General features: G+C 42.7%; 5 protein-coding genes across 8 annotated transcripts in view; 3 read left to right on the top strand and 2 right to left on the bottom strand.

Annotated features, from left to right (window-relative positions):
* LOC115139455 (F-actin-capping protein subunit beta isoforms 1 and 2) overlaps positions 1-2,303 on the bottom strand; it is a 32,810-nt gene extending 30,507 nt beyond the window's left edge. For both annotated transcript variants that reach the window (XM_029676860.2, XM_029676849.2), the window contains exon 1: positions 2,114-2,303. In XM_029676860.2, the coding sequence (XP_029532720.1) occupies positions 2,114-2,116 (3 nt within the window). In that variant the 5' untranslated portion in view covers positions 2,117-2,303. The remainder of the gene's footprint in view (positions 1-2,113) is intronic.
* A 13,464-nt stretch (positions 2,304-15,767) lies between these two features.
* Positions 15,768-19,456, top strand: LOC115145882 (MICOS complex subunit Mic10-like). The gene is made up of 4 exons (XM_029687498.2): positions 15,768-15,878; positions 18,827-18,874; positions 19,003-19,112; positions 19,234-19,456. The coding sequence occupies exons 1-4, from the start codon at positions 15,818-15,820 to the stop codon at positions 19,240-19,242; spliced, it is 228 nt and encodes a 75-aa protein (XP_029543358.1). The 5' UTR covers positions 15,768-15,817; the 3' UTR covers positions 19,243-19,456.
* A 2,884-nt stretch (positions 19,457-22,340) lies between these two features.
* Positions 22,341-31,791, top strand: LOC115139446 (neuroblastoma suppressor of tumorigenicity 1-like). 2 transcript variants are annotated; one of them, XM_065001304.1, is made up of 5 exons: positions 22,341-22,661; positions 25,691-25,730; positions 26,760-26,940; positions 27,249-27,360; positions 30,950-31,791. In XM_065001304.1, the coding sequence occupies exons 2-5, from the start codon at positions 25,694-25,696 to the stop codon at positions 31,223-31,225; spliced, it is 606 nt and encodes a 201-aa protein (XP_064857376.1). In that variant the 5' UTR covers positions 22,341-22,661; positions 25,691-25,693; the 3' UTR covers positions 31,226-31,791. The 2 variants fall into 2 exon arrangements, with proteins under 2 accessions (XP_064857376.1, XP_029532695.1); XM_029676835.2 differs by lacking the exon at positions 25,691-25,730 and having other exon boundaries at positions 22,345-22,661.
* A 3,296-nt stretch (positions 31,792-35,087) lies between these two features.
* LOC115145877 (transmembrane protein 88B-like) lies at positions 35,088-46,991 on the top strand. The gene is made up of 3 exons (XM_029687483.2): positions 35,088-36,074; positions 42,234-42,528; positions 45,557-46,991. Exons 1-3 carry the CDS (start codon positions 35,917-35,919, stop codon positions 45,782-45,784), a joined length of 681 nt encoding a protein of 226 aa, XP_029543343.2. The 5' UTR covers positions 35,088-35,916; the 3' UTR covers positions 45,785-46,991.
* Positions 46,992-63,935: 16,944 nt separating this feature from the next.
* Positions 63,936-68,354, bottom strand: LOC115139435 (zona pellucida sperm-binding protein 3-like). Of its 2 annotated transcripts, none has more exons than XM_029676814.2 (11): positions 67,874-68,354; positions 67,681-67,796; positions 67,488-67,591; positions 66,564-66,741; positions 66,279-66,396; positions 66,044-66,129; positions 65,724-65,920; positions 65,402-65,575; positions 64,730-64,864; positions 64,546-64,656; positions 63,936-64,190 (listed from the first exon to the last, which is right to left on the bottom strand). In XM_029676814.2, the coding sequence occupies exons 1-10, from the start codon at positions 68,294-68,296 to the stop codon at positions 64,550-64,552; spliced, it is 1,638 nt and encodes a 545-aa protein (XP_029532674.2). In that variant the 5' UTR covers positions 68,297-68,354; the 3' UTR covers positions 63,936-64,190; positions 64,546-64,549. The 2 variants fall into 2 exon arrangements, with proteins under 2 accessions (XP_029532674.2, XP_029532665.2); XM_029676805.2 differs by having other exon boundaries at positions 63,936-64,204; positions 67,874-68,353.
* Between the last annotated feature and the right edge of the window lie 2,631 nt (positions 68,355-70,985).

Here is a 70,985-nt window from a genome sequence, read left to right as displayed (position 1 = left end):
GCTGGCCCAAAACAGAGAGGCACATCTTGCTCTTCATTGTATTCAGAGGGCTAATATTAATACTACACATGCCAGTCTCTCTTGGCTAAGAGTTGAGGAAAGACTGACTGCGTCACTTCTTGTTTTTATAAGAAAGAATGTGCAGGAAATTCCAAATTGTTTGCGTCGCCAACTTACACACAGCACACACACTTACCCCACCAGACATGCCACCAGGGGTCTTTTCACAGTCCCCAGGTCCAGAACAAATTAATGGAAACGTACAGTATTATACAGAGCCATGAGTGCATGGAACTCCTTTCCATCTTATATAGCACTAGTGCAGAAAACCTGGTTTCAAAAACCAAAATCTCACAGCACAACGCCTCTCCCCCATTTGACCTACTTGTTGTGTGTATGTACTGACATGTATGTGTAACTGATAGATACATTTTGAAACATTAACATGTGCATGTAAATTGTAAAGTCTTGCCGAATGTCTTTCGTTATACATGTCAGACCCCAGTTAACCTAGATGTCACCATTGGCGTCGGCTAATGGGGATCCTAATAAATCCAAAATCAAATGCCAAGTCATCAGATGAAACCAAGGTAGATACCAGCCAGAGAAGAGCAGCTGGCTATAGGATAATCACACAGACAAAAGCATTCCTTCCCTAAACAAACTTCAGTCTCCTTTCTCCTGAACACAGCCAAGGTTTTCAGATCATGTACTGCATGCCCTTCTCACACTTTTGGGTTGTTTCTAGGCAGATGAATCAGTCTTGTTCAGACGACACCTGCACTCCCTGACACTATTTACCAATGCCCTAGTCTCAGTGTAAACACTGCCGGACCAACTGCCCAGGGGGCTGAGAAGAGCAGCGAGGATGGACCAACATGATGGATGAGGTCAGCGGGTGGCTGGGGAGACAAGCCATCTGCTCTCCATTATATTGTATTAGACCTTCATTCCAAGTGTACAACATTCATAAAAGGAGTAGAGTGGAGTTTGAGGTGTGAATGTAGCTAGTTACATTTGTTGGTGACAAGCCAGTCACATTACTTCAAGTGTTTAAAATAATAATAAACAAGTGTGTAATGGTAATGTTTTTTTGCATATCCCAACTCCCCTGCAGGAAGTGGGGTCATGGCTAGGGTCGCCATTGTACAGCATCCCTGAAGTAATTTGAGTTAAGTGCCTTGCTCAAGGGCACAGTGAAATATTTGTTAAAATGTTTTCAACTTGTCAGCTCTGGTACTTGAACAATCCACCTTTTTTTTTTACTGGCTCAATGCTCTAACCTCGAGGCTACCTGCCCCATAATATAGGCCTATAGTCAGAAAATAACTGCTACTGTTATTTTTCACTGTTTTATTTCTTTACTTACCTACTGTTCACCTAATACCTTTTTTGCACTATTGGTTAGAGCCTGTAAGTAAGCATTTCACTGTAAGGTCTACTACACCTGTTGTATTCCGCACACGTGACAAATAAACTTTGATTTGATTTGCCATGCACGTGACAATGGTGGTTGAATATATTTTGTCAGGTGCACCATAATATGCCTAACATTGAAAGGATGTTGGTGAATTATTTCATGAAACAATTTCAGTTACATTATTAAACGTGTTCTACAAAAAGTTACACTGACAGTAAAGTCAACAAAAGCTACTGAACACGTAATTCACATTTTGAAGTCAATGAAAAGTTGAGTTGTGGTTTACACGTCGCCTCAAATCCAAAGGAGGGAAGGGGCGGAGCAGGCCGATTTTAGCGACAGACAACCCAGCGGTTGTACTATTTTAACCATGGTGTGTGTGTCTGCAAGAAGAGGGGGTAGCGAGAGCCCTTTAATCCCCGAACTAGTTTCTCAATCCAAAACATCCTGTAACTTTATTCTGCGCGCAGAACATCAAGCTGGCTAGTTAGTTAACAATGAAAATCGGAGTAACATTCATAGCTAGGTCGTTTATCTAACTGTGGGTAGATAATTTATATGAATGTATATGCCTCTGTCGAAACGTAACACAGCACTTCCTATAAAAGGACAGATGGCATGCTAGCTGGCTAATATCCCTTAGCAGCCCCACCAAAAACGACCCATTCCTCCAGCTCGTCTCCGCGGCCTTACCATGTCTGCGGCGCTCAGTGACGATCTCGGAGAGGAAATATGCTTTACACGTACGTTTTATTGTGCTTGCACAACTTGTTCTTCTATACTGTTGTTGTTTTTATCCCCACCATGTAAATTATGTTTCTTTCGCCTCCCTCACGGAACCCAGCCCTGTCAGCGAATTAACTTCCTCAACCGGGTACAGGAAGGGGGATCGTCACTACTTACCACAGTCACAAAGTTATAAACCCCACCCATTTCTATTACAAAAAAATGTTTTTATCTGACCTTAAACGTAACCCTAACTGTAACCACACTGATAACGTTGTGAATAACCATAACCTTAAATTAAGACCAAAAGTGGCATTTTATTTTTCATGATTTTTTACGATATGGCCAATCGGACCTTTGTGGCTGTGGTAACTAGTGGACACACAGGAAGGGAGACGGTGAAAAATGCGGAGATTGCATGTCCGGGTCACACCACTCCTTCTCTGAAACAGCCAATCGGAGAGGAGTAAGTAAGGGATTGCCAAGTATGGAAAAGAGAGGAGTGGTGAATGGTAAAGAGTAGATGAACAGAGGGCGATAGGGGAGGGGAGGGGAGGGGAGGGGAGGGGAGGGGAGTGATGTATACAAACCCTGGAATACAGAAGCAATGTATTGGCCATTGACCTGTGTTTGATTTTCTAGCATGTTTGATGTAGCAATGTAAGTAGATTTTTGTATTATGAATAATACATGTAAAAAATAATTAAAAAATTTAAAATAAAATTTAAAAAAATATATATATATAAAAAATATATATATATATATAAAAATAAATAATAATAATAATAATAAAAATGTATTGGCCATTGAGAGGGTTTTGAAGACAGCGGTCGGCCATATTGGCACTCCCCTGTAGGAGCAGTCCATGGGCTCCCCAGTGGTGCAGCGGTCTAAGGAACTGCATCTCAGTGCTAGAGGCATCACTACAGACCCGGGTTCTATTCCAGTCTGTATTACAACTGGCTGTGATTGGGAGTCCCATACGGCTGTGCACAATTGGCCCAGCGTTGTCCGGGTTAGGCTGTTTTTGTAAATAAGAATTTGTTCTTAACTGACTTGCCCAGTTAAAAAAATAGGGATGAATGGAATTCTACAGTATATTTCAATTACATGTTTCAAGGACAAAATGACATGTATTTAAGTGTTTTTGTTGTTGTAGTAACATTAGTACTCGAAAAAAATCTGAAGGAAAATGTTTTATACATTTGTTCATGTTTTATTTGTATGTTTAGCTCACATAATATAATGTTAAAGTATACATTAACGTGGGCTTATGTTGAAAATGATAGACCTTTCAAACGTTGTATGCATCTCAGCAACATTATCGGTAAGCGACATGATGCCTACTGTACCAAAGCAATTTTAACAGGAGTGACGTGTGTTGATATATAGGCTAACAGAATTGGTTAAAAAAGAGTTATGCATGCTAACATACTAGGCAATAATTAAGAGTAGGCAGAGTGATTGCTTAAGGTGAAATTTTTATCAAACGTTTTACCATTGCAACATTTGAAGTAGGCCTATGTCACATTCAACCTGGTTTTATGGAGCGTGGTATAGAGTTCCATTCAATTTAAGGGCTTTATTGGCATGGGAAACATATGTTTACATTGCCAAAGCAATAGAAATTGTGACGCCTGCTCCCGCTCCCCCTCCCTGGCGCTCAAAGGCGCCAGGCTCCCCAGCATTACGCACTCCTGCCACCATCATTACGCACACCTGCCTTACCTCATCACGCTCATCAGTGAATTATTGGCCTCACCTGGACTCAGTCACCTGTTTATTACCTCCCCTATACTTGTCAGTTCCCCAGCTCTGTTCCTAGCTGCTGCATTGATTGTCGTCTGTCTTTTGAAAATGTTTCATTTTTTAAATTTCACCTTTATTTAACCAGGTAGGTAGTTCTCATTTACAACTGTGACCTGGCCAAGATAAAGCAAAGCAGTGCAACAAAAACAACAACACGGTGTTACACATAAACAAACGTACAGTAAATAACACAATACAAAAATCTATGTACAGTGTGTGCAAATGTAGAAGAATAGGGAGGTAAGGCAATAAATAGGCCATAGTGGTCGAAATAATTACAATTTAGCATTTACACTGGAGTGATAGATGTGCAGATGATGATGTGCAAGTAGAGATACTGGGTTGCAAAAGAGTAAGAGGATAAGTAACAATATGGGGATGAGGTAGTTGGGTGTGCTATTTACAGATTGGCTGTGTACAGGTACAGAGATCTGTAAGCTGCTCTGACAGCTGATGCTTAAAGTTAGAGAGGGAGATATAAGACAACAGCTTTAGTGATTTTTGCAATTCGTTCCAGTCATTGGCAGGAGAAAACTGGAAGGAAAGGCGGCCAAAGGTAGTGTTGTCTTTGGAGATAACCAGTGAAATATACCTGCTGGAGCGCGTGCTACGGGTGGGTGTTGCTATGGTGACCAGTGAGCTGAGATAAGGTGGGGCATTACAGAGCATATACTTATAGATAACCTGGAGCCAGTGTGTTTGGCAACGAATATGCAGTGAGGGCCAGCCAACGAGAGCATACAGGTCGCAGTGGTGGGTAGAATATGGGGCTTTGGTGACAAAACAAATGGCACTGTGATAGACTACATCCAGTTTGCTGAGTAGAATGTTGGAGGCTTTGTAAATGACATTGCCAAAGTCATGGATCGGTAGGATAGTCCGTTTTACGAGGGTTGCATCACTGCCTGGTACGGCAATTGCTTGTTCTCTGACCGCAAGGCACTACAGAGGGTAGTGCATACGGCCCAGTACATCACTGGGGCTATGCTGCCTGCCATACAGGACTTCTACACCAGGCGGTGTCAGACGAGGGCCCTAAAAATGGTCGAAGACACCCAGCCACCCCAGTCATAGACTGTTCTCTCTACTACAGCATGGCAAGCGGTACCGGAGTACCGGAGGAGTAGCAAGGATCAGACCAATACGCAGGGTGGTACGTGTCCATGATACTTTAATAATAACTGAACACGACTCAATACAAAAATAACAAAGTGAATGGAAACGAAAACCGAAACAGTCCTGAATGGTGACACAAACAACAAAACAGGAAACAATCACCCACGAAACACAGGTGGGAAAAGGCTACCTAAGTATGATTCTCAATCAGAGACAACTAACGACACCTGCCTCTGATTGAGAACCATACCAGGCCAAACACAAAACACAACATAGAAAAACGAACATAGACAACCCACCCAACTCACGCCCTGACCATACTAAAACACAGACATAACAAAATAACTAAGGTCAGAATGTGACACTGCTACTGTATATAGCCTGTCTTTTTACTGTTGTTTTATTTCTTTACCTACCTGTTGTTCACTGTCGTGGAAGGATCAGAATTTGTTGGTAACATTTGTAAGATGTTTTATATTTATCAAATGTGTGTAAGTTATTTCTCATCAGAATTGTATTTTTGTATAATACTGTGGCGGGGTTGCAGTTATCTGTTCTATGTCAAAACTAAGTTGCATGGGCCACAGAGAGGGGAGAGGTCAAAGTGTCATCATGTGTAAACATGTCTTTTACTCCCTACCTTTTTCTAGTGGGGAAAGAAGGGTGGCAGTGTCTGGAATCATTCTATGCTCCCTCTAATGTTGTTTCTATCTTAACCTATAGCCTCATTCTCCTCTCCGTGAGTTTGTCCAGGAGGTTGTATTTAGAGTTGGTTGTATCTAAATGACCATTTGATATATGCCTGTTGATTTGGAGGATTGGTTTATGGTTCTGGGGTTTGGGAAAGGAGACTAAGCTGAACGATGAATTATGTCTATGCTGTCTGACTATGTGTGATCTTTGCTATAAAGGATCCCATTTTGCCATTGTGTGGGGACTCTCAACTTTTCATTAGAGATACTGAACTGTTGAAAGTCAAAATGCTATAGAGCTTATATAATTAAAGATGGACTTTTATAAACTCTGACTTGTGTGTATGGTTTGCTCCCATTTGGTAAATAGAGGAAATTTCCAGGACATCACCTAATACCTTTTTTGCACTATTGGTTAGAGCCTGTAAGTAAGTATTTCACTGTAAGATCTACACCTGTTGTATTCGGCGCATGCGACAATTAAACTTTGTTTGGCAGCATGAGTGAAGGAGGCTTTGTTGCGAAATAGGAAGCCGATTCTAGATTTAGTTTTGGATTGGAGATGCATAATGTGAGTCTGGAAGGAGAGTTTACAGTCTAACCAGACACCTAGGTATTTGTAGTTGTTCACATATTCTAAGTCAGAACCGTCCAGAGTAGTGATGCTAGTCGGGTGGGTGGGTGCGGGCAGCAATCGGTTGAAGAGCATGCACTTAGTTTTACTATTTCTTAAATGCAGTTGGAGGCCACGGAAGGAGTGTTGTATGGCATTGAAGCTCGTTTTTTGAGGTTTGTTAGCACAGTGTCCAAAGAAGGGCCAGATGTATACAGAATGGTGTCATCTGCATAGAGGTGATTGATAGATACAGAGAAAAGAGTCTGCCTGAGAATTGAACCCTGTGGTGCCCCCATAGAGATTGCCAGAGGTTCGGACAACAGGCCCTCTGATTTGACATACTAAACTCTATCTGAGAAGTAGTTGGTGATCCAGGCAAGGCAGTCATTTGAGAAACCAAGGCTATTGAGTCTGCCGATAAGAATGTGGTGATTGACAGAGTCGAAAGCCTTGACCAGGTCGGTGAAGACGGCTGGACAGTACTGTCTTTTATCGATGGCGGTTATGATATCATTTAGGACCTTGAGCGTGGCTGAGGTGCACCCATGACCAGCTTGGAAACCAGATTGCATCGTGGAGAAGGTACGGTGGGATTCGAAATGGTCGGCGATCTGTTTGTTAACTTGGCATTCAAAGATTTTAGAAAGCAGGGCAGGATGGATATAGGTCTATAACAATTTGGGTCTGCTCTTATTCTCCATGGACTTTACAGTGTCCCAAAACTTTTTGGAATTAGTGCTACAGGATGCAAAATTCTGTTTGAAAATGCTAGCCTTAGCTTTCCTAACTGACTGAGTATATTGGTTCCTGACTTACCTGAAAAGTTGCATATGGTGGAGGCTATTCAATGCTAATGAGAGGACCACAGGATGTTTTTGTGCTGGTCAAGGGCAGTCTAGTCTGGGGTGAACCAAGGGCTATATCTGTTCTTAGTTCTTCTTTTTGAATGGGGCATGCTTATTTAAGATGGCGAGGAAAGCACTTTTAAAGAGCAACCAGTCATCCTCTACTGATGGGATGAGGTCAAAATCCTTCCAGGATACCCGGGACAGGTCGATTAGAAAGGTGTTGTAGGGAGCGTTTGACAGTGATGAGGGGTGTTTTTTTTTTACCGTGGACCCGTTACGCACGCAGGCAATGAGGCAGTGATCGCTGAGATCCTGGTTGAAGACAGCAGAGGTGTATTTAGAGGAAGTTGGTCAGGATGATATCTAAGAGGGTGCCCGTGATTACAGATTTAGGGTTGTACCCGGTAGGTTCATTGATAATTTGTGTGAGATTGAGGACATCTAGCATAGATTGTAGGACTGCCCGGGGTGTTAAGCATGTCCCAGTTTAGGTCACCTAACAGTACGAACTCTGAAAATAGATGGGGGTTAATCAATTCACATATGGTGTCCAGGGAACAGCTGGGGTCTGAAGGGTGTCTATAACAAGCGGCAACGGCGGGAAACTTGTTTCTAGAAAGGTGGATTTTTAAAAGTATAAGCTTGTATTGTTTGGGCACAGACCTGGATAGTTTGACAGAACTCTGCAGGCTATCTCTGCAGTAGATTTCAACTCCGCCCCTTTTGGCAGTTCTATCTTTTTAAATATTATTATCATTTTTAATTTTACCCCCTTTTTCTCCCCAATTTCGTGGTATCCAATTGTTAGTAGCTACTAACAGTACGGGCTCGGGAGAGACGAAGTTTGAAAGTCATGCGTCCTCCGATACACAACCCAACACAGCACGCATCCAACCCGGAAGCCAGCCGCACCAATGTGTTGGAAGAAACACTGTGCACCTGGCAGCCTTGGCTAGCGTGCACTTTGCCCGGCCCGCCTCAGGAGTCGCTGGTGCGCGATGAGACAAGGATATCCCTACCGACCAAGCCCTCCCTGAATCGGACGACGCTATGCCAATTGTGTGTCGCCCCACGTACCTCCCGGTCGTGGCCTCGGCGCGAACCCAGAGTCTCTGGTGGCACAGCTGGCGCTGCAGTACAGCGCCATTAACCAGTGCGCTACCCGGGAGGACCTTGGCAGTTCTATCTTGTCGGAAAATGTTATAGTTAGGGATGGAAATTTCAGGATTTTTGGTGTACCTAGTTCTGACGCTGTTCCTGTCCTGTTGCATGTCCGTTCTTTATTAAATGTTTAACTCCCCGTACCTGCTTCTCATGTACAGCGTCAGTCCATATAGAAATAGATAATAAACAAAAGTGACTGTACATTACACTTCCAAAATAATAAAGACATTTCAAATGTTATCTTACAGTGGGACGAAAAAGTATTTTGTTTCTGGCGTCCTTTGACAGCTCTTTGGTCTTGGCTATAGTGGAGTTTGGAGTGTGACTGTTTGAGGTTGTGGACAGGTGTCTTTTATACTGATAACAAGTTCAAACAAGTGGCATTAATACAGGTAACGAGTGGAGGACAGAGGAGCCTCTTAAAGAAGAAGTTACAGGTCTGTGAGAGCCAGGAATCTTGCTTGTTTGTAGGTGACCAAATACTTATTTTCCACCATAATTTGCAAATAAATTCATTAAAAATCCTACAATGTGATTTTCTGGATTTTTTCCCCCTCATTTTGTCTGTCATAGTTGAAGTGTACCCATGATGAAATTGACAGGCCTCTCTCATCTTTTTAAGTGGGAGTACTTGCACAATTGGTGGCTGACTAAATACTTTTTTTGCCCCACTGTATGTATATATACAGTGTTGTAATGATGTGCAAATAGTTCAAGTACGATAGGGAAAATAAATAAACATAAATATAGGTTCTATTTACAATGGTGTTTGTTCTTCTTCTTTTCTATTGGAAATAGGTCACAAATCTTGCTGCTGTGATTGCACACCGTTGTATTTCGCCCACTAGATATGGGAGTTTATCCAAATTTGTTTTGTTTTTGAATTCTTTGTGTGTTTGGGTAATCTGCGGGAAATATTTGTCTCTAATATGGTCATACATTTGGCAGGAGGTTAGGAAGTGCAGCTCAATTTCCACCTCATTTTGTCGGCAGTGTGCACATAGCCTGTCTTCTCTTGAGAGCCAGGTCTGCCTTCGGCAACCTTTCTCAATAGCAAGGCTATGCTCACTGAGTCTGTACATAGTCAAAGCTTTCCTTAATTTTGGGTCAGTCACGGTAGTCAGGTATTCTGCCACTGTGAACTCTCTGTTTTGGGCCAAATAGCAATCTAGTTCTAATTCTTTCCAATGTGTTAAGTAATTATCTTTTTGTTTTCTCATGATTTGGTTGGGTCTAATTGTGTTGCTGTTCTGGGGCTCTGTGGGGTCTGTTTGTGTTTGTAAACAGAGCCCCAGTGTCACACCCTGACCATAGTTTGCTTTGTATGTTTCTATGTTTTGTTTGGTCAGGGTGTGATCTGAGTGGGCATTCTACGTTGTGTGTCTAGTTTGTCTGTTTCTGTGTTTGGCCTGATATGGTTCTCAATCAGAGGCAGGTGTTAGTCATTGTCTCCGATTGGGAACCATATTTACGTAGCCTGTTTGGTGTTGGGTTTTGTGGGTGATTGTCTCCTGTGTCAGTGTTTGTACCACACGGGACTGGTTTCGGGTTTTCACATTTATTGTTTTGTAGTTTGTTTTGATTATTAGAGGGAATCAGCCTAATTCTGCATTATTTGGTGTTTGATATTATACACAGATTATTTTTTTTGCAGGATTCTGCATGCAGTCTCATTTGGTGTTTGTCCCATTTTGTGAATTCTTGGTTGGTGAGTGGACTCCAGACCTCACAACCATAAAGGGCAATGGGTTATATAACTGATTCAAGTATTTTTAGCCAGATCCTATTTGTTATGTCAAATTTGATGTTCCTTTTGGTGGCATAGAAGGCTCTTGTCTCTCAGATCGTTCACAGCTTTGTGGAAGTTACCTGTGCTGCTGATGTTTAGGCCGAGGTGTAATATATAGTTTTTGTGTGCTCTGGGGCAACACTGTCTAGATGGAATTTGTACTCATGGTCCTGGGAACTGGACCTTTTTTGGAACACCATTGTTTTTGTCTGACTGAGATTTACTGACAGTGCCCAGGTCTGACAGAATCTGTGCAGAAGATCTAGGTGCTGCTGTAGGCCCGCCTTGGTTGGGGACAGAAGCACCAGATCATCAGTAGACATTTGACTCCAGATTCTAGTAGGATGAGGCTGGATGCTGCAGACTGTTCTAGTGCCTCCTCCAATTCGTTGATATATATGTTGAACAGGGTGGGGCTTAAGCTGCATTCCTGTCTCACCCCCCGGCCCTGTGGAAATGTATATATATTTTTAAATCAATCAACAGTCTCTATGGGGTACCACAGGGTTCAATTCTCGGGCTGACTCTTTTCTCTGTATATATCAACAATGTCGCTCTTGCTGCGGTTGATTCCCTGATCCACCTCTACGTAGACGACACCATTCTGTATACATCTGGCCCTTCTTTGGACACTATGTTAACTAACCTCCAAACGAGCTTCAATTCCATACAACACTCCTGTGGCCTCCAACTGCTCTTAAAAGCTAGCAAAACCAAATGCATGCTTTTCAACCGTTTGCTGCCCACACCCACCCGCCCGACTAGCATCACTACTCTGGACGGTTCTGACCTAGAATACGTGGACAACTACAAATACCTAGGTGTCTGGCTAGACTGTAAACTCTCCCTCCAGACTCATATCAAACATCTCCAATCCAAAATCAAATCTAGAATCGGCTTTCTATTTCGCAACAAAGCCTCCTTCACTCATGCCGCCAAACTTACCCTATTAAAATTGACTATCCTACTGATCCTCGACTTCGGCAATGTCATCTACAAAATAGCTTCCAATACTCTACTCAGCAAACTGGAAGCAGTCTATCACAGTGCCATCCATTTTGTTACCAAAGCACCTTATACCACCCACCACTGTGACCTGTATGCTCTAGTCGGCTGGCCCTCGCTACATATTCGTCACCAGACCCACTGGCTCCAGGTCATCTATAAGTCTATGCTAGGTAAAGTCTATGCCAACTCAGCTCACTGGTGACCATAACAACACCCACCCGTAGCACGCTCTCCTGCAGGTATATCTCACTGGTCATCTGTTAAGATATTTTATCAAGGTTTAAGATAAATTATTAAATAATTCTACCCAGAAACTTAACCATTAGGATTAGAGGTTATGTAGCATGGACAAGGGGTAATTAGAAATGATAACCATTGTGGAAGAAGGAATGTATGTGTGTACCGAAAGTAAGCAGAGAGAATCCTTAACCTATGTTTGAACAGACCCAGCTATAACTCTGTGGAGATAAAATAGGGCAGCGAGAGCCCCTCCAGGTTTTCCGTATCTGGGGGGGACTGGAACTGTCAGCTAAGTGGTAATAAACTGTGGTGAGACTTCAGGAGATAATCCATATATAGTGTGTAATGTCTGTGCATTAGTGGGTTGGAATGTACTTTTGAAGCAGCTTTGTCCTTGTCGGAGAGGAGGAGGGACATTTAAGACGCTATGACGTTATGTGTGATATATAAACTAATGTACATGGTATTTTAAGTAGAGCTCTCCGGAATAAACGTTATTGATGCATTTTGAGACTGATCTTTGTCCTATTTTATGCAAATAAGAACCTGACAAATTCTTAGAAACGGACAAAGTGTTTTGCTTTGTTATAATTGAATTGGTTAATGAACACATAGGAATATAATTCCTCCAACATCATCCCCAAAGCCAACACCTCCTTTGGCCTCTTTTCCTTCCAGTTCTCTGCTGCCAGTGACTGGAGCGAATTGCAAAAATCGCTGAAGCTGGAGACTTACATTTCCCTCACTAACTTTAAACATCAGCTATCTGAGCAGCTAACCGATCCCTGCAGATGTAATTAGTCCATCTGTAAATAGCCCACCGAATCTACCTACCTCATCCCCATATTGTTTTTATTTACTTTGCTGCACTTTTGCACACCGGTATCACTACTTACACACCATCATCTGCTCATCATCATCTGCTCATCTATCACTCCAGTGTTAATGCTAAATTGTAATTACTTTGCTACTATGGCCTATTTATTGCCTTACCTCCTCATGCCATTTGCACACACTGTATATAGACTTTATTTTTTTTCTATTGTGTTATTGACTGTACGCTTGTTTTTGTTTTTTGTTGTTGTTTCTGCCGCAATGCTTTGCTTTATCTTGGCCAGCTAGCTTACCTGGTTAAATAAAGGTGAAATCAAATTCAAATTAAAATGTTTAACACACACTTGTTGTTTGTGTACATGGATTTTATAATGTCTTATGTTTTTCCCCAAACACCACTTTCCATCAATTTGTATAGCAGGCCCTCATGCCAAATTGTATCAAAAGCTTTTCTGAATTCAACAAAGCATGAGAAGACTTTGCCTTTGCCTTTGTTTTGGTTTGTTTGTCAATTAGGGTGTGCAGTGTGAATGTGTGGTCTGTCGTATGGTAATTTGTTAAAAAGCCAATTTGACATTTGCTCAGTACATTGTTTTCGCTGAGAAAATGTCAGAGTCTGTTGTTAATGATAACGCAGAGGATTGTCCCAAGGTTGATGTTGACACATATTCCATGGTAGTTATTGGGGTCAAAATTGTCTTCACTTTTGTGGATTGTCTAGAAGGGATTGAATTTGCTGTTGCCTAATTGTTTTTTGGTAGATTTCCACACTACTTTCCTTCCATCTATATAATTTCTTAATATCATTAACTTCCTTTGGCTTTGATGCCGCATGATTGCGCAAAGTTCTGTTCAAGTGGAGTGTGATTTTGCTGTGATCTGATTGACTGTGTACGCTCTAAGATACTATGGGTTGAGGCCAGTGATAAAGTAGTCTACAGCACTACTGCCAAGAGATGAGCTCTAGGTGTATCTACCATCGGAGTCCCCTCGAGGCCTACGATTGACTATGTACATACCCGGCGTCCTACAGAGCTGCAGTAGTTGTGACCCGTTTTTGTTGGTTATGTTGTCGTAGTTGTGTCTAGGGGGGCATGTGGGGAGGGAATGAGTTCATTTTCGATGCCTCATCGCGATTGGTTATTTATTCCTGCCATCTTTTGCAACAAAGTAAATGAACACCTTCCATAGAGATAGACAGAGGACTCAAATCAAATGTTATTTTTCACATGCGCCGAATACAACAGGTTACCTTACCGTGAAATGCTTACTTACAAGTCTTTAACCAACAATGAAGTTTTAAGAAAATATTTACTAAATAACCTAAGTTAAAAATAAAATACAAATAAAATAAGTAACACAATAAAATAACATTAATGAGGCTATATACCGAGTCAATGTGCAAGGGTACAGGTTAGTCGGGGTCATTTGTACATGTAGATAGGACTCATCTTTGTAGCTGTGCCATTATAGTGTATGTGACAGCATCTCAATTTTCTTCTTCATGATTGGCTGATCCCTTCTGATGACCTGGTTGGACATGACTCCAACATGATCACTAGGAGGGATCAGCCAATGAAGTCGGATGTCCCACCCAGTTGTCTACATTATGGTGGAAGCCCTCAATAGCGCTCCCCAAATTGTCATCCTAAAACTAGTAAAATGAATGGTGAAAGAATAGGATTTTGGAATAAAATAAGGTCTGAGGTTAACATGCTTAGGACATCTTATAAGTTATGTTCTATGAGATAATAGCAGTTATGAATTATGAAGCCTTTATATACTTCATGTGCTTTTCCAAAAAATATAATAAATTCTTCCAAATTCACAAAAAGTGATGTTAGCTGATGAAGATGATCTCATAGAACAAAACGTATAAGATCTCCTATGCCTGTGTTAGTTACAGACCTTATTTTTGGCGTTTATTCCCCCAAAATCCAAAAACCCAATTCATTTTCTGCATATGCTTTGTCCAATGAACCATGGTGGAGTTAGTGCCTACAAAAAGACACCATTACTATTTATCTCTATGGCGTTTCCCATGCTAATTTGGCCTTTTGGCCACTAGAGGCCTTTATCATTGTCTATGGCGCCATCAAAAGGTTTCATCATCACTATCTTTCCTTTGTGGTATCTCAAACTGTTTTGATTACCACCTGAGATAAACTTTTATTAGTTAATTTGACTCCTGGCTGAGAGTTTGTCTGGACAGTGTCTTAACATCATCCTAATACCTACTCTGAGCTGGAAGTTTTTCTTGTTGTCTTAAAACAGGTTTGAACAAGATTCAAACCTTTGTGGATATGGGCCAAATTGTTGTCTCACCTCATTGTTTGGTCATAATAAAGCTTCCCTCAACAAAGTACTCTGAGATCTACTTTAGTGCAGGGCTCTCCAACCCTGCTAACCTCCTGTAGGTTTTCGCTCCAACCCTGTGAGAGACATTGTTGCCCAAACACATGCAGTGTGATAAACGTCAATTATTCGGTAATGTGTCAAGTGTATGTAGACGGGAGTAGTATTATATGCCAGCTGAGTGTAAATGCTGCAATTGTGATGGTGAACATGCACTTGAATTTCTGAAGTGGCCTGTCAGGTGAAGGAGAGGGAGGTGGCAAGAATAAGGGCTATCCAGAATGTCACCTATCCGGAGGTGTTGACAAGAGTGGAAGAAAGGAGTGAAGATGAAGAAGTAATGGTAGTAGGAGTAGAGTCAAAATAATGATATTAATTGTCAACAGAGGGATCCTAACACGTTGCATGTTAATAAGAAGGTGGACGTATATTACTTTGGTTGTCAACTGCACAGTGCAAACGGAATGGAATTCTGAGAAAATAGGCATCATTTTGTGCGGCTGAGATTTAAAAAAAAAACATTTTGGGGATTTTTCTGCAGAGGCATTACAAGGAATCCCGTCGATGAATGCTCCGTCCTCACAGGCACCTGAGTATGTGTAGGGAATGCACAATAATGTTACCATGTGGTGCTGCTGCCATGCTGTGTTGCTACCATGTTGTTGTCATGTTGTGTTGCAACCATGGTGTGTTGTCATGTGTTGCTGCAATGCTATGTTGTTGTCTTAGGTCTCTTTTTATGTAGTGTTGTCTCTCTCGTCATAATGTGTGTTTTTTCCTATATTTTTATTTTTAATCCCAGCCTCCATCCCCGCAGGAGGCCTTTTGCCTTTTTATAGGCCGCCATTGTAAATAAGAATTTGTTATGAACCATATGAACGTACTATATTCCTGGCATGAGTAGCAGGGCGCTGAAATGTTGCGCGATTTTTAACAAAATGTTCAAAAAAGTAGAGGGTAGGAGCAACTAGTTAACTGACTTGCCCACTTAAATAAAGGGATGTGACTGAAGGAGTGGGATGGTTGTTATATACCCTGTACAGTAGGTGGCGGCAATACACCAATAGTTGTAATCTGCCATAAACTTTAAAGAAGGAGAAGAAGAAGAAGACGAGGAGGAAGAAGCGTGACGTAAGGATCACATGACCCAAATCTCGCGGTTTTTGAAGATTTTTCGTCTGACGGGTAGCAGCTTAAGACATGGCCGAGGAACAAGGACGGAAGTGGGACCGATGCCTAGCTGATAGTGCTGTAAAGTTAGGTAAATATCTATATTTTGAAAAATGCATCTATTGAGAAATGTATTCCTAACAGCGTACAACCTAAAACACGGCGGTGTAAAGCCGGGGACTAGGTGCATGATCTTAGCAAGGCCACCTGTCATCACATGGTGTGGGCCGTATAACGTTACCCGGTGAGGTCAATTGCCATTTCAAACCAAAAGCTCATTAACATAGCTATATTTTTTGGGATGATTGATTTGTTGTAGAAATTATATTATAGGCTATTGTGTTGCGGAAGCGGACCCAAACATTTGCGTTCGCAGGTCCTCTGTTTTTTATTATTCTGCGTCAAGTCCTTGAAACACTCAGATCTCATGCCCTTCACGCCCTAATGTAAGCCTTTGCTACAATGTTTCTATGACAGAACTGTTAATGCTATAACTGATATAATGTCATGCAGTAAAATGTTACCAGAATCCCTAACTGTCCCTAATCCCTAACTGCAATGCAGGTCACAGGGAACTAACTGGTGTGTTCATTACACAGATTCTGTTGAAAATCGTTTTGCCTGTTGCAAAACGATTAGGAACAGATACATTTGACTCAAAATGGGAAAAGTTTTGCTGCAAAAACGAGAGCTGTTTGACAAATTCAGGTGGATCTCTCCCCATTTCGTTCTGTTTGCTCTGTTTGCTTCCGTTTCGTTTTTAAATGGTTTCTCTTGCAAGACGTAATAAATACACCCCTGATAGAGGGTCTTGGATGTGTGTCTGTCATTGCCCCGAGCCACCGTCCATTCTCATCATGAACTTCACTCCACTGTGCCACTGATGCAAGTACCAAGCAACATCCATAGACCTCTTGGCAACATTCCACATGGCTTATGTTGTGCTGCTGACAGGATACCTATAGCTCATCAATGCATCTGTTAACAATTTCATCCCATCATTTACCCTGGCCTAGCCTTGTCTCATCCTCTTTCATGTCAGAGAGAGATCTTCAGAGAGAGACCTAGGCACAGTATTGGCTATGGACAGACAGTGTTGTTGCGTATTGCCTTGATTAAGAAATACTGAGACTTGCATATGACATTGAGTCCTCTAGTCTCGATAGCTTAATATGATTAAACAAACTATACAGTAATGATGCACCTGAACTGTATGTTCTTTATCAAGCCCATCTAGAGCTTATTCAATCAAAACATAACCAGTGTTATTGGAATACCCACATTACTATGAGTACATCAATCAAGCTTTAATTATCTTCTATGTAGTTATGTCATTTACATTGACATTTTAGTCATTTAGCAGACACTTATCCAGAGCGACTTACAGTAGTGCTCGGTACATTTGATACTTTTTCATTCTGGTCCCCTGTGGGAATCCAACCCCCAACCCTGGCAATGCAAGCGCCATGCTCTACCAACTGAGCCACATGGACCTCTGTCATGTCTGTCATGTGCTGATATATGATGTGTAATGAGGATTAATAAACTTACAGTTAATGTAAACTGTTACTACACTTTACAGAAAGGTCAGTGCAGACAGTATAGTTGCACTAGCCTGATCCCTGGCCTATGTTGTCTACTTTACTATTACACTTGCTGGTTCGTGTTGGGGATAAAACGTTTGAATCATGCATGTGGAGTGTGACGGTAGAGTCCAATATCCATAATAATGTCCAAGAACATGTCACACATTCTGATGTTGAACTGATGATAATAAGGCACCCTTTCCAACCACAATATCTGGGGAAATTAGAGGCCATTTGAGTAGTGCTTTTCCTCAGAGGGATTTTAATTCTCATCCTTTGTAACCAAGGAATTTGGCCATGGTCTTGGAATGTCAGCTAGCTTTGCAGCAACTAGCCATGAGAACCTCCTAATTTCCAGGTTTTAGATTTTGATCACACTGTGTGGCTAGAGATTCATAACTGTAAATCTGTTGCAGATCTGGCTTCATATTTGGCCAACTTCACTGCATTTCGGCAACTATCACAGGAAGGGGGAGGAGCGGGAGGAGGAGAAATGGAGAGATTAAGAGGGGGAGTGGGGTTAAAGAGACAAGCTGAGTCTGTAAATCATAAATCTTGGACTGGAAAGAGGGGGAGGGGTGAAGAGGAGCATGATTTTATGTTTGTCAGCAGCAATAAAGATGTGGGATGTCGTTTTTTGTGGTCTTGTTTGACATGTGTAAGTTGTGTAATCCTGGCGGAGGGAGCAGCGTCTGAGTGCTCTGGCAACGGCGCACCGTCATGCTGCATAGCTCTCTGAATCCAATTAAGAAGTGGAGGGGCCCAAACTGTTGTTTTTATGTGTTTCTGCGATGGCTGGCCCAGAGCTGGGTGGGGCGAGGCCCATAGCGAGGTGAAGCTAAGAACACAAACACATTCCTCCTCCTCAAGCTCCCCCTCTGGTCCACACTTACTTGGTCTGTCTGTGTGGTGCCTGATCAGTTTGTCTGTTCACCTCCTAGTCATGGAGATCACATCAACCCACCTGGACCCTTAGCTTGACCAGACTGGACCCTCACTCTCCCTTACATACACATCCCAGATCTCTAGATCACACTGCCTGTCCTCTATCCCCCCATCTCTCCTCCCTCTTTGTGTCTGTCCTTCATCAGCACTAGCTCCTCCTACCCCCAGACATCTCCTCTCCCTTTTCACTCCATTTCCATTTTTTTCTTTCCAATTAAGTTCATTGTCACATGCATTTCCTCGTCTTCTTCCGCTTTCTCTCTCTAATGAACCATGTCTGGCTGACAGGTGCTGTTAACCAGCTCTGGGGTTAGGGGCCATGTTGCCCCCCCCCCCCCCCCCAACTTGTTAGAGAAGTTTTAATTTGGAGCACACCAGGTAATTCCGTACCTGTGTGCATCACCCCAATACTTAATCATAGGGTGTGCTGCTGAGTTGGTTTTTGTCTGTTCTTCTGTCAAAGTTTATGCATCTCTCTCTCGCTCTCTTTCTCTCTCCCTCGCTGTAGCCACCGGCCTTGGTGTGGGGATTGTGTTTTCAGTTCTCTTCTTCAAACGTGAGTATTGCCTCAGACAGCAGGGAACAGTCATAGTAATTAGTGCTTTTTAATAACACTGACCATGTGTTGATCTTTGTGGGAGTTATGGTTTGTTTATTAAAGTGAATTGTCCATCCCATCTTAAGGGCGCACATGGCCAGTGGTGTTTGGCTTGGGTGTGGGGCTGGGCATGGGCTACTCCAACTGCCAGCAGGACTTCAGGTCACCTTACCTGCTCCATGGCCACATGGTGAAGGTGAGCAAATCACACACGTCATGACCAAGGTCGATGCCATTAAGTTTGAAACACAGTATCCCATCTTTTGTCCTCATCAATAATTGCACATAATACAATTACTGTTATGTTTGTCTTTCAGGAACAGTAGAAGACTGATGAGTTGGCTGATGTAGAAGTTGCTGTCTCGTCCTCATTATTTTGGACGGAACTCTGTCTCCCTGCCACCCAATGTAATTACTGTGTGAGTCTCAGGGCAGTCGATATGTATATATTTAATAAAACAGTATTGAAGAATTTGACAGAAATATTCTAAGTTACTTTTGTCATCTGTGTCAATAAAATATTTGAGTGCTCACAAATAACATCTGTATTTTGAAATTACTTTGGCAAGCTTGGTGTGGGAGGGAGAGAGCAGGGGGGAATTTAAGTATTTTGTGTCTTAATGAGTAGGAGAGTTAAACTCCTGCTGTTTTAGAATGGGAGCCAGCTTCAGCACCTGTAGCCCTCAAGGGAAGCAGGGGAAAAAAGATAGCTAAAGAAAATGAAGCCATGGATGATGGAGGGGGGGTGATCATGGATTTTGTATCTATGATGTGCAGCATTACAACTAATTAGCACTATCATTCATATGAGGGTGCAACTTTCATTGGGGATGGGGGGACATGTCCCCCCCCCTGCTTTACCATTGGAATGTGATACAAAACAAGGAAACGATGTGCTTTAGGACCATACGGACGCCTCCGAGCGGTCGGGTAGGCTTTTTTGAGTGTATCTGGCTGAAAAATAATAGTAATAATGTCCCCCCCCCCCACACTTCTAAAACCAAAGTTGCACCCCTGAATAGTAGCTATTGTGCATTGCTACCATCTAGCACTACCACAAATAGTTTCAGTGGAGAAACTGTAGGACATGTTACCAATGTTGCACTGGCAAGAAGGGCGATATACATTGTTCCAGGTGAAAGTCTTATCTGCAACGCCATGCAGTCTGACCTCATATGGGAGTGTTTGGGAGGCTGGCGATGGCAGAGAACCTGTGTGTGTGTACGTGCATGTGTGTGTTGACAGTGATTGTGTAGGTGGTGCTGCATGGAGAAGGATCATGCTAGCTTGTGTGTCTTTTGTGAGCAATCTTCTATACCTGTGTGTTCGTTGCCAGCACTGTGTGTATGTGTCTGTAAGTGTGTTTTGTGAGTGTGTTTGTCCAGCCCCCTGGAGCAGCAGAATTTGTGGAATGTTCTAGAATGTCAGTGCTGGACTGAAGCTCAGCTCTTATTACTAACAGGTGAGTACTGCACCGTGCACGTCTGAAAACACACACACACACACATTGTTCCACACACACAGAGAGCAAGAAGCACGTTCACACTTTCACTTCAAGGCACTTATTCAAACACACATTCATACACGTGTACAAACTCACATGCTCCCTCATGAGCTTAAACTATACATATTACATACAGCACACATCCAGATATGCCCAGGAATACATATACAATCTCAAACACATACTGTATTTATACCACATAATCAATTTAAAAATCACATTCACGTGTATCTCTCCATAATAGATACAATACGTTCTTCAACAGTCGTGTGTGTATATAAACATTATTTCACACAGACACTCTTACACACACATACATGTAAACACTCACGCATGCATTCTGCAAAGCATTCGTCAAAAAGTAAGGAGTATATGTTGACATTTTTTATTTAACTAGGCAAGTCAGTTAAGAATAAAGTCTTATTTACAATGACGGCCTCCTGCGGGGAAAGGGGCTTAAAGAAAATAGGACAAAACACACATCACGACGAGAGACAACACTACATAAATAGAGACCTAAGATGCCAACACAGCATGGTAGCAACACCACATGACAACATAGTAGCAACACAACATGGTACAAACATTATTATCTCAAAATAAGGTTTCTCTATTTCACTCTTCCCCTGCCTATCAAAGTATTGTCTTCAAGTGAAGCGCAGAACACTGGTACGGGTGCTTGTGGATACAATCCAAGCTGCACACCTGTGGAGGGAAGAGGGGGGTAGATTTCTAGGACATAAGAGTGTACCTGTCTGTGCCTGTCTGCCAGATTCTCCAGAAGACAGTCATAATCACTAATAACCTTGCCACTAATCAGAAAACACAGCTGGTTCAGATATCATACACGTCAGCATCATAATTACAACCATTTTCCATCAGATGTGGTCTGTTCTGCTGCCAGAAGAGGGAGGTCAGAGAGGTGCCAGGCCAGCATGCAGAGTTTATTTGAGGATAACAGAGTACCGTCATGGTAGGATGAGGGACTGCAGTGGCCATTGAGCAAATTTCTGTTAGAAATGATCATTGAGAAGCAACATTCCTCCATTATGCAAAATAACCACTGGAAGTCTGGGACACTGACTGACTGCTGAAGAGGTGCACAGCTCACGAGGCACTAAAGAGCTACAGCGTCTGCTGGTTTTCATTACTTTCTGGCACTTACTTGTTCACTAGATTTATTGGAGGGTCCATTCATGGTTTCCAACGTGTTCTTCAGTGGCTTATTCAAAGATTGGGACAAAACCCGAACACTGGCCCTGCCTACGGTATATATCCACTTCCACCAAGCCATATTCCTTCATGTGGTTCTTTATAGGTATTCCACTCACTTAAGAACAGCCACTGTGAACTGACACTAGTGATGCATGTGTCACTATTTGCAACATTTTACTATATGCTTATAAAAATGTTACTTTCAGGAAGTTTAGAAGTCAAATAACAAAAACACTTTTTCAGAGAGAAAACAATGAGATCTGATACAAGGTGCATATGAGTAAAACCATTTTTTTCACAGAACATATGGTCATGATATGCCTATGCCTATGCAGTGTTGTATGACCTGAAAGGGAGAGGGGCTCAATTTGCTGAAACACTGATAAATTCAGACCTGCCAAACCCATTCACCCCCCTTCCGTTCTCGGTCGTCTAAAAACACAGCGGGACTCCTGTCCGGAGGCACAGCCGCGCCTATACCCAAATCCAGCGCCTATACCCAAATCCAGCGACTATACCCAAATCCAGCGACTATACCCAAATCCAGCGCCTATACCCAAATCCAGCGACTATACCCAAATCCAGCGACGAAAGAAAAGGCGAGAACTTGGAACGTACAGCTTCACGGAAAAGACATAGCCTCCCGTTTTTGGAGAGAAGAGGTGTAAACAGACTCATAAGGGAAGGGATAGAGCACGGAGGGGAGGGACCCAGTATGCTGATGGATTTAGAGACCGATAGGATTTCTAATGCGCACTGTCTTCTCACTCCTCTCCATATCTGTCCGTCTCTCACTGGCGGAAGATGTAATTGTTTTCTAGGACTAGGAATTATATCAAGGGTGAATCTTTGCCTCAGCTGAAAGCAGTTATATTTTCAATTTCCAATGATCAACTAGAGCTTATCCTCCATCGTCTCTCCGGTCTCCTGCGGGACGGATGGCAAGAGAGGGTTGGGAGAGACGGGTGTTGAAGCTCTAGTGAAGGGTCTCAGCAGAATATTGCTGCATTTTGGTGGTTCCCAACGGTAAGTAAACTTTTTTTTAAAAATAACAGTCTATCCAGACACAAAGTTCACATTTTTTTATGCTTTTCTCAGTCTCGTCGAATTGTACATCAAAATGTCACGTTGCAAACAGGGCCGTAGCTACATAGGTCTGAACCTCTGACATTTTTTTGAGTAAAAATAAAATACTAAAATACATAAGGTGCAATTTCGAAACATGGTTGTGCATCGGCAGTTTTCCTCTTGTTATATGTCACTGACAGTCATTCAATTAGCCCGTGTCAGTTCAACATTTTTAGATTGGTAAATTAGTCTAGTTAGTCTAGCCAGCTATCTGAACTTGTAGTATGCCTAATCACGTGACCAGAGGCCCTGACCTCCAGGGGGGCCCCATTGATTTTGTTAGTCACTCTCACTTATATCATATTAACATAGCATAAGTCATGGCAAAATGTGTAGAATTGCAGGAAATTGGCTTTAAAACTGCGAAACGTTCTCGCCACTCCTTTGTAAATTGTGTAGAATTGCAGGAAATTAGCTGTAAAACTGCAAAAACAACAAAAATTGGTAAAGCAAATGTACTTGTTTACCTTTTGTTAATAAAATACCTTTTCTGCTAACAGATCCCTCTGTAGGTATGAAATTATAGTTTTTATTCCCATGCTGTGTTAATAGGTTAATGGGTAGTGGCTAATTGTATAGCTAATAGACTACGTGTTTGTAGATCGACTGAGGTGACCAATATGCTAATTCTGGGTTAATTTTTATTTGTTTTTTGCTGTTCTCCAAATATAATTTTAGAGTTTTTAAATTGTGTAGAAATTCAGTAAAATGAGCTTCAACTTTCCTAAAATGTATTGGATGAGGAAAGGGGGAACCCTTCACTCCGGGCCTCACTAAAACTCAGACCCTGGCTAGAACCCTGGTTGCAAACTGCCTTCATTGAGAGCTGTAATTTGTCCTTCCTTTTGACACGCACATTGTAATCGTTTCCTGTGGTTCTGTTCTGTGGAGCTGTCTGATGATTATCATTTGCTGGATTTAATTAGCCTATTTGTCAGTTATTTTGCTATACACTGTAGCCAGGTTCTTAGAAGTGTGGTTAAGCATAATACACATCTTATGACCTGATTATAAACTAGGCCCTTAGAGTCAAAACGTTTATTCCTTTAAGTGATTAGACCTATAAAGGCAAATATTTCTATATTAGTGCCAAAAAAGAGCTGGAATGCATGAAATAGCCCATCTGTAGAATTAGCACTTATTAAAATTTTCCACAGCTTCTTGTGCGCGTTTCTTCTTGTCATGCCCTCTCTCCCCAATCGCCTCTCACGCTCTCTGTTTTACAGCCACAGGGCATTTGGTCGTTGGACAGCGATATCGAATCCTTCAGGAATGTTATTTGCCTGAAGGCACAGCAAAATGCCCTCAAAGGTGACACATAAAACGACATGGAAAGGTTTGCAGCCAAAATGTTGTGACCAAACAACTTTATAAGAAACAAAATATATTTTTTTTGTAGAAGTTGGTAAGATGACGAAACCGACCTACGCAGCTTTAAAATGAACTAGAGATAAGTTTTTGCGGACATAGTTTATTTGAGTAAAGAGGTATTAAGCAGACATCTCCCTCTCTCCCACCTCTACCCCTTGGTCTCTCTGTCTTCTACTCTCTGCTGGGCCACTTTGAACCAAGTGGGCTAAAGTGCCTAGTGAAAGTCTACACACTCCTTGCACAGTTGTCACATTTTGCTGCCATAATAAATCTAAAAAAGGATTACAATACATTTTTTCCTACTGATCTACACAATCTGCTACACATTTTAAATGGTCAAATAAAATTATAGAACACTTTCTAAATTAATAATATATAAAACAACGAAAATGTCTTGATTGTGTATGTCTTCACACCCCAGAGTCAATACTTGGTGGAACCACCTTTGGCTGCAATTACAGCGGTACATCATTTTTAATAAGATTTTACCAGTTCTGTACAACTCTTAAGGCAATATACACTGAGTGTACAAAACATTAGGAACACCTTCCTAATATTGATTTGCACCCCCTTTCCCCCCCAGAACAGCCTAATTTCATTAGGGAATGAACTTTACAAGGTGTCGAAAGAGTTCCACAGAGATGCTGGCTCCTGTTGACTCCAATGCTTCCCGCAGTTGTGTCAAGTTGGCTGGATGTCCTTTGGGTGGTGGACCATTCTTGATACACATGGGAAACTGTTGAGTGTGAAAAACCCAGCAGCGTCATAGTTCTTGAGGTTTAAAAATATTTCTTTAACCTGTCTTCTCCCCTTCATCTATGCTGATTTGAAGAGGATTTAACAAGTGACATAAATAAGGGAACATAGCTTTCACCTCGATTCACCTGGATAGTCTATGTCATGGAAAGAGCAGGTGTTTTGTCAGTATTGTTTGTACACAGTACAAATCCAGTGGTGGAAAAAGTACTCAATTGTCATACTGGAGTATAAGTAAAGATACCTTAAAATAACATTACTTCAGTAAATGTGAAAGTTACTCAGTAAAATTTTGCTGTCCTGCCTGAGCATTCGAAATGTAACAAGTACTTTTGAGTAGCAGGCAAAGTCTATGGGTGTAAAACGTACATATTTTCTTTAGGAATGTAGTGGAGTAAAAGTTGTCAAAAATATAAATAGTAAAGTACCAATACCCCAAAAAACGACTTATGTAGTACTTCAAAGTACTTTTACTTAGTTACTTTACACCAGTACATCTATCCATTGTTTTTGTCAAATTTGTTCAATCTCAGTAAATTTGGTTGGGATTCATGGACAGCAATATTGATTTTCAAGCAGATTTAAGTCAGGACTGAGACTGGAACCCTCATTAACACTCAACTCCTCTTGGAAAGCCATTGCTCTATACCTTTTCTTTGAATTTCTTTGACTGTAGATCAGTAGGAAGTAAATCTAATGTACCTTTTTATATTAAATTTTAAGCCAGCCAAATGTGACAACTGTGCAAGGGCTGTGTAGACTTTCACCAGGCAATCATTCACTATTGTTCTTCTTCACAGGCAATGCCAGAGCCAATTCGGCCATGTGAGCATTGTGCAGGTGATTACCGTGTTTAAATGGATGAGTGAAGAAGAGGATACAGAACAGAATGCTGCAAAACTGCATCAGGATTTATTAATTAAAGCTATGCATATACAGTGGGGCAAAAAAGTAGTTAGGCAGCCAAGAATGCTGAGTTGCATCCAAAGAACACCATACCTACTGTGAAGCATGGGGGTGGAAACATCATGCTTTGGGGCAGTTTTTCTGCAAAGGGACCAGGACGACTGATCCGTGTAAAGGAAAGAATGAATGGGGCCATGTATCGTGAGATTTTGAGTGAAAACCTTCCATCAGCAAGGGCATTGAAGATGAAACGTGGATGGATCTTTCAGCATGACAATGATCCCAAACACACCGCCCGGGCAACGAAGGAGTGGCTTCGTAAGAAGCATTTCAAGGTCCTGGAGTGGCCTAGCCAGTCTCCAGATCTCAACCCCATAGAAAATCTTTGGAGGGAGTTGAAAGTCCGTGATGCCCAGCAACAGCCCCAAAACATCACTGCTCTAGAGGAGATCTGCATGGAGGAATGGGCCATAATACCAGCAACAGTGTGTGAAAACCTTGTGAAGACTTACAGAAAACGTTTGACCTCTGTCATTGCCAACAAAGGGTATATAACAAAGTATTGAGATAAACTTTTGTTATTGACCAAATACTTATTTTCCACCATAATTTGCAAATAAATTCATTAAAAATCCTACAATGTGATTTTCTTGATTTTTTTTCTTCTCATTTTGTCTGTCATAGTTGAAGTGTACCTATGATGAAAATTACAGGCCTCTCTCATCTTTTTAAGTGGGAGAACTTGCACAATTGGTGGCTGACTAAATACTTTTTTGCCCCACTGTACCTAGAAGTGTCCCCCCCCCAAATCATGGCACATATTTTATCATTTGGTTTCTTGTGCAAAAACAGCCTGCTATTTCAATTATTTTTTAAGACATAACAACAGGCTAGGCATATGTAACTGAACTAACATAAATCATTTCAGGTGGTTATAACAATAAATGTTTTATGCTCCTTAAGGTGCAATCATGTGGCAAAGAATTGTGATTTGCTGTGCTCTGCTTGAGCTCTGTTCGGCGGCACCGCCCGCTCACATCAACCGTCTGGCGCTGTTCCCTGACAAGAGTGCTTGGTGCGAGGCCAAGAACATCACACAGATAGTCGGGCACACTGGCTGCCAGCCTCGCTCTATCCAAAACAGGTCAGTATGGAACACACACACACACACACACACACCTCTCCCTCCATACCACACATGCAGAGGAATTTCATACTATTTTCAAGAGTGTGACTGACTCACTTTAATAATGAAAACCAGGAATGAAGTTTGACTTTGAATGGCCAAATTACCCAAATAGCACTATAATTTGAATGTACATGGGTCACCTCCAAACAGAATCAAAGCAGCCATAAAATATACACATACTGTATATAAGCTGAATGGTGACATCTTTCCTCCCTCACCCCCCCCCCATCTCTCTTTCCTCCCTCTCTCTCCTATCATCTCAGGGCGTGTCTGGGGCAGTGCTTCAGCTACAGCGTCCCAAACACCTTCCCTCAGTCCACCGAGTCCCTGGTGCACTGTGATTCCTGCATGCCTGCACAGACACAGTGGGAAGTGGTAGGTTCGCGCACACGCACACACACACAAACCCCAGATAATGTAACACAACTCTTTCAATATAAACACATGACCACAACTAGGGCTGTGGTGGTCACGTAATTTCCTCAGCCGGTGATTGTCAAACAAATAACTGTCGTGATTGACTATTAACATAAACACATTTAGCATCTCTTGGCTTCCACACACCTACAAGCCACTGATGTAGTAGACCTTTGTAACATCTGCATTTTAAAAAGTCAAAAAAATCCATGTTATATAGCCTACATCATCACAATAAATCTGTTATTTATTTTAGACATCGTCTAAAGAAAAATGTAGTCTATTTCAGAAGAACAGAATAGCATACTATGAGCTGTCCTTATGTTAGGTCCTGATCTGGCTATGACAAATGGCTGTGGGCTACACTAGTTCATTTAGCAGACAAGATTAGCTTAGAATTTCATGGCATTATTTTAAAGTATGAAGAATACAATTGAATAAAATAGAAAGGATATTTTCTCCAAAGGATTTGAGGGAGTTCGCAAATGCAGCTATTCTGTGTTGAGCGTTAATAAAGAAACAGGTACTCCTATATGCTTAATTTAGAGTTATTTATGTAACGAGTTGTTCTACAAACTTTGGGCTATATTTTTTTAAATACATTGTAAGGCTGCATGATGCAACTCTAGTGATGATTTGAAAAAAGTTATTTGAAAGGCATGACCTCTGCTTTGTTTTTGCGAAGGCTGTACACACTTTGTCAGTTTCTCATTCACAATTTAAGAAGCACTTGATAATGCCTCGAATTTCCCGGCAGAATCCCCTTAGTATGGCCATAATGCACCCTAAAGAAATCCAGGCAGCCCATCTCCCTAAATGCTGACCACTCCGAAGCACCTCTCATCTCACTCACACCGCTCTCCATCACATGAGCGGGTCTTTCTCACAGGCTACAAGTGAAGACAAATTGGGGACGCAACTGCGCACGTCTTTATCCAATTCCGAGGTGCATGTTGAAGATATTGGAACAACTGTCCACATTTACTTTCATCAGCCAACAATATGAGTAGTCCTAATGAACAGCAAAAGCACTAGTCTATGTCAATCTACTATCCCCCATTGTACAAAAGTTGACCTATTTGCCTGCAGCATACCACCCTGCATACCACTGCTGGCTTGCTTCTGAAGCTAAGCAGGGTTGGTCCTGGTCAGTCCCTGGATGGGAGACCAGATGCTGCTGGAAGTGGTGTTGGAGGGCCAGTATGAGGCACTCTTTCCTCTGGTCTAAAAAAAATATCCCAATGCCCCAGGGCAGTGCCCTGTGTAGGGTGTGTTGTCTTTCGGATGGGACGTTAAAAGGGTGTCCTGACTTTCTGAGGTCATTAAAGATCCCATGGCACTTATCGTAAGAGTAGGGATGTTAACCCTGGTGTCCTGGCTAAATTCCCAATCTGGCCCTCAAACCATCACGGTCACCTAATAATCCTTATTGCTTCTTGACACACTGCCCGCTTAACCCGGAAGCCAGCCGCACCATTGTGTCGGCGGAAACACAGTACAACTGGCGATGCTTTTGCGTGCATGCACCCGGCCGCCACAAAGAGTCGCTAGAGTGTGATGGGGCAAGGACATTCCAGCCTGCCAAACCCTCACCTAACCCGAACGACGAGGGGTCAATTGTGCGTCGGCTCATGGGTTTCCCGGTCACAGCCGGCTGTGACACAGCCCGGGATCGAACCTGGATCTGTAGTGACTCCTCAAGCACTGTGGTGCCTTAGACCGCTGCGTCCCTTGGGAGGCCCCATAAATGTGCATTTTATGGTGAAAATGATATTTCCCAAACTTGAAACTCACGCGCTGCATGCCAGTTAGGCTCTACACCCGTCATAAGCGGATTCATGTTCTTAATTTTAAGACGTTATTTGGCCACTTTAGTTGTGATACAAACCTTATCAAAACATATATGCCTATGTGCTAGGCTACATGAGGTGTGTGACTATGATTAGAAAAAAGTCACCATAAAAAGGCATTGTTTCTTATGCTGAGCATCATTCACAAGTAATAATATATAATTCACAAGTGATAGGCTAATATTGTCACCCATCAGACTTCTTGATTTAATCTTGTCTTTACATATGCTAAGTAATATATGTCTGAAATTAATTTTGATTTAGAATGGAAACAGGAGCAGGGGAAAAAATACATGTTGTCTATGCACTTAAATGAATGGAGGACGCTTTTCCTGTGGTCCATTTTCATGCCAGCCAGGTAGGCTGTACTCCTGTTGTAAAGTAAAGGAATGTGCTTAATATTAGCAAAGTTGAGAAATAAATATAGTAGGCCTAGCCTATAGAAGGCTGTTGGGATCCTCCTCTTTTTAATGGAGGACATCACTCTGTTTTCTCGCGCTATTTCATAGAAATGTAGAAATGTTGCGCAACATGAGCTCGTGTGCTCTCATGAATTGTTTGATTCGATTTTCGATTATATTTGAAATTATGTCAGAGTGATTAGAGGGACAATAGAGTGCTGAGTACCAGGCAGTTAGCAAGCTTGGTAGGCTACTAATGACCGTCAGCAGCATCAGAGCTTGGAGAAGCCTAATTACCGTGACTAAACAGTCACGTGGAATTTGACTATCGTCATGACTAGTGACCGCCGGTCTGGTCACCGCAACAGACCTAACCACAACCCCAGTAGCCTACAGAAACACAGAAACACATTAACACAAACACAATTGATCCTGCATTTAATTCATCTGAGGTTTCCCTTGTCCTCTGTCTTTAATGGGCCTGTCTGTCTAGTAGCCAGAGATTCCAGAGCACTGGAACAACAAATTCCCTGTGTTGAGGTGTATGTAGTTTGGAGAGCAGCCAGACAGGTAGGATAAGAGTGGGCCTGGGACCACAGGGGATGTGACTTCATGCCTCAAGAGAAAAAGTGTACATGATGTACATGTTATATACTGTATACAATATTGAAAAATAAATGGAAGCAGACTCATGTGCCTTATCAACCCCGTTGTTGATACATTAATTATTACTATGATTCTGACTCTTTTGAGCCACACATCCTGCTGTCTAAGGTCTCTCTTTGATAATGGAATGCACTTTTTCTGGATTGTTATATATTGGCTAAAAGCAGTTATGTTCCTCTGAGCATAAAAGCTTCTCAAGACTAATTTCTTTTCATGGTCTCCATCCATAATGGTGCATTGTCAAATTATTTCAGATCCCACCTATTGTTGGTTTGGCAGCTGTGTCAAGCATGAATTCCTAAAAGCACAACATGACTCATGGATACATTGTTTGACGATGGATACTGCAGTACTGCAGTGCTTGTCCATTTTTTTATCCAGGCAAGTCAGTTAAGAACAAATTCTTATTTACAATGACGGCCTAGGAACAGTGGGTTATCAGCTTTGTTCAGAGGCAGAACAACAAGAGAGAGAGAGAGAGAGAGAGAGAGAGAGAGAGAGAGAGAGAGAGAGAGAGAGAGTGTGTGTAATGCATTGTACGTTGTGTGTGTAATGCATTGTGCATTGTGTGTGTAATGCATTGTACGTTGTGTATGTGTGTAATGCATTGTACATTGTGTGTGTGTGTAGGTGACTCTAGAATGCCCGGGCATTGAGAACACTCCTCGTGTGGATAAACTGGTGGAGAGGATCCTCCACTGCAGCTGCCAGTCCTGCAGTAAGGAGGGAGCCCAGGAGGGGGCAGTGATGCAGCTCTACCTATCAGAGAGCGCCCAGGACCCTCCTTCCTTACCAGAGAGCCACCACGGCGGCTCACCCCCTCACTCCCACACAGACACACACTCTCAGCATGCTCACAAACACACAGAGCCACACCAGCACACACACACATCTGATGGAGGGTAGGTCGCTCGATCGCCGCTGACACTCCTCTCTCGCAGTTCCCGATTCTTCTCCCAAATCACTCCACAAGTTGTTTCTTATACACACAGTTACAGTATGATGCATTTCCCTTCTTTTCGATTCAGCCACTGTTTCTTCATTCAACACCTTTAAAGCACTTTGAAAATAAAACCTCACTTAACATGACAATGAAAACTGCTTATAAAAGCATGCACACAGAATCTCACTCATGCTGTACTCTTCACAAGACAACCATAGTATAAATTAGCGCATTTAAACTCACCAGTTTATACATTGTTTGTCAATCTAACTTCTCACGTAGGACAACGAATATCACAATCCTACACACACTCAGGCATGCACACTGACACAGCTATAGACCTTTGAAGCTGTAGACTTATTTCTGTTCATCTGGCGTGGATTTGTTTTTTAATCATAGAGCCACAGTACAAACTGTACAGTTTCTTGACTTAATGTCTCTCACTAATTTGCATTAGTATCTGACCTAAAGCTATATGTTCCAATTTGTGCTTCTCATACGAGAATAAAGCTCTTTTTGTTCAATCTTATCAATGAAGCTCTATCTGTAGTGATTTATTTAAGGCTTTTGTCTATTATTGTCATCATGTGGTGGGAACATGATCTTGGACTAGTCAGCTGCCTATGTTCATATATAATAGATTTGATTATGCTTCTCTCTGCTGGTTTAAAGAGGTACTGCAGAGGGCAACTTGAGAAAGATGCAGCAGCATGCGCTGTGTTTTATTTAACTAGGCAAGTCAGTTAAGAACAAATTCTTATTTACAATGACGGGCTACCCCGGCCAAACCCTAACGATGCTGGGCCACTTGCGCCGCCCTACAGGACTCTCAATCACGGCCGGTTGTGATACAGCCTGTAGTGACGCCTCTAGCACTGAAATACAGTGCCTTAGACCAATCGGGAGCTGTACTGGTGTGTATATCATTTCAAACTAAAAAGTAAAATGATCACAAGAAAGAATTGCAGCATTTGGATACAGAACACCATTATCCCAGAAACCTTAGACTCACTCCAATTTGAATACCTCCCCAACAGATCCACAGATGATGCAGTGTCTATTGCACTCCACACTGCCCTTTCCCACCTGGACAAAAGGAACACCTAAATGAAAATGCTATTCATTGACTACAGCTCAGTGTTCAGCACCATAGTGCCCTCAAAGCTCATCACTAAGCTAAGGATCCTGGGGACTAAACACCTTCCTTTGCAACTGTATCCTGGACTTCTTGACGGGCCGCCCCCAGGTGGTAAGGGTAGGTAACATCACAAGCGCCACGCTGATCCTCAACACAGGGGCCCCTCAGGGGTGCGTGCTCAGCCTCCTCCTGTACTCCCTGTCCACTCATGACTGCACGGCCAGGCACGACTCCCAACACCATCATTAGATTTGCCGATGACACAACAGTGGTAGGCCTGATCACCGACAACAACGTGACAGCCTATAGGGAGGAGGTCAGAGACCTGGCCATGTGGTGCAGGACAACAATCCCTCAATGTGATCAAGACAAAGGAGATGATTGTGGACTACAGGAAAAAGAGGACCGAGCATGCCCCCATTCTCATACACGGGGTTGCAGTGGAGCAGGTTGAGAGCTTCAAGTTCCTTGGTGTCCACATCACCAACAAACTAACATGGTCCAAGCACACCGAGACAGTCGAGGACACGACAAAACCTATTCCCCCTCAGGAGACTGAAAAGATTTGGCATGGGTCCTCAGATCCTCAAAAGGTTTTACAGCTGCACCATCGAGAGCATCTTGACTTGTTGTGTCACTGCCTGATAAGGCAACTGCTCGACCTCTGACCGCGAGGGTAGTGCAAATGGCCCAGTACATCACTGGGGCCAAGCTTCCTGCCATCCAGGACCTCTATACCAGGCAGTGTCAGAGGAAGGCCCGAAAAATTGTCAAAGACTCCAGCCACCCTAGTCATAGACTGTTCTCTCTGCTACCGCACGGCAAGCGGTACCGGAGCACCAAGTCTAGGTCCAAGAGGCTTCTAAAACAGCTTCTACCCCCAAGCCATAGGACTCCTGAACATCTAGTAAAATGGCTACCCAGACTAATGCATTGCCCCTCCATTCTCCACACCACTGACACTCTCTGTTGTCATCTATGCATAGTCACTTTAACAACTCTACCTACATGTACATACTACCTTAACTAACCGGTGGCCCCGCATATTGACTCTGTACCGGCAGCCCCCTGTATATATTGTTATTTTTTACTGCTGCTCTTTAATTACTTGTTACTTTTTATCTCTTATTCTTATCCATATTTTTGGAAACTGCTCTGTTGGTTAGGGGCTTGTTTCACTGTAAGGTCTACTACACCTGTCATATTCGGCGCATGTGACTGATAAAATTAGATTTTATTAAAATTTGATTTGATTTGATTTGAGAAGTGTTCGGATTTGAAAACAAGTTACAGAATTTGACATCTCTTTACATTGGTTACCTTTCAATCCCCAGTCCTAATCTCACCTATTTAAATGTACTAACACCATAGTGTTTCAGATTTTCACTCAAGTGCAGAGGTTAAGGCTGTGCGTGTTATAATCCTAACTGTGGACTATAGATTTGGGGGTTTTGGCCATGTTTGCATCGTCACTACTCTCTGCCTACAGCAGTCACAATGGACATATTGTTCTCTAATAGAAACCCTTGGCTAGTAAGTAACATACAGATCAAACACACAGAGAGTGCTTTCCCCCATTTTAACCAATACTAAACGGCAGGCATTAAAACTACAAAACGCACCCCCCCCACCCCCCCCACACACACACACACCAATAATGCATTCATGTACATCATCAATGATCTGTTTTCGCATTTTCAAATGTAAAGTATTGTAATGTAAATGAATGTAAATTCCCATTCCTTTTTCTCCACCAGCTAAGTGCTTTATTATCTGAGTTTGAGATCATATGGACAATGTTCCTGTTTCTACCTTTATGAAGGTTAACTCTCATCTGATAATTCCATCACTGAGTGATTTTCACCTATAAAGCCACTAAAATATAAATCTTCCCAATGAGATGTCATGGCAACCCAGAGTGGCGTGTTGTCGATAGATGGAGTTGGTTAGAGTGACTAAAAGCCTGAGGAAGAAGGAGTTCAGAGAGAGAGAGCGAGTACAGCTTGAGCTCGTCCATTAGTGCAGCTCTCTGTTCTGTCTGTTGGTAGAGCTCAATAGAGTTTAATATACAGATAGTGAAGGGGATCAGTGGGGTGTCTGAGGTCAGGGACAGACAGAGGTTACATTGACCAGAGAGATCTATTCCTGGCTGATATTAAGTTACAGTAAATTATGGCTGCTTTGTATTACAAGAAAAAGGAATGATTAAACACCGGTGACTGTGTGTTTTGACTTGAAACTGTTCAAACCATTCAATTGACAAATAAGCATGATTTGGTAACGAACAAAAAAGACCAACCATGTTTGAAACCATAACCAAACAGACCAGCAGATGTCAGTATGACTGCATTGAGAAGTTGTCCTGAGTATCAGTGGGAGAGGACTACACAGGGTGGTTTTTCCAGTAAAAGGTCCTGCACCAGAGAGAGAGAGAGAGAGAGAATACTCCAGGGAGAGTTTTCTATTCATCATTTGTCAACCATGTCATACCATCAGTTTAACCTAGTCCCCAGCTGGGCCCGGCCCAGTCCTACAGACAGCAAGGGAAGTGGAGAGAGTGACAGTGTGTGTTTGTTTTTTTGTTTGGGAGGGACTGTGGTATCGGCTACTGTGAGACATTAGAGGGGGTGAGCGGGGTATGATCTCCGTAATCTGTCACATGGGGATAGCCCAACCCAGACCTCTCTCACCAGGGAGGTGCGTAGGACAGCCTCATGTCTCGCTGATAGAATCTACAGGGATTATTAATCAAGCCCTCCATGTCCTATCTGTCGGTTAACAGTACCAGAGCCTGTACAGGTAACACTGCCAACAAGCAGTCTATGTCCAAGAGATGGGTGAGTGCTGCTTTGCCTGGCTTTGGTCTTCTGATGCTGCATCACTGAGGGATTTGTGCTTATATGATGCCGCTGTTACCAAGGCTTTGGGTAAACAAGGATAATTAACATAGGGATGCAATAATGCATTACATGAGAGTAAGTGTATGATGCTCCAAGTAAACTTGGATAAAATTATTTGTTTTAAAGTTGAAAAAAAAAACGTTAATCGGATTCAGCTAAAAGAGAAGAGGACAGGCAAGAAGAGCCTTCTAAGCTATCAAAAGGAACATCAAATTCGACATACCAAAAGGAACATCATATTCAACATTTAAACAGGCAAATAGTAATAGGGTTTATGGTATGGTCTGCTCATCCTGTTATCTCATTTTCACTCCACCGCTTGCATGTGAAGTCACTAATGTTGAAGAGGACAGTGCGCCGTGTCCAATTGTGCTGAGGTGGACTCTCTCTCCCTCTCCCTCTCCCTCTCCCTCTCTCTCTCTCTCTCTCTCTCCCTCTCTCTCTCTCTCTCTCTCTCTCTCTCTCTCTCTCTCTCTCTATCTCTCACTCAAACACTAACATAGAACACATACTCACAGCATGCACTCTGCGCACCGCTCTGATCTATACACACTCGAACGCAGCACGCAAGCATCGCTGTGCTACTGTCTTGGAAAAGGCAAAAGGTGCGCATCCTATGAAGCGCTGTTTTGTTTGTTTTTACTGTTCTCAGCAAACGAGGAAATATCATCTTATTCTGACATACTCTGGAGTTTGGAAGCACCTGCTCCTGTTCTGGGGTCAACAATTTAAAAGGAGACTTCTGAGGCATAGCGACAGAGACACCAGAGCGAGGTAAATGTGCAAATATATTTGGAATACAAATCTGCTTGGATTGTTGTATTTTGTGAAATACTATATCTTAAGTATGATGACAGTGTTGGATTTTAAATGTGTTATTTATAGTTGTGAGTACCACTGGGGACAGACGTCAGTTCAACGTCTAGTTTTGATTTACATTTGGTTGAGCTGCCAACAAATGTAAATTCAACTTGAAATCAACCAACAATTAATTGGATTTAGGTTCAAAGTTGATGATTTATGTTGCAAATCCAATCCGTTTTCCTCACTGATTCAACATCATTACATTGAATTTTTTGGTTGAAATGATGTGGAAACAACATTAATTTCACCAGTTTTTATCCAGGGGGTGGTGCTGCTGCTACTAAGAAGCCCGGTCGGTGAAGGGGTGGGGAGTGGCGGTGGATCGATCGCTGTTATCAATTCCACTGAGCGCAGGATGGGGTGGGGATAGGAATGGGGCGGGGCGGGGTGATGAAAATAACGATAATATATCGGACACAAGATAGTTAAATGTATCTGGGCGTGATGGTAAGGGTAATTGGGTCCTTTTATGAGTCCTTATTGTGTTTTGTGGAACAACAATATGCTGTACCTTGTTGTTTCATCTCTCTCTCTCTCTCTCTCTCTCTCTCTCTCTCTCTCTCTCTCTCTCTCACTCACTCCATTTTTTTTCAATTTTAAGTGGCTTTACTGGCATGGGAAACATGTTTACACATTACATATATATACAGTTTTGTAATGATGTGCAAATAGTTAAAGTACAAAAGGGAAAATAAATAAATATAAATATAGGCTGTATTTACAATGGTGTTAGTTCTTCACTGGTTGCCCTTTTCTTGTGGCAACAGGTCACAAATCTTGCTGCTGTGATTGCACACTGTGGTATTTTATCCACTAGATATGTGAGTTTCTTAATATTCTGTCACTGTGTACTCCCTGTTTAGGGCCAAATAGCATTCTATTTTGTTCATTTTTTTTGTAAATTCTTTCCAATGTGTCAAGTCATTTTCTTTTTCTTTTCTCATGATTTGGTTGGGTCTAATTGTGTTGATGTCCTGTGGATCTGTAGGGTCTGTTTGTGTTTGTGAACAGAGCCACAGGACCAGCTTGCTAAGGAGGCTCTTCTCCAGGTTCATTTCTCTGTTTTGTTCATTTCTCAAATTATTATGGAAGGTTTGGGAATCTTTTCCTTTTAGGTGGTTGTAGAATTTAACAGCTTTTTCTGGATTTGATAATTATCAGGTATCAGCCTAATTCTGCTTGCATGCATTATTTGGTGTTTTACATTGTACACAGAGGATATTTTTGCATGATTCTGCATGCAGAGTCTCAATTTGGTGTTTGTCCCATTTTGTGACTCCTTGGTTGGTGAGCGGATCCCAGACCTCACAACCATAAAGGGCAATAGGTTCTATAACTGATTCAAGTATTTTTTGCCAGATCCTAATTGGTATGTCAAATTTGATGTTCCTTTTGATAGCTTAGAAGGCTCTTCTTGTCTTGTCTCTCAGATCGTTCACAGCTTTGTGGAAGTTACCTGTGTTGCTGATATTTAGGCCAAGGTATGTATAGTTTTTTGTGTACTCTAGGACAATGGTGTCTAGATGGAATTTTTATTGTGCAACTGGACCTTTTTTGGAACTCCATTATTTTTGTCTGACTGAGATTTACTGTCAGGGCCCAGGTCTGACGGAATCTGTGCAGAAGATCTAGGTGCTGCTGTAAGCCGTCCTTGGTTGGGAACAGAAGCACCAGATCATCAGCAAACCGTAGACTTTGACTTCAGATTCTAGTAGGGTGAGGCCGGGTGCTGCAGACTGTTCTAGTGCCCTCGCCAATTTGTTGATATATATGTTGAAGATGGTGGGGCTTAGGCTACATCCCTGTCTCACCCCCCAGCCCCGTGGAAAGAAATATGTGTTTTTTTGTCAATTACACCACACACTTGTTTGTGTACATGGATTTTATAATGTTTTTCCCCCAATACCACTTTCCATCACTTTGTATAGCAGACCCTCATGCCAAATTGAGTTGAAAGCTTTTTTGAAATCAACAAAGCATGAGAAGACTGCCTTTGTTATAGGTTGTTTGTTTATCAATTAGGGTGTGCAGGATGAATGCGTGGTCTGTCGTACAGTAATTTTGTAAAAAATACTATTTGACATTTGCTCAGTACATTGTTTTCGCTGAGAAAATGTATGAGTCTGCTGTTAATTATAATGCAGAGGATTTTCCCAAGGTTGCTGTTGACACATATCCCCCGGTAGTTATTGGGGTCAAATTTGTCTCCACTTTTGTGGATTGGGGTGATCAGTCCTTGGTTTCAACATTGGAGAAGATGCCAGAGCTGAGGATGATGTTAAGGAGTTTAAGTATAGCCAATTTGAATTTGTGGTCTGTATATTTTATCATTTCATTTAGGATACCATCAACCCCACAGGTCTTTTTGGATTGGAAAGGTTGTATTTTGTCCTATAGTTCATTCAATGTAATTGGAGAATCCTGCGGGTTCTGGTAGTCTTTAATAGTTGATTCTAAGATTTATTTGATCATGTATATGTTTTTGCTGTTTGTTCTTTGTTATAGAGCCAAAAATATTGGAGAAGTTGTTTATCCATACATCTCCATTTTGGATAGATAACTATTCATGTTCACCATAATGAAGGCGTAGGCTCAGGTTTTCTGGGTCTCTATGTTTTTGGTTGGATAGGTTTATCAATTTCTTTCTTAGGTTTTTGCATTCTTCATCAAACCATTTGTCATTGTTGTTAATTTACTTAGGTTGTCTGCTTGACATTTTTTGATTTGATAGGGAAGCTGAGAGGTTAAAAATACTGTTTAGGGTTTCTACTGCCATGTTTACATCTTCACTATTAAAGTATAACCTTTTTTCCAGGAAATTGTCTAGAGGGGATTTAATTTGTTGTTGCCTAATAGTTTTTTGGTAGATCTCCACACTTTTTTCCTTCCATCTATAGCATTTCTTAATATTATTCAGTTCCTTTGGCTTTGATTCCTCATGATTGCGTAATGCTTGTTCAAGTAGAGTGTGATTTTGCTGTGATCTGATAGGGTTGTCTGTGGACTAACTGTGAACGCTCTAAGAGACTCTGGGTTGAGGTCAGTGATAAAGTAGTCTACAGCACTACTGCCAAGAGATGAGCTAGGAGTCCCCTCGAAGCCTACCATTGACTATGTACATACCCAGAATCCAACAGCACAGCAGGGGTTGTGTTGGTTATGTTGTCGTAGTTGTGTTTGTCCCCCTGTGTGCTGAGGGTGTTGGGTTCTTGTCCTGTTCTGGCATTTAGGTTGCCACAGACTAGTACATGTCCCTGAGCCTGGAAATTGTTGATCTCCCCCTCTAGGATGGAGATGCTGTCATCGTTAAAGTATGGCGATTCTATTGGGGGGATATACAGTGGGGCAAAAAAGTATTTAGTCAGCCACCAATTGTGCAAATTCTCCCACTTAAAAAGGCCTGTAATTTTCATCATAGGTACACTTCAACTATGACAGACAAAATGAGAAAAAAAATCCAGATCTAATCCATCCAGGATTTTGTAGGATTGTAGGATTTTTTATGAATTTATTTGCAAATTATGGTGTAAAATAAGTATTTGGTCAATAACAAAAGTTTATCTCAATACTTTGTTATATACCCTGTGTTGGCAATGACAGAGGTCAAACGTTTTCTGTAAGTCTTCACAAGGTTTTCACACACTGTTGCTGGTATTTTGGCCCATTCCTCCATGCAGATCTCCTCTAGGGCAGTGATGTTTTGGGGTTGTTAATGGGCAAAACGAACTTTCAACTCCCTCCCTCCAAAGGGTTGAGATCTGGAGACTGGCTAGGCCACTCCAGAACCTTGAAATGCTTCTTACGAAGCCACTTCTTCATTTCCCGGGCGATGTGTTTGGGATCATTGTCATGCTGAAAGACCCAGCCACGATTCATATTCAATGCCCTTGCTGATGGAAGGAGGTTTTCACTCAAAATCTCACGATACATGGCCCCATTCATTCTTTCCTTTACACGGATCAGTCGTCCTGGTCCCTTTGCAGAAAAACAGCCCCAAAGCATGATGTTTCCACCCCCATGCTTCACAGTAGGTATGGTGTTCTTTGGATGCAACTCAGCATTCTTTGTCCTCCAAACACGACGAGTTGAGTTTTTACCAAAAAGTTATATTTTGGTTTCATCTGACCATATGACATTCTCACAATCTTCTTCTGGATCATCCAGATGCTCTCTAGCAAACTTCAGACGGGCCTGGACATGTACTGGCTTAAGCAGGGGGACACGTCTGGCACTGCAGGATTTGAGTCCCTGGCAGCGTAGTGTGTTACTGATGGTAGGCTTTGTTACTTTGGTCCCAGCTCACTAGGCCCCTCCTTGTGGTTCTGGGATTTTTGCTCACCGTTCTTGTGATCATTTTTACTCCATGGGGTGAGATCTTGCGTGGAGCCCCAGATCGAGGGAGATTATCAGTGGTCTTGTATGTCTTCCATTTGCTAATAATTGCTCCCACAGTTGATTTCTTCAAACCAAGCTGCTTACCTATTGCAGATTCAGTCTTCCCAGCCTGGTGCAGATCTACAATTTTGTTTCTGGTGTCCTTTGACAGCTCTTTGGTCTTGGCCATAGTGGAGTTTGGAGTGTGACTGTTTGAGGTTGTGGACAGGTGTCTTTTATACTGATAACACGTTCAAACAGGTGCCATTAATACAGGTAACGAGTGGAGGACAGAGGAGCCTCTTAAAGAAGAAGTTACATGTATGTGAGAGCCAGAAATCTTGCTTGTTTGTAGGTGACCAAATACTTATTTTCCACCATAATTTGCAAATAAATAAATTAAAAATCCTACAATGTGAATTTCTGGATTTTTTTCCCTCATTTTGTCTGTCATAGTTGAAGTGTACCTATGATGAAAAGTACAGGCCTCTCATCTTTTTAAGTGGGAAAACCTGCACAATTGGTGGCTGACTAAATACTTTTTTGCCCCACTGTAGGTATCACACGAGGACATTTTTCGCTGTTGAGATAATTTCCTTATTCATTTCTATACAGATGTAAAATGTTCCTGTTTTAACTAATTTAATAGAGTGTGTTAGGTCTGCTTTGTACCAAATTAAAATACAGCCTAACTCTCTACCCTGTTTCACACCAGGTAGTTTGATAGATGGGACTACCAGCTCTCTGTAACCTAGAGGGCAACCAGTCTCCATCTCCTTTATACCATGTTTCTTGTAGGATGACAATGTCTGTATTTCCAATTTCTTTGATGAAGTCTGTGTTCCTGCTGTTTAGGTCCGAAGATTTGTTATTTTTTTCTTATTTTTTTTTTCTTATTTAACCAGGTAGGCTAGTTGAGAACAAGTTCTCATTTGCAACTGCGACCTGGCCAAGATAAAGCATAGCAATTTGACACATACAACAACACAGAGTTACACATGGAATAAACAAAACCTAGTCAATAATACAGTAGAACAAAATAAAACAAAAAGTATATATACAGTGAGTGCAAATGAGGTAAGATAAAGGAGTTAAGGCAATAAATAGGCCACGGTGGCAAAGTAATTACAATATAGCAATTAAAACACTGGAATGGTAGATGTGCAGAAGATGAATGTGCAAGTAGAGATACTGGGGTGCAAAGGAGCAAGATAAATAAATAAATAATAAATAATACAGTATGGGGATGAGGTAGGCAGATAGATGGGCTGTGTACAGGTGCAGATGACCTCAGACCTTGTATATTCTAGGATGAGATAGGAAAGCTTTGTGTTCCAAAGTGTCTAGTGTTGTTTTTGTGTGTTTTAGTCACAGCTCATGCAGCCTTACACCAAATCCATAGTTAATGTTTCCTCTCTCAGAAGTCTGTTTTAAAGCTGTACGTCCAATAGCATTAATGGTTTACCATTAGTCACAAAGCTGTGTGTTGGTCCGTGACATCCCGGTGGTAAACACATTAACGTGTGGGGAAACATAGGACAATAGGCAGGGGATTGCAGGAAAAGTAGGATTACGCTACATCCATGAAGAATGACATTGGACGATTCACTCTCCTACTGATGAAACTCCATGGTTAAATATATCAATGTATTCTCTCTCTCCTCCTTTCTCCTTCCATCGCTCTCTCCCCATCAGGATGTGTGGGGTGGACGTGGACCTGGATGAGGGGGGCTCAGGTGACGAGGAGAAGGAGCAGGAGTTCTGGGTGGGGGAGGGGGTGAAGATGCTGCCCCCTCCCCTGGCCCACAGTGAGGGCAGCGCGTGGGGCAGCCGCCGGGGCAGGTGTGGCTGTGTGGCGTGCGGGGTGGGGCTGCTGTTGTGGAACGTGGGCGTGGTCCTGGTGTGTGTCCTGGTCCTGATGGCCGTGTTCACCCTGGTCCTGCTGCCCGCCTCGCTGCTGCTCTACGTCGGCTTCCTCTGCCACTCACGGGTGAGTAGTGGGTTGCTCATAGTGCCACTCAATGTCTCTAACACAACCTTTGACCATCAGAATACTGTGGTAGGATTTTATCTCCGAATTGAGGTCATAATGCTTAGCTTGCTAGATTTCTCTGATTAGCTTAGTATGTTGCTGCAAGTATGCTACATTTGACTCTTTGCTTCAAGTCAGGACACCAGTTGTATCTTAGAGATATTGTCTCATTTGTCAGACTACTGTAACACAATAATGTTTTCAAAACATTACAACTTGTAACTCAAAGTTTTATTTACAAGATTCTCAGTTCAAACCTCTGCCATGTTTTCAAAAGTTGTGCATCTGTTAAACTCCGCCCATTGACCTTTTAGAAACCAATCAGATTTGTTCTGCCCTAAACCAATCAGATTCTTTCTGCCCTTAGAACAAAGTTGACTACACTTTATGTCAACCTGCGTTACGCTTGGCAACCCTTAATAAACCAGTTAATAACAGCTTATTTGCATATGGAACCAGCTAAAATTACATAATATTAAGAACCCCCACTAGTGGATAACAGTCTGCCGTGCCCCAACATGAAAGTGTTTCAACATGAAATTATATGAACGATTCCCTTCTGCTCCACCCTAACCCAACACTCTAAAAGTATACCGAGCTTGCACAAGTATTTAAAGATTGGTATGATTCAGTTCTTGTCGCTCATGGCACAGAGAACACCCTGGACCAGAGGAAACCACACTCAGGGTGGGACAGGACCTCGAGGTTCAAGTATCTGTCCGAGTGGGAGTATGTACTGTGGATTATGGGGGGCAAGCGCATAACCCTGGGGCACACCCTGTGTTTCTTCAGCAGTACATGGCACAGGCACTGGGAACACCCAGGGACAGACAGACACACCACTACATTTCTGGGTAAAATAGGGGTTGGCAGGGAAGTCCTATCAGCCTCGCCCTTCTTTAGACATCACCCGGAAGCTGACATCATTTCATTGGCCTATAGGCAACATTAAAGTGAGAGTTGACTTTAAAATCAAAGGTAGTGCAGATCTCATAATGGTGGTTTAATGTCAAGATGAGACCACATCTCATGCCATCTCTTATGTAGATCCGGCTCTATTCCTCAATCACAAATGAATGGGAAAGGGAAGCATATTGCTGGATAGACAACATGGCCTGGAGGCATCTTGGCATTAGAACACTTTTGAGGTCTTAAAGCATCTGACGAACTTAATTTTAATTTAGAACTTAACTATCATTTTAGGCGGACTGTGTCTAGAACACACTGGACTACAACATGATTATGATGTGCTGAGAAGCAAACTTGTTTTTGGAGTAAACTGTCATGTTAAGACCACCTTTAAGAAGAGACTGTGTCTAAAACAGGATTATGATGTGCATTCTGAGGCAGTCAGTAAATGCTATCACTCTCATAATGATGCTAAAGTGTCCTCTAAGATATACAACAGTGGCCTTGCTTGTCTCCATTATCGATGTTACAGTGAAATATGGCTCTATTCTAGGTTTAACCTTTTACAGGCGTTTGCTAACTTTTTAGAAATTTGGAAGAATTTTGTGTACGATCACACTGATTTGTCTTTCTTTGGAAAGTTGCCATTTAATGAAATCAATAGCAATCCTAAATATCTTAAAACACCTTGAAGACACTGGTATTTTCAAGGTGTTTTCATTTCTACATCTTCATTATTGATGGCTGGGGAGGATGTACCATTATACAGAATATGAGTGCTATTTTTAATGTGTAGCTTAATGGAATGCTGTGAACAGTACTATATAGAAGACAACAGGTTCCAGTATAGACCCTTACTGCCTGCCAGAGTTGGGGGTGTCAATTAACAGTTTGTCTTGGAGAGGTGATGGATGGGACAGTAAGAGAGGATATCCATGAGAAGATCTGATTGTTGAAATTAGTACCAGTTAGTCCCCAGCTGGGCCCAGGCCTATACAGGCAAGACAGAAAGAGTGTGTTTGTGTGTATGCGTGTGTAGATGAGTGTGTACTTGTAGTTGGTGATGGGCTCGAGGTTGCAGAGCTCAGCTGAGGTGGCTGGGGAAATTCCTCTTGAAAATGTTGACAATTAGAGAATTCTATGCGAGAGAGTTATTATAGAATGTAGCCCTATTGAGAAAACACTGAGTGTGTTTGAGTGTTTGTGTACTCCTATGTAAGTGTTTTTGTGAATTTCTGTTTGTGCGCGTGCATGTCTGTCTGCCTGTGCATGTCCCTCTCTGTGTAGCTGTATCCCTCCTCTTCCCTCTTATATAGTATATCACCCATTAGCATTGCTTACAGGTTTTTAATCAAGTCTAGCAAGCAGAGCAAGGGCTCCACTCTTATCTCTATCTGTCTCTCTCTCATCCCAGTCTCTCTCCATCTTCCTCCCTCTCTCTCTCTCTCTCTCTCTCTCTCCCTCTCTCCCTCTCTATCTCCCTCTCTCCCTCTCTCCATCTCTCTCTCTCTCTCTCTCTCTCTCTCTCTCTCTCTCTCCCTCTCTCTCTCTCTCTCTCTCTCTCTCTCCCTCTCCCTCTCTCTCTCTCTCTCTCTCTCTCTCTCTCTCTCTCTCTCTCTCTCTCTCTCTCTCTCTGTGTGGCACTCACGGGTAATTGACAGCCTAGGGGTTTTATTGGCAGCTGCCTCTTATCTGAACATTGAAGGGAAACTGGGAAAGAGTCTGTCACGCCCCACTACCTTCCCTCATATGGTCCCTCTTGCTTGCTCATGCGCGCGCGCACACACACACACACACACACACACACACACACACACACACACACACACACACACACACACACACACACACACACACACACACACACACACACACACACACACACACACACACACACACACACACACACACACACACACACACCTCCTCAGTTCAGTTCAGTTACAGATAAAGCACCAACATTTGCTTCACTACCAAAAACAACTCAGAAACACATACTGTATGAATATAATTGTCCATATCTTTGGAGTCTGTTTCTGTCTGAATGTTACATTAGTCTCCCTCTCCACCCCCGCAGGTCCTAGACTCCCACTCTCCTTTCTGCCGTTACCTCGACGACAACAGTTGCTCCGCCCTTATTATCCTGGGCTTCGTGATGATGTCACCGCTGGTGGTGGTCGCGGCAGCCATCTTCTGTGGGCTGCTCCGGAGGCTGCGGCTCCTCCTGCTGTTTCAGCCAATCACACGTGCCTGGTACCGTGGACCGGGCTTGGACTGGGGAGGCGACGTCCGTGCTTGGGTCTGATTGGACCAACACTCTAATAAACCAGTTGTCTAAAAGTTTAATAGGTCAACGGTCAAGAGAGAATCCAGTCCTGGAGAATCACTGTGTCACCTAATGTATTTAGTGTCCTAATAAACTGTAGTGAATGTCATACAATCAAATGGATATAACGGGAACCAGTACAATTATTTAAAAACAGAGCTTGACATGTTAACAAGGCAGTGGTTAGGGGACTATTGCTAGTCAGAGAGGAGACAGTGGAGGTAATGGTGGGATATACTAGCAGCTGTTCTCTGTGAATTTGTATGTATATTTCTATTTTTCTGTTAACATATAGTTGTGAACATGATGTAGCAGATAAATGAAACAGTATTGCATAAACTGTCACTGAAATGTCTAGAATGGAAGGAAAATATGTTTACAAACTTACTTCATTTGACAGATGTTGTTCATTCTATTGATTTCATTATTTTCACCATCTGGGTTAAAGGTCAATTCTGTCACTTTTCAACCTCATATTCATTATCTTCAGCACCAAACCAGTATCTAAATCAAATATAATTGTATTGGTTGCATACACATATTTATCAGATGTCATTGCGTGTGTATCAAAAAGATCCAACAGTGCTGTAATAGTGTGAGTGTGTCTGATTAATGATGAGTGAGAAAGTTACACGCACAAATATCATACACCTCAAAAATGATAACTTCCCCTGTTATAGTAATTGTGAGAGGTTAGCATGTCTTGGGGGTATGATATTTGTGAGTCTGTCACTTTCTCACTCATCATTATTCAGACACACACTTTAAGTATTAATGGTGATAAGAGGGAGGGTTCCAGTACAGTGGGTCTGCAGTGGCATGATTCACTCTGCCTGGAATAATGTTTGATAGTCATCTTCAGACTCCTCATTAAACTTCAAACTCTCCAACTTTAGATGTACTGACAAGTACATGCACTTATTAATTTTCCTCTGATGTGGCCCAATTAACTACGGTTTAATGTGACCAATTTTAACACTGAGTAGTTTAATAGACTGTTCTCTTTTTTACACTCAGGGCTGTTACTGTAACACACACTGTTAAAATAAAGTGCTTTGTAACGCTAAGACGAGTGGCAACTGAGCTGCCACCACCTTAAAGGAGACGAAACCTTAACTTTGCTGGAGTATTGAAACACATGGTTGTGAAGGTATTGAGACAGATTAAAGGTGTACTGAAAAAATCATCCTGAGGTGCTCTGAAACATGACATGTTGTGTTTTTTAACACCTTGCCAGACTTACATGGAAAAGGTTGAAAACACTATTATGGTGTTTCAAATCCTGTCTAGTGCAGAATTACATTTTTTTTTCACCTTTATTTAACCAGGTAGGCAAGTTGAGAACAAGTTCTCATTTACAATTACGACCTGGCCAAGATAAAGTAAAGCAGTTCGACAGATACAACGACACAGAGTTACACATTGAGTAAAACAAACATACAGTCAATAATACAGTATAAACAAGTCTATATACAATGTGAGCAAATGAGGTGAGAAGGGAGGTAAAGGCAAAAAAGGCCATGGTGGCAAAGTAAATACAATATAGCAAGTAAAACACTGGAATGGTAGTTTTGCAATGGAATAAAAATAATGGGGTGCAAAGGAGCAAAATAAATAAATAAATTAAATACAGTTGGGAAAGAGGTAGTTGTTTGGGCTAAATTATAGGTGGGCTATGTACAGGTGCAGTAATCTGTGAGCTGCTCTGACAGTTGGTGCTTAAAGCTAGTGAGGGAGATAAGTGTTTCCAGTTTCAGAGATTTTTGTAGTTCGTTCCAGTCATTGGCAGCAGAGAACTGGAAGGAGAGGCGGCCAAAGAAAGAATTGGTTTTGGGGGTGACTAGAGAGATATACCTGCTGGAGCGTGTGCTACAGGTGGGAGATGCTATGGTGACCAGCGAGCTGAGATAAGGGGGGACTCCTCATTGGTAATTCCAAAAATGAATGTCAAAAGTGGGAGGCATTAACATGTGGCGTGGTAAGGAAAAGCCTAAGCAGGCTAAATTGTCATAGGCTATTTAGTGCTGCATATAGTATGTGGGGCTAGCATCAAACAATAGGTAAAGCTAAAGCTTGTAGGCAAACAAGCCAGCAGTATGAACCAAAAAGCTGGCCTTAAAAAATGACAGCCAATCAAAATGAATGATTTTGTCACATGATCCAGGTTCGGAACGAGAGAGGAGAGGATGTTTCATTTGAAACTGACAGCATGTCGGGTGAAGATGAGTACAGTGGCAAAAATGAAAGGAAACAAGAGAAGTAAAGTTGTGGTGGAAACTAGGAAATCCAAGCCTAGTCTAGACTGAGGGTTTTGGACCAATGTTACCTTGGAGACCAGTTTGACTTCTCAAGGAAAATCTGGGATGCGTTGGGGGATAATGTGGCGTTGGTCACAAAATGTGGTCTTATTTAGATTTGTGTGTCTGCAGAGCAGTTTATATGCTTTGTGCCTCAAAAAGATATACAGTAGGAGTGGAATGTTTTGTGTATGGATCTTCGAAGCAGAGAGTCTTTCAAGGGGGTTCTCTGATATAGGCCATGAAGTGTGTGCAGATGAAATACCTGAGGAAGTAGGTGGAGTGGTTGGTGCACATTGACTGACCCATATGGTGGATGGAGTGAAGAAATTCACGTCATCCATCAATTTTTTTGTTGTTGTTGTATTTTCTTGTATTTTTACCCATTTTCTCCTCAATTTCGTGATATCCAATTGATTGTTACAGTCGTGTCCCATCGCTGCAACTCCCCTACGGACTCGGGAGAGGCGAAGAACAAGAGCCATTCATCCTCCGAAACACGACCCTGCCAATCCTCACTGCTCGCTTAACCCAGAAGCCAGCCGCACCAATGTGTCGGAGGAAACACTGTCCAGCTGGAGTCACTAGAGCGCGATGGGACAAGGAAATCCCGGCCGGCCAAAACCTCTCCTAGCCCGGACGATGCTGGTCCAATTGCGAGCCACCTCATAGGTTTCCCGGTGCTGGCGATGCAGTGCCTTAGAGCTCTACGTCACTCAGGTGGCACCTATACTTTTGTTCTTTGATGAAGAGACTCTCCCTTCTTAGGGCCACTGTACAATGGTGACTCTGGCTGGGACCCCACTCCCTGCTGGTGTCTCAGGGGGAGTTGGGATATGCAAGAAACACATTTCTATAACACACTTGTGTGTAGCAGGACAAATTAAGCACCCTGCACAGCCTAAACGACATGGTCGCTAGTTGGCCGGTGTTTCATCTGACACACGGCTAGATTCTGTGTTAAGCGAGCAGTGTGTCAAGACGTAGTGCGGCTTGGCAGGGTCGTGTTTCGGAGGACTCTTGGCTCTTGACCTTCGCCTCTCCCGAGTCCGTACGGGAGTTGCAGCGATGGGACAAGATTGTAACTAATAATTGGATATCATGAAATTGGGGTAAAAGGTAAAACAATAAACAAGAGACATTAAACAGGAGCTGGTTATTAAATACAGGCATCAGGGTTAGTAAAGGATTATGTACATGCTTTGGCAGTCAATAATGTATGTTTTTAAGTGAACCCAGACCTCTCGCTTACCAGTTTCAACTGAAATTCTTCAACATGAGCACCACTGGCTAACCAGCTTAGTTCATGCTAGCTTGGTTAGTTTGTTGCATGATAAAACAGTGCTGGCAATTTCCTTTTGGCTAGCTAGCTAAATTGTACAGCCAGCATTTTGTCTAAATTGATCCTCATACAATAACCAAACAGTTGGATAAACAAATGATTTGTGAAATCACGATGTAATGCGGCAGATGACTGTAGGCGAGTTAAGAATTCTCAACCCATATGGAGTGATAAGACAAAAGTGGCTTCAATTTGATTGGGGCATATGAGGACGGAACATTCGTCGACAGGATTCCTTCTAGCGCCACTCCAGCGATAACTGCCCTGCTTTGCAGATCCACATATGACGCATTCCAATCCAATATCTTTTTCAGTTGCAAAGCCCACTCCTTCTGCTCCTCGGACACACAAAAAAACAAAATAAGCCCACCTCTTGTTATCCTCACTGACATAACCTTGTCTAACATATCTATGATATTCATAGAGACTTCAAATGGATCTCCCAGATAAAGCCATCGGCCCAGAATCCTCACTCCAACTAAAAAAAGAGTCAGAGTAAGGCTTGGCTTTACTAGATTCTCACGACCACCATCTCTTATTTGTCTTCTTGTTCGTCAATCCATTCCTTCTCACTCTTATTTCTACTCAACTCGCCATAAATTTCAAACATAAAACTGATGCCCAATACTGGATTTGGCGAATAGAAAAGGGGGAAATCCCCCCCAGTCCATAAAATACACCTCGAGCCCTACTCCGATCCAGGTGACCTGAGATGACACAGCGCCAGCTCCAGTCAGTGCAGCTTCTCACCCGTTACATCCTTCATTCCCAAGAACCGTTCAGCCGCAGATACGATGATATCGATCTTTCCCGAGTTCTTATCCACTCTTGCAGTGCAGTTTATCACTATAGCAATAAATGCCCCCAAAATGGACTTTCTTCACAACAAGGGTATCTAGATCATGCACCTTGCAACCACCACCCACAGATTTGTATTTTATTTGATTAGGATCCCCATTAGCCAACGCCAATGGTGCAAGCTAGTCTTACTGGGGTCCGACGCAACGTAAAAGACATTACAGACAAAAGACTACAATTGACATACATTTAAAAACATTAACATATAGTGTGTGTGTTTGTTTGTGTGACACATACATGTCAATACATACACACAAAAAGTAGGTCCCATGGGAGAGACATTGTGCCGCGAGGTGTTGCTTTATTTGTTTTTTTAAACAAGGTTTGCTGTTCACTTGTGCTATATGAGATGGAAGGGAGTTCCTTCCATCTCATATAACACAAGTGAACAGCAAACCTGGTGTAAAAAAACTAATAAAGCAACACCTCACGTCACAATGCCTAGATTCACACGACCACTTGACTTATTTCTTATTTCTCTTCTTGTTCGCCACTGCAAATTATAGTACTACATGTTTCCTTGAATTTCTTCTGGACCTGGGAACTGTGAAAAGACCCCTGGTGGCATGTCTGGTGGGGTAAATGTGTGTGTCTGTGCTTTGTGTATGTTGACCATGCGAACAAGTTAGAATTTCCAACGTATTTATATTTCCTATGAAAACAAGATGAGATTAAGTCAATCTTTCCTCAACTCTTAGCCAAGAGAGACTGGCATGCATAGTATTGTATTGTAAGCCCTCTGATTACAATGCTCTGTTCTGGGCCAGCTGCGGCTTAACTAGGTCCTTTGCAGCACTTGACCACATGACTGGGCAATAATCAAGATAAGATTAAACTAGTCTGCAGGACTTGCTTTGTGGAGTGTGGTGCCAAAATAACAGAGCATCTCTTTATTACTGACAGACCTCTCTCCATCAGCACTGGACTACCGTGTCTCCGCAGCAACAGAACCACTAGAGTATTCTTTAACTTTTCTTTCTGCCTCAGCATAGGAGATATGCTGAACAGCTCTTATCCTAGCAATCTCTGCCTCCTTCACCCTTATAGGACATTCAGGGAACTCATCTGCATGAATCCCACCACAATTGCGACATTCCACATCATCATCTTCCGCAGGAAAATGAACACTCAAGTCATACTGTTTTGCATACACTTGACATATGCCCAAATGCTTTGCAGTAGGAACACTGAAGCAACCTGGGAACAAATGCCCTCACAGGGTAACTCACATATCCTATCTTGACATGTGTAGGGAGTGACTCACCAAAACAACATTAACACAGACATACTCTCTATCTCCTTTCCATTGAACATGTGTGTCAATCGTCGAGCCCCAACTACTCTAGGAACTTTCATCTGGATTTTCTCAGCCCCAACTTCCACAGAGAATGATTGGTGTCCTCCTCGGTCACCTTTTTCTCCTTGATTCGGGTGAGGTGCAATGCACAGTCCTTTTGTTCTGCTGACACACACAAAGAAATCTACAAAATTACACTTCTGGTCACCCTCACAGATTACACAGATCGCAACACTTTTGGCACCATCCTGGGAACATCAAACAGATCTCCCAGGTACATCTTCTTATCCTCAAACCGCACTCTTACAAACTGTGAAATAGTTGTGCCATGAGAAGTAGGCTTACTAGACAGCATTTTAACTGTAATTTAAGCTCATGGTATCTGTCCTTGAGCAACTGTAGTCCATCCAGTGTCCTCATCACCTTCCTTCTTACTCTCATCTTTGCTTGGCACCGTCAGATTCTAACTTGGTATACACTTCTGCCATTCTCTGAGACCTCACGACACAGTCCTCATCTTACTCTATTCCACAATGGCCACTGTTCCAACCTGAGAGAGATTTAGCAGTAAATACATCTGCCTCTCTTGAAAATACCAATATTCAGACTAAATAACCACTTTGTGTGTTTTAGAGTAATTCCATTCGGTTTGAAAATCCATTCAGTGTATCATAACACTTACATTAGGTTTACATTCAAACACCCTCCAAACACCAGATCTCAGCTCAGGTGCACTACTTTTCATGGTTTCACTAGACAATGATGGGAGTCTTTCTTTTCTAACAGTGCAGGACATATTTTAAATAAACATTTTAAAGTATCATGCATCTTTATATACTCAACTACTATGCATTAACTAAATTAAGGACATGCTGTGCACAGTGCTTTAGAAATGTAAAGTCCGTACTAGGGATTTTCTCTAAATGCAATACCAGTCAAAAGTTTGGACACACCTACTCATTCAAGGGTTTTTCGTTATTTTTAAAACTATTTTCTACATTGTAGAATAATACTGAAGACATCAAAACTATAAAATAACACATATGGAATCATGTAGTAAACAAAAAAGTGTTAAAGAAATCAAAATACATGTATATGTAATATTGGAGATTCTTCAAAGTAGCCATCCTTTGCCTTAATGAAAACTTTGCACACTCTTGGCATTCTCTGAACCAGCTTCATGAGGTAGTCACCTGGAATGCATTTCAATTAACCTTTCTGGCGCAGGCGTTCCGCTAGCGACCCACCTCGACAACATCCGGTGAAATTGCAGAGCGCCAAATAAACATTCATGCAAAATACAAGTGTTATTCATCGGCTTAAAGATTAACTTCTTGTTAATCCAGCGACTTTGTCAGATTTCAGAAAGGCTTTACGGCGAAAGCATACCATGCGATTATCTGAGGACAGCGACCCGCTTACAAAAGCATACAAACATTTTACAACCAAGTAAAAGGAATTACAAAAGTCAGAAATTGCGATAAAATTAATCACTTACCTTTGAAGATCTTCATATGGTTGCAGTCACAAGAGTCCCAGCTACACAATACATTTTCGTTTTGTTCGATAAAGTCCCTCTTTATATCCCGAAAACTCAGTTTTGTTGGCGCGTTTTGTTCAGTAATCCACTGGCTCAAAGGCGGTCAAAACATGCAGACGAATACACACACCCTAATAGTACCGGTAAAGTTTGTAGAAACATGTCAAACGATGTTTATAATTAATCCTAAGGTTGTCAATTGTCTAAATAATCAATAATATTTAAATCGGACAATAGCGTATTCAATAGAAAGGAAAAACAACGAAAGGCGCGCAATCGGTCACGCACGCAAACCAGCACTGCATGATTCTACAGTTCACTGACAGAAAGGTCTCATTCTTCTTCATTTTTCAGAAAACAAGCCTGAAACAATGTCTAAAGACTGTTGACATCTAGTGGAAGCCATAGGAAGTGCAATCTGGGTCCTAACCGATTAGATACTCAATAGGAATTCAATTGAAAATACCCACATCAAAACAATCCCACTTCCTGGATGGATTTTCCTGAGGTTTTTGCCTGCCATATCAGTTCTGTTATACTCACTGACATTATTTTAACAGTTCTGGAAACTTTAGAGTGTTTTCTTTCCAAATACATTATATGCATATCCTAGCTTCTGGGCCTGAGTAACAGGGAGTTTACTTTGGGCACGCTTCTCATTCAGACGTCGAAATACTGCCCCCAAGCCATAAAAGTGAATTTGTAGAATTTATTTCCATCAATGCGTTTGAGCAATAAGTTGTGTTGTGACAAGGTAGGGGTGGTATACAGAAGATTGCCCTATTTGGTAAAAGACCAAGTCAATATTATGGCAAGAACAGCTCAAATAAGCAAAGAGAAACAACAGTCCATCATTACTTTATGACATGAAGGTCAGTCAATATGGAACATTTCAAGAACTTTGAAAGTTTCTTTAAGTGCAGTCGCAAAAACCATCAAGCGCTATGATGAAACTGACTCTCATGAGCACCGCCACAGGAAAGGAAGACCCAGAGTTACCTTTGCTGCAGAGGATAAGTTCATTAGAGTTAACTGCACCTCAGATTGCAGCCCAAATAAATGCCTCACAGAGTTCAAGTAACAGACACATCTCAACATCAACTGTTCAGAGGAGACTGCTTGAATCAGGCCTTAATGGAAGAATTGTTGCAAAGAAACCACTACTAAAGGACACCAATAAGAAGAAGAGACTTACTTGGGCCAAGAAACATGAGCAATGGACATTTGACCAGTGAAAATCTGTCCTTTGGTCTGATGAGTTCAAATTTGAGATTTTTGGTTCCAACCGCCATGACTTTGTGTAGGGGAATTGATGATCTACGCATGTGTGGTTCCCAACGTGAAGCATAGAGGAGGAGATGTGATGGTGTGCTTTCCTGATGACACTGTCTGTGATTTATTTAGAATTCAAGGCACATTTAACCAGCATGGCTACCACAGCATTCTGCAGCGATATGCTATCCCATCTGGTATGCGCTTAGTGGGACTATAATTTGTTTTTTAACAGGACAATGACCCAACCCACCTCCAGGCTGTGAAAGGGCTATTTGACCAAGAAGGAGAGTTATGGAGTGCTGCATCAGATGACCTGGCCTCCACAATCACACGACCTCATCACAATTTAAATGGTTTTGAGGAGTTGGACCACAGAGTGAAGGAAAAGCATCCAACAAGTGCTCAGCATGCAGTATGTGCGAATTCCTTCAAAACTGATTAGAAAAGCATTCCAGGTGAAGCTGGTTGAGAGAATGCAAAGAGTGTGCAAAGCTGTCAATGCAAAGTGTGGTTATATTTAGATTTGTTTAACTATTTTTTGGTTACTACATGATTCCATATGTGTTATTTTAATGTCTTCACTATTATGCTACAATGTAGAACATAGTAAAAAATAAAGGAAACCCTTGAATGACTAGGTGTTTCCAAACTTTTGACTGGTACTGTACATCTATATATTTTTGTCACCCCTCTACCAAGACCCCATAATGATTTGTCACCATGACAACAATGTTATTGGGCTCTTGCCATGGTTACAAAATCATATGAGAAGAACAGACATTTGCGGTAATGACGATGGTGAATTTAAAGCTGGAGTGTATATCACTATACACTTCCCAACTGTAGAGATCAGAGATATGTAGAATGTGTGTGCTTATATGCATGCATACGTGTGTGTGTGTACATATGTCGGTGAATGTGTACAGTGTTTTGGTATGATGAGGCACTTTGGAGAAAAGTCCTGTGTGATCTCCTAAGACTGTGCATGACAGATACGATTATGATTGATGATTTGAAATTAAGAGGCAATAACCACTGATACCCCATATAATACTTGACACCCAATATAGCTGATATGATAATTCATTAAGTGATGAAGTATGATGATAGATCGAGTAATACAGTAATTAATGTACTGACTTGTTGGAAAGGTGGCTTCCTATGACGGTGACACGTTGAAAGTCACTGAGCTCTCAATATATAATTTTAAAAGCCTGTTATATTAAAGCTGAAACATGTACTGCAATTTTTTGGCTGACCAACAAAATTCACACAGCAATGTGAATTATAGATCTGTCCTTCTCATTGAAAGCAAGTCTAAGAAGAGGTAGATCTGTTCTATGTGTGCTATTTCTATGCGTCCTGTTCTTAAATTTAGATTTTTGCGTCTTTTACATTCATTTTTGTACAACAGCTCCAAACAGCTGAAAATACAATATTATTGGTTATGGAAATATATTTCTCAGCGGTTTAGATGGTACAATGATTCTCTACACTTTACTTGCTTGTTTTGTCACAAACTGAAATTAGGAAAACTGTTTGAATTTTAGCAACCAGGAAATGGCGGAGCGATTTCTGCATGGTGGAACTTTAAATGAAGTGCACTTTAATATAGATAACATGGATAATTTAAAAAATCTGAATTTTTATTAATAAAGATTTGCTAAAGTTCCAAAGTTCAACATGTCCCTCCATCAACACTGTCACTTCTAACAATATTTCATCCCAATGAATCCCAACATGTATCCATTGTAAAGGCCTAGTTATTTTGCTGCTTTGACAAAGTCATTTCTGAAGAGCATTATTTATATTCATGTTATTACTGATGCATTTAAGTCTGCCCTTTATATTGAGGCCAACCCTGTTATGCGTTCAATTTACCCCTTAAAATAATGGACCATTCCACCAATTTAAATTATTCACAGCATGTGGTATCATTTGGGTCCTCTGAACAGCATGGTGGAAAAGGAAGGAAGTATTTTCTCTCATTTTGGTCCATTTATAATTGTTTTATCATAGTTGAGGTGGTCAAACTGTTCGCTCAATTAATGTTAGGAAAACTTGAATTTGATTTAACTTTCATTATGTGTAGAATTTATGTAGAATTCCATATGCTGTTCACCACATGAGGAATAATTCTTCTCAAACCTTGTTATCATCAAACCTGTTAGAGGCCCAAGTGTAAACCTTATCAGTTTGATATTATATGTGAGTGTATTTGTACAAGGGATACTTGATCAATGAGAAAATGTTGGATTTATCTCAAATAAATAGTTAGGCAGTTACATTAGTGTCCGTAACAGGGTTGACAGACACTGTGGAACAGAAGTGCAGTTCAATTGTACTTAGTTCATAAGATTATAACGCCTGAGATGGGAAAATGTTTTTTTTTCTGTAGGTTAAACAAATCTTCAATGCAATTGAATGTTGAAAGAAGAGATATTTTAAAGTTTGCATGTCCAAAAGGCACCCATTTCGTGGAACGACCCAGCTACATCAGCAAAGCAACACATTGTAAAACTGTCACACTGAACACTTTTTTATCACAATAAAAATGCATTTTATGGAACTGTGGTGACTGTGAAGAGACACACTCAGGCACAGACACACACACACATAATAACATACACACTATACACACACCTACATATGGATTTTGTGTTGTAGATGTGTGGTAGTAGAGTAGTGGCCTGAGGGCACACACTTAATGTGTTGTGAAATCTGTTATGAAATGTAATATAGTGTTTTTAATTGTATATTTCTGCCTTAATTGGCCTAGAGTAGTTGTCAGCCTTGTCATTGAAACAAAACGTGGCTGAAAGGTTTTAACACATCAATGGAACACTGTACATTAAAGTCACAGGGAAATTGAGCTATTGTACAGAAATGGCCAACTGACAAGAGACAGAGAAATTAAAGTTTTAGTGTTCTGTTAACACCTTTTTGGTTACTACATGATTCCATGTGTTATTTCATAGTTTGATGTCTTCACTATTATTGTACAATGTAGAAAATAGTAAAAAATTAAGAAAAACCCTCGAATGAGTAGGTGGGTCCGAACTTTTGGCTGGTACTGTATATGTGTATAAACCTTTTTGGGTCGGGGGCCCCCTAGTGTCCGGGGACCCTAAGCGACCGCTTTTGTCTGGTGCTGGCCCTGACCTTCCAAGGTGGTTTGAAATCAGATACATATTTGATTCCTGGCCATGCGACTTGTGTCTAACGGTCAAATTTGATCTATTTGCCCTCGTGGTTTTTAGACTGCTATTTTACATATCTTGTTGCTTGCTAGTTAGTCGGTTGACAAGAACATGTATTGCTTACAGACAAATTATTGAATGTGCTAGAAAGCTACCTAGCTAGCTAGTTGACTGCTGTGGCGAGCCAGAAAGGACTCGTATTGAAAATAGTTTCATTGTGCTTTGAGGCTTTAAGTGTTCTAACACAATAATTTTTAACATTCAAAGTAACTGGGAACATCCATGGTAGGCTTTGTCACCTTAGCTTGGAAAGTCAGCATTCCAAAACAACAAAGCAGCACCCACCCGTAGCACACGCTCCAGCAGGTATATTTCACTGGTCACCCCCAAAGCCAATTCGTCCTTTGGTCACCTTAACTTCCAGTTCTGATGCCAATGACTAACGTATTGCAAAAATCACTGAAGCTGGAGACTCATATCTCCCTCACTCACTTTAAGCACCAGCTGTCAGAGCAGATCACAGATCACAGCACATCGCTCAGCTGTAAATACCTCATCCCCTTACTGTTATATGTTTTGCTCCCCAGTAGTTGTACTTGCACATTCATCTTCTGCACATCACTCGTGTTTAATTGCTAAATTGTAATTATTTTACCACCACCTCATTTGCACACTGTATATACACTTTTTTCTATTGCGTTGACTGTTTGATTATTCCATGTGTAACCCCGTTTGTGTCGCACTGCTTTGCTTTAGCTTGGCCAGGTCGCAGTTGTAAATAAATGAGAACTTGTCCTCAACTAGCCTACCTGGTTGAAAAGGTGAAATACATTTTTTTTAAGACAGATGTGAGTATTAGGCCTTGCAGTGTGAACAAGGCTCTAGTGCACTGATCTAAAAGGCAAAACCGATCCATTGATAAGCTGTTCTATAGTCCGAGATGCTTTGGGAATATGGGCCTAGAACCCTAAGGCCATCGGCTGCGTTTAGACAGGCAGCCCAATTCTGCTCATTTTTTCACTAATTGGCCTCTTGACCAATCCGATTTGAAAATTTTTTGCGATTGGTCTAGACCAATTAGTGGAGAAAGAGCAGAGTTGTGCTGCCTGTCTAAAAGCAGCCATATAATTTGTGTGAATTGGCACCTGAATTTCTCATCTCTGGCTTTTTGAAATCAGAACAGGTGCTGTGGCAATCCCGTAGCGCCTGCCCAACTAGATGCTTAAGCGTTGCAACCAGTGGTTGTGTGCCACGTCATCAACAGTGCTGTGTGTGGTTAGCTGATTTGTTCAGCTGGATCTTCACAACTAGCTATCTAGCTAAACCGCAACCCCGGATGATTACTCCTGGCTAGCGTTTCCACCCACTTAGCTTGAAGCTAGCCCGGCCAGAGCACCTGTGCTTACCACCGTAGCATACTCCTGGGCTACAATACCCGGGCCCACGACCGGTCTATCGATGTCACCGCATGAAGAGGAATAAACAGACTCACCCCATCGCGACGTCCCCCAAAGGCTAACTCTCTAGCCCTTGCTATCTCCTTGCTTGCTAATTCGGCCTGCTAACTGCTAGCTTGTTTATCCCTGGTCCGCTAACTGCTACCTTGTTTACCCCAGGCCTGCTAACTGTTAGCTTGTTAGCACAGGCCTGCTAACCGTCTGCATCGCCACGTCCCAAACACTCACTGGACCCATATTTACTTTCTATCTCTTTCCGATTTTTAATTTGTTTATACCTTCCGGAAACCTGCCTCACCCAATGTGATACGGAATCGCTATTATTCTTAATTTTTAGAACACACTCAAGAACCTCCAGAGGCTAACCAGCCAACTAGCTACAAGCTATTTAGTCATTGTTAGTTTTTAACCTGGATAACACTCGCCAGTCCAGCTTCCCTGCCCCATCCACCGCTGCCCCCTGGACACTGATCACTTGGCTACATAGCTGATGCACGCTGGACTGTCCATTAATCACGGTACTCCTTTCTGCTTGTTTGTTTTATCTGTCGGCCCCGTTGCCTAGTCAACGCCATTTTACCTGCTGTTGTTGTGCTAGCTGATTAGCTGTTGTTGTCTCACCTACTGTTTTAGCTAGCTTTCCCAATTCAACACCTGTGATTACTGTATGCCTCGCTGTATGTCTCTCTCAAGTGTCAATATGCCTTGTATACTGTTGTTCAGGTTAGTTATCATTGTTTTAGTTCACAATAGAGCCCCTAGTCCCACTCTTCATACCCCTGATACCTCCTTTGTCCCACCTCCCACACATGCGGTGACCTCACCCATTACAACCAGAATGTCCAGAGATACAACCTCTCTCATCATCACCCAGTGCCTGGGCTTACCTCCGCTGTACCCGCACCCCACCATACCCCTGTCTGCGCATTATGCCCTGAATATATTCTACCATGCCCAGAAACCTGCTCCTCTTATTCTCTGTCCCCAACGCTCTAGGCGACCAGTTTTGATAGCCTTTAGCCGCACCCTCATACTACTCCTTCTCTGTTCCGCGGGTGATGTGGAGGTAAACCCAGGCCCTGCATGTCCCCAGGCACCCTCATTTGTTGATTTCTGTGATCGAAAAATCCTTGGTTTCATGCATGTCAACATCAGAAGCCTCCTCCCTAAGTTTGTTTTACTCACTGCTTTAGCACACTCTGCTAACCCTGATGTCCTTGCCGTGTCTGAATCCTGGCTCAGGAAGGCCACCAAAAATTCAGAGATTTCCATACCCAACTATAACATCTTCCGTCAAGATAGAACTGCCAAAGGGGGAGGAGTTGCAGTCTACTGCAGAGATAGCCTGCAAAGTAATGACATACTTTCCAGGTCTATACCCAAACAGTTCGAACTACTAATTTTGAAAATTACTCTCTCCAGAAATAAGTCTCTCACTGTTGCCACCTGCTACCGACCCCCCTCAGCTCCCAGCTGTGCCCTGGACACCATTTGTGAATTGATCGCCCCGCATCTAGCTTCAGAGTTTGTTCTCTTAGGTGACCTAAACTGGGATATGCTTAACACCCCGGCAGTCCTACAATCTAAGCTAGATGCCCTCAATCTCACACAAATCATCAAGGAACCCACCAGGTACAACCCTAACTCTGTAAGCAAGGGCACCCTCATAGACGTCATCCTGACCAACTGGCCCTCCAAATACACCTCCGCTGTCTTCAACCAGGATCTCAGCGATCACTGCCTCATTGCCTGTATCCGCTACGGAGCCGCAGTCAAACGACCACCCCTCATCACTGTCAAACGTTCCCTAAAACACTTCTGTGAGCAGGCCTTTCTAATCGACCTGGCCCGGGTATCCTGGAAGGACATTGACCTCATCCCGTCAGTTGAGGATGCCTGGTCATTCTTTAAAAGTAACTTCCTCACCATTTTAGATAAGCATGCTCCGTTCAAAAAATGCAGAACTAAGAACAGATACAGCCCTTGGTTCACTCCAGACCTGACTGCCCTCGACCAGCACAAAAACATCCTGTGGCGGACTGCAATAGCATCGAATAGTCCCCACGATATGCAACTGTTTAGGGAAGTCAGGAACCAATACACGCAGTCAGTCAGGAAAGCTAAGGCCAGCTTCTTCAGGCAGAAGTTTGCATCCTGTAGCTCCAACTCCAAAAAGTTCTGGGACAGTGTGAAGTCCATGGAGAACAAGAGCACCTCCTCCCAGCTGCCCACTGCACTGAGGCTAGGTAACACGGTCACCACCGATAAATCCAGGATTATCGAAAACTTCAACAAGCATTTCTCAACGGCTGGCCATGCCTTCCGCCTGGCTACTCCAACCTCGGCCAACAGCTCCGCTCCCCCCGCAGCTCCTCGCCCAAGCCTCTCCAGGTTCTCCTTTACCCAAATCCAGATAGCAGATGTTCTGAAAGAGCTGCAAAACCTGGACCCGTATAAATCAGCTGGGCTTGACAATCTGGACCCTCTATTTCTGAAACTATCCGCCGCCATTGTCGCAACCCCTATTACCAGCCTGTTCAACCTCTCTTTCATATCGTCTGGGATCCCCAAGGATTGGAAAGCTGCCGCAGTCATCCCCCTCTTCAAAGGGGGAGACACCCTGGACCCAAACTGTTACAGACCTATATCCATCCTGCACTGCCTATCTAAGGTCTTCGAAAGCCAAGTCAACAAACAGGTCACTGACCATCTCGAATCCCACAATACCTTCTCCGCTGTGCAATCTGGTTTCCGAGCCGGTCACGGGTGCACCTCAGCCACACTCAAGGTACTAAACGATATCATAACCGCCATCGATAAAAGACAGTACTGTGCAGCCGTCTTCATCGACCTTGCCAAGGCTTTCGACTCTGTCAATCACCATATTCTTATCGGCAGACTCAGTAGCCTCGGTTTTTCGGATGACTGCCTTACCTGGTTCACCAATTACTTTGCAGACAGAGTTCAGTGTGTCAAATCGGAGGGCATGCTGTCCGGTCCTCTGGCAGTCTCTATGGGGGTGCCACAGGGTTCAATTCTCGGGCCGACTCTTTTCTCTGTATATATCAATGATGTTGCTCTTGCTGCGATTCCCTGATCCACCTCTACGCAGACGACACCATTCTATATACTTTCGGTCCGTCATTGGACACTGTGCTATCTAACCTCCAAACGAGCTTCAATGCCATACAACACTCCTTCCGTGGCCTCCAACTGCGCTTAAACGCTAGTAAAACCAAATGCATGCTTTTCAACCGATCGCTGCCTGCACGACTAGCATCACCACCCTGGATGGTTCCGACCTTGAATATGTGGATATCTATAAGTACCTAGGTGTCTGGCTAGACTGCAAACTCTCCTTCCAGACTCATATCAAACATCTCCAATCGAAAATCAAATCAAGAGTCGGCTTTCTATTCCGCAACAAAGCCTCCTTCACTCACGCCGCCAAGCTTACCCTAGTAAAACTGACTATCCTACCGATCCTCGACTTTGGCGATGTCATCTACAAAATTGCTTCCAACACTCTACTCAGCAAACTGGATGCAGTTTATCACAGTGCCATCCGTTTTGTCACTAAAGCACCTTACACCACCCACCACTGCGACTTGTATGCTCTAGTCGGCTGGCCCTCGCTACATATTCGTCGCCAGACCCACTGGCTCCAGGTCATCTACAAGTCCATGCTAGGTAAATCTCCGCCTTATCTCAGTTCACTGGTCACGATGGCAACACCCATCCGTAGCACGCGCTCCAGCAGGTGTATCTCACTGATCATCCCTAAAGCCAACACCTCATTTGGCCGCCTTTCGTTCCAGTACTCTGCTGCCTGTGACTGGAACGAATTGCAAAAATCGCTGAAGTTACTTTTCTCTCCCTCACCAACTTAAAACATCAGCTATCTGAGCAGCTAACCGATCGCTGCAGCTGTACATAGTCTATTGGTAAATAGCCCACCCATTTTCACCTACCTCATCCCCATACTGTTTTTTACTTTTCTGCTCTTTTGCACACCAATATCTCTACATGACCATCTGATCATTTATCACTCGTGTTAATCTGCAAAATTGTAATTATTTGCCTACCTCATGCCTTTTGCACACATTGTATATAGACTCCCCCCTTTTTTTCTACTGTGTTATTGACTTGTTAATTGTTTACTCCATGTGTAACTCTGTGTTGTCTGTTCACACTGCTATGCTTTATCTTGGCCAGGTCGCAGTTACAAATGAGAACTTGTTCTCAACTAGCCTACCTGGTTAAATAAAGGTGAAATAAAAATACATAACCAGGCATTTTAAGATCTGGTAGGCATCTGCAATGTAGTCAGGAAGGAACTTTGAGGCTACACCACACTAAACCCAAACACTTGGGTTTTTAGCACTAAATTATCCTTGTGGATAATATTGGAAGTCTCTCAAAAAAGGGGCGTATTAAGGAAAAGGACCAGTTAGAAATGCCAGTGCCGATTTCTGGTTCCAGTCCGCCAGTGAAGGTTGAGGGAAGACGGGAAACACTTGGAAACCATTGGTTTGATACCATTCCACTGCAGTTACCACAAGCCCGGTCTTCCCAATTAAGGGGCCACCAACCTCCTGTGCAGTCCACCCATTCCTCAGACCCTTCATAGCAAGCCCAATGTCTCAGAATGCCCTGTAGCTTACATGCTCAATCAGGAACCTTGGGACAGAGTCACATTAATCCGGGATGTGATGTTTGGCTACGCAAACACCAATACAGACCAAAGACTAAGCTAGGAAATGTCAGTTGGCAGCAACAGGCCCTCACTTTAACAAATGAAGCCAATATTTCAGATTACTCTAGCATGTAGTGCATAATGGTGAAGACAGAAAGTCAGTCGAAGTAGCATTAAATCATTTATTTTTCAAAGAGATTAACAGGCATCATCTCAGAGTTGTGGTAGTCCCTTCACTGGTTGAGTTCGCAAGGAGCAGATGTGGTGCTTATGTCACTTTGTTGTAGGGTCATCCTCCTTGTGTGCTGGGACATCAGGACCGGCACCAACCTCAGTGAGTTGGAGTGTGCTGCTGCTTGGAGCAAGTCTATTATGGGCCACCACGACAACAGCGCCTTCCAATTCTAGAAATTGGATAGTGGACTGGGAACATATCCCTTCATGAAACCACATCAAAAGCAGATATTTAAAAGTGATACTGCCATGTGCAGGTTGACATTTATACAGACAGTATTGTCCTGGAGGCAGAACTGAGTGATTTCCACTAGATGTGCCAGATGGAAAGTCAAAATTGGCTACATTGTAACAATGTATGCTTTTAATTTAATGTTAGGCATTAGGGTTGGCAGTGAGATTAATGTTTAAAAATCATATTTTATTACTTTGTAGCTGTGCCAGCTAGTGAACATTCTGCGGAGCCATCCCAATAACTGCTAACCTGCTTGCCATGTGCAGGTTATTTCCCTCTAAAATAGCATTACCATCATCCCATACATACCCTTTCAATAGGTTCCAATCTCATACTGATCCTCCTCTTCACCAAGACCCTCTTTCTCTGTGGTAACCTCAAGGTCTCCAAAGGGCTCAGGTGTAGGAATCAACTCCAGCTCTGAGAACAGACGATTTAGCACAGAGCCTACATGCAATTATCATACATTCAAAACATGACGTACGGTCATTACCTCGTTGGGCGATTAGTTCTTTCTGCCTGATGAAGCCATCATATGTTACAGAGCTAATGAGACCGTGCTTGTTGTTGGGTCCGATCCTTGGGCCCAAGGGACTAACCTCATTTTGGGATTGGGCGAAATAAGGTCCTGGAATTAAATGTAACAGATTAACACAGCCAGTGTTGGCAGAATTGCTAGCCTATAGGGACAGGAAAAGACAAGACCTATAGAGTGCACTATTTTGACTAGTGCATCATGGTCTGGGCAATAGTCTAGGCATCCTGGTTGCCTCCCACACATTTTAAAATCTGGCTTTACACTTCTGTACGTACTAGAATGCGAGTTTGGCAGCGAGGCCTATGTCACTACCTTAACCGCTTGAATACATACAAAATAGTAGCTAGCAAGATGGAGATCAGTTATTTTTAATGAGTGCATTATGCAAGTGGCTAGTTTGCCTCAACTACCTTCACTAAAACCACTGCAAAGGTATTCCCTGCTAAATTTGGTTTCAAATCATGACGTTCTGCCTCGTGATTTGTTGGGAGAAGTTGCCAAACGAGTCAGTCATTGAAACCAGACCCTAGTCACTGCTGTTGCCTAGGGTTGGGTTCTCAAGACTACCTGTTCAAAGGTAGTGCACTACATAAGGAATAAGATTATGCCATGTCAGAGTCAAATTACCTCTCTTGAAGTCCATGCCACGCCAACGACTGCCAGGTGATACGGGCTTCCTGTCCCCTGTTGAGGAAGGGAAGCCAGGTATATCGATACCTCCACTCGTCCGTGGAGATAGAGGTGTACTCTGTTTACTTGGGAGGACCATCATGGGGCCCAAAGTAGCATCCTGGTCCCATACTAAAAGGACAACACATTAAACACATACATTTGCAGTCAAGACCGTCAATTAGTCTTCCCTCAATTTCCATATTGGAGAAGGTCCCACCCCTGCAATGTGTTTTGAGAAGGTGGTGATGGAATAGAGGGATTAAGATGTCAAATACACCTTTCTTGGCCTTCATCCCAATACTCCAATTGTCACCAGAGGCTGGGGGTTTGTTGCGGTAGACACGAGGTTCAAGTTGGCTACCATTTAGTCTTTGACTGAGGGGACGTTGTGCTGGAGCTTGATCAACCCCCTTCTGTCTACTCAGGCTTGGACAACGCCCACATAGCAAATCATTCTCATCAGCAGACCTCCATCTGAAATGTATGAAAGATCTACTCATGGACCAAGAACACACCACTTTTAAAAAAAGCTATGGTTATTCCAGTGAATAGGTCACAGCCCAGTAACAGTAGCTAAGGAAATGTGACTTATCCCACCTGCCATCAATGAAGGAGCATGCCTTGTTGCTAGGCTCTGCATGGTCCATGACAGGGACTGCCATAAGGTGGCAGGTGATGTACAGCTGTGAAAAACAGGATAAGCAAAAAAAAGATGCAGAATCACAGTAGCCTACATAATGTCTGTACATTGTTACTGTAGAATAATATAACTACAGTACCCATAATGGCCTCTACAACATTGTTTTTATTTTTTATTAAATACCGCCCTCACCTCTGCCCTGTCCTCCTGGTAAAACCTAAAGGCATCAATGTGGAACCCGAGCTTGTTGTCCTGGGTCCTACGCATGAAACCAGAGCGGGAACCAGGCAGCTGGGAATCCGACAAGCACCTGGAGGGAGATAATATTAAAATACATATTGGGGCATCTTCCTTAGTAACCAATAAAGAAGTCTCAAAGAAACCAGAAAAATGGTAGAAGCCCTCAAATGGCATATTCTATCGTTCTCTATGGGCCAGCCGGATAATAGTCATTCTAAGTCATTCCCCCCTGCTTACCCATCACTCTCAATGAAGACATATCTGGGGACAGAGTTGCTCTCAGGGTCCAGTGTGGCCACGCAGCTGCTAACAAAGACCCTGAGCCTGGTGTGGTGAGCAACCCTGACAGACACCTCAATGTTGATGGGATCACCCAGGAAATAGACTCCAGAACCCCGCTCATAGAGCCAGTCACCTGGAAAGGAAATGGCAGTAAAGAAAGATCGTACTGCAAGCGATGCGTTTCAAAGTTACGAACACGAGTCGCTATTAAAACTACCACGGCCAGAACATATTGTCAATAGGCGCTCAACTAGTGAGCATCTCATAATGGATTAAGAGGGCCATGTTTAGGAGGCAAACTGTATAACGTTGCAAAGTGTCCCCAATAACAGTTGTCTGATGTGATTCCGTATTTCGCATGTCAGAGTGGCATTTGTGCTACATAGTACATTTATATCTGCCTGCGGCTATGGAACCCTGACCTGTTCACCAGACGTGCTACCTGTCCCAGACCGGCCGTTTTCAACTCTAGAGACAGCAGGAGCGGTAGAGATACTCTCAATGATCGGCTATGAAAAGCCAACTGACATTTACTCCTGAGGTGCTGACCTGTTGCACCCTCGACAACTACTGTGATTATTATTTGACCATGCATGAACATTTGAACATCGTTGCCATGTTCTGTTATAATCTCCACAGCCAGAAGAGGACTGGCCACCCCTCAGAGCCTTTGTAGGGAGTTTCCTAACCACCGTGCTTCTACACCTACATTGCTTGCTGATGTAAGAAGGGCTATATAAATAAATGTGATATCTGAACATTCAATTCACGGGTTTTACCAAGCTTCTGGGAGAGCGCCATTGTATCCTTTTGATTTATTATCTGAATGGTCAACAAAATTGTACCCTGCGAAATGCAGCCCGGGATTTATATACCCACTTGTCATAAGCTTCAATGAGAACTGCAGGGTGTCTTCAGCAGACACTGTGGCGGTGAAAGGGATCCAGGTCGGCTGGAGAGAGGAGTTGTCCAAACTGTACTTCCTGAAACAGAAAGTACAGACTGGTAAATACACCAATAGGTCAACGCAGGATTCCTATGACCGTCATACAACAGTATAGCCAAAACTCACCTTTCATAATGACACTCAATTGGGATTACAGCACCAACCATTCGAATAACGCCATCTGGTGTGGTTCTGGGTGTATATCTGAGGAGGTTTGCGTAGATCAATGAGTCTTCGTTCAGCTGTGGAGTCACAAAGCAGCATTTAAGAGAAGGTTGTTTCAAGAAGTCAACTACTGAATTTTTTAAATATATATTACCATGTGCTTGGTTCCACAGTCCGAAAGTGCTGCAAATATTCTGTACTCATCTCCGGCTGCTGAAGCTGTAGCCCTACACGGCTCTTGGTCTTGGTACTGTTCAACTCCAAGTCGCAGGTCATCCACGTCGATTTGATTACCGAGTTTAAACAGATCAGCCTTCACGACTATCTCCATGTAGTCTGAATGGCACGTCACAGCGACAGTTTCTACTCGAACTGGCCTTGAAACTGTTTGTTGGAGTGGAGGCTGTTCAAAGCGTGGACGATTGTCAAATTGCGGTGTTCGCCTTGGAAGTTGTTGCCATGTGTCAGTGCTATAAGTATATGACAAAGCAGGAGAGAGTAAGACGTTTTCCACAAGTAAAAACCAAACCAGTTGCTTGAACAATAACCTGAGCGTGTTTGCCATCATGAGTCCCATGCCAACAACTAATGTGACTCTGTAGGTTAGAGGACAGGGTGCCTCTACTATGCTACAATTGATGAAACTGAGGTAGCTTTTAACAACCAACCAGGCTGCACACCTGGGCTGGATTACGCCCTAATTTGGCCTTGCATCTGATTAGTCAAGATCTTTAATTGGCACGCATGTTCAAATCAAATCACAATTTATTTGTCACAAACACATGGTTAGCAGATGTTAATGCGAGTGTAGCGAAATGCTTGTGCTTCTGGTTCCGACAGTGCAGTAATATCTAACAAGTCATCTAACAGTTCCCCAACAACCTCAACTAATACACACAAATCTAAAAGGGGCGAATGAGAAAATGTACATATAAATATAAGGATGAACAACGGCCAAGCGGCATAGGCAAGGTGCAATAGATGGTATAAAATACAGTACATAAATATGATATGAGTATTGTAAGATATGTAAACATTATTAAGTGTCATCGTTTAAAGTGACTAATGATCCATTTGTTAAAGTGGCCAGTGATTGCGTCTCCATGTAGGCAGCAGAGTTAGTGACTGCTGTTTAGCAGTCTGATGGCCTTGAGATAGAAGCTGTTCTTCAGTCTCTCGGTCCCAGCTTCGATGCACCTGTACTGACCTCACCTTCTGGATGGTAGCGGTGTGAACAGGCAGTGGCTCGGGTGGCTGTTGTCTTTGATGATTTTTTTTTGCCTACCTGTGACATCGGGTGCTATAGATGCCAAGGTTGGGCAGGTAGTTTGCCCCCGGTGATGCGTTGTGCAGACCGCACCACCCTCTGGAAAGCCTTGCGGTTGAGGGCAAGCAGTTGCCGTACCAGGCTGGGATACATCCTGACAGGATGCTCTCGATTGTGGATCTGTAAAAGTTAGTCAGGGTTTTGGGTGACAAGCCACATTTCTTCAGCCTCCTGAGGTTGAAGAGGCGCTGTTGTGCCTTCTTCACCACACTGTCTGTGTCGGTGGACCATTTCAGTTTGTTGTTGATGTGTATGCCGAGGAACTTTCCACTTTCTCCACTGGTGTCCCTTCAATGTAGGTGTTGGGGTGGGAGGGCTCCTTCAGCTGTTTCCTGAAGTCCACGATCATCTATTTTTTTTGTTTGAGGTGCCCTCACCTCCTCCCTGTAGGCTGTCTCGTCGTTATTGGTAATCAAGCCCACTACTGTTGTGTCGTCTGCAAACTTGATGGTTGAGTTGGAGGCGTGCTATGGCCACGCAGTCGTGGGTGAACAGGGAGTACAGGTGGGGGCTGTGCACGCACCCGTGTGGGGCCCCAGTGTTCAGAGTCAGCGAGGTAGAGGTGTTGTTTCTTACGTTCACCACCTGGGGGAGGCCCGTCAGAAAAATCCAGTACTCAATTGCACAGGGCGGGGTTGAGGCCCAGGGCCCCCAGCTTGACGATGAGCTTGGAGGGTACTATGGTGTTGAATGCTGAGCTGTAGTCAATGAACAGCATTCTTAAATAGGTATCCCTCTTGTCCAGATGGGATAGGGCAGTGTGCAGTGTGATGGCGATTGCATCGTCTGTGGACCTGTTTGGCGGTATGAAAACTGAAGTGGGTCTATGGTTGCCGGAAGGTGGAAATTATATGATCCTTGACTAGTCTCTTAAGTTAAAGCACTTCAGGATGACAGAAGTGAGTGCTACGGGGCGGTAGTCATTTAGTTCAGATCCTTGACTAGTCTCTTAAGTTAAAGCACTTCAGGATGACAGAAGTGAGTGCTACGGGGCGGTAGTCATTTAGTTCAGTTATCTTTGCCTTCCTGACTACAGGAACCATGGAGGCCATCTTGAAGCATGTGGCGACAGCAGACTGGGATAGGGAATGATTGAAAATCTCTGTAAACACACCAGCCAGCTGGTCTGCGCATGCTCTGAGGACGCAGCTAGGTATTCCGTCTGGGCCAGCAGCCCTGCGAGGGTTAACACGTTTAAATGTTTTACTCACGTCGGCCACGGAGAAGAAGAGGGGTGCCTCAGTTCTTGTTAGCGGCTCGCGGCGGTGGCACTATTATTATCCTCAAAGCGGGCAAAGAAGGTGTTTAGTTTGTCTGGAAGCGTGACGTCATTGTCCGTGACGTGGCTGGTTTTCCTTTTGTAGTTCGTGATTTCCTGTAGACCCTGCCACGTACGTGTCGTGTCTGAGCCGTTGAATTGGGCCTCCACTTTGTCCCTGTACCGGCATTTTGCTTGTTTGATTGCCTTGCGGAGGGAATAACTACACTGTTTATATTCTACAAATTACCAGACCTTTTTCCATGGTTAAATGTGATGGTTTGTGCTTTCAGTTTCGCGCGAATGCCGCCATCCATCCACGGTTTCTGTTTAGGGTAGGTTTTAATAGTCACAGTTGGTCCAACATCTCCAATGCACTTCCTTATAAATTCACTCACCGAGTCAATGTATAGGTCGATGTTATTCTCTGAGGCTGACCGGAACATATCCCAGTCCGCGTGATCAAAACAATCTTGAAGCGTTGATTTCGATTGGTCAGACCAGCGTTGAATAGTTCTCGTCACTGGTTCATCCTGTTTGAGTTTCTGCCTATAAGACGGCAGGAGCAAGATGGCATCGTGGTTGGATTTACCTGAAGGGAGGGCTTTGTATGCATCGCAGAAGTTAGAGTAGCAGTGGTCGAGTGTATTACCCCCCGCAAAGTGCAGTCAATATGCTGAT

Source organism: Oncorhynchus nerka, linkage group LG2, assembly GCF_034236695.1.
Source record: "Oncorhynchus nerka isolate Pitt River linkage group LG2, Oner_Uvic_2.0, whole genome shotgun sequence".
Classification (NCBI taxonomy): Eukaryota; Metazoa; Chordata; class Actinopteri; order Salmoniformes; family Salmonidae; genus Oncorhynchus; species Oncorhynchus nerka.
This window is presented reverse-complemented; position numbering and strand designations above follow the sequence as displayed.

What these genes read in the sequence shown, in the direction of transcription:
- LOC115145877 (XM_029687483.2), top strand. Translation starts at nt 35,917, where the DNA reads ATGAAGCGCTGTTTTGTTTGTTTTTACTGTTCTCAGCAAACGAGGAAA. An exon ending in GACAGAGACACCAGAGCGAG is followed by an intron (nt 36,075 to 42,233) that starts GTAAATGTGCAA and finishes TCTCCCCATCAG; the next exon opens with GATGTGTGGGGTGGACGTGG. An exon ending in GCTTCCTCTGCCACTCACGG is followed by an intron (nt 42,529 to 45,556) that starts GTGAGTAGTGGG and finishes CCACCCCCGCAG; the next exon opens with GTCCTAGACTCCCACTCTCC.
- LOC115139435 (XM_029676814.2), bottom strand. Translation starts at nt 68,296, where the DNA reads ATGGGACTCATGATGGCAAACACGCTCAGGTTATTGTTCAAGCAACTG. An exon ending in CTCATTGAAGCTTATGACAA is followed by an intron (nt 66,742 to 67,487) that starts GTGGGTATATAA and finishes TTTCCTTTCCAG; the next exon opens with GTGACTGGCTCTATGAGCGG. An exon ending in TGGGATGAAGGCCAAGAAAG is followed by an intron (nt 65,576 to 65,723) that starts GTGTATTTGACA and finishes TTGTCCTTTTAG; the next exon opens with TATGGGACCAGGATGCTACT.
- LOC115145882 (XM_029687498.2), top strand. Translation starts at nt 15,818, where the DNA reads ATGGCCGAGGAACAAGGACGGAAGTGGGACCGATGCCTAGCTGATAGT. An exon ending in TGATAGTGCTGTAAAGTTAG is followed by an intron (nt 15,879 to 18,826) that starts GTAAATATCTAT and finishes CCCTCGCTGTAG; the next exon opens with CCACCGGCCTTGGTGTGGGG. An exon ending in TTCAGTTCTCTTCTTCAAAC is followed by an intron (nt 18,875 to 19,002) that starts GTGAGTATTGCC and finishes TCCCATCTTAAG; the next exon opens with GGCGCACATGGCCAGTGGTG.
- LOC115139446 (XM_065001304.1), top strand. Translation starts at nt 25,694, where the DNA reads ATGCCAGAGCCAATTCGGCCATGTGAGCATTGTGCAG. An exon ending in CCTCGCTCTATCCAAAACAG is followed by an intron (nt 26,941 to 27,248) that starts GTCAGTATGGAA and finishes CTATCATCTCAG; the next exon opens with GGCGTGTCTGGGGCAGTGCT. An exon ending in CACAGACACAGTGGGAAGTG is followed by an intron (nt 27,361 to 30,949) that starts GTAGGTTCGCGC and finishes GTGTGTGTGTAG; the next exon opens with GTGACTCTAGAATGCCCGGG.